Source organism: Amblyraja radiata, chromosome 8 (assembly GCF_010909765.2).
Source record: "Amblyraja radiata isolate CabotCenter1 chromosome 8, sAmbRad1.1.pri, whole genome shotgun sequence".
Lineage (NCBI taxonomy): Eukaryota > Metazoa > Chordata > Chondrichthyes > Rajiformes > Rajidae > Amblyraja > Amblyraja radiata.
In genome coordinates, this window is record NC_045963.1 from 62,631,933 (window position 1) to 62,704,021 (window position 72,089).

Below are 72,089 nucleotides of genomic sequence, written 5' to 3' on the forward strand. Positions count from 1 at the left end.
ATTTCATATATTCCGCTCAATGTTCGTTGCTTTCGTCCGTCTGTCCGCTCGTCCTTGGATTAAGTAGCGCAGGATAAAGATGCGAATTCACGCTCAGGATGGAAACTGGAAACTGAAAACTAGGGGGACACCGTCACCTTGCGTCCCCCCCCCCCCCCCCCCACCCCCACCCCCACATTTCCATCACTGCCATACACTAATAATATTCTACACACACCAGGGCCAATTTACAATTGTTATCGTTAAATAATCTACAAACCTGTCCGCCTTTGGAGTGTTGGAGGAAACTGGAGATCCCGGAGAAATTCCATGCGGAGAACGTACAAACTCCCATTTCCATCACCCATAATCAGGATAAGTTTCTTTGATCAGGATTGAACCAGCGTCTCTGACGCTGTGAGACAGCAACTCTACCGCTGCGCCACTTTGCCGCTTCTTGTCCTTGACTTTTGCATCCGCACCTCACTTGGCCACTTATAATATTTATTTAATGTAATCAAGTTAGATATGATAAACCATACCTCACCCATATTTTGTACTTACCAAATGGTCCTTGGATACTGTACTCAGAGGACTCCACGACAATTCCTTTTGTGCGTTCAGTAAGTCCCACTATTTATATATTCAGTTGCAGATGCTCATCAAGAAATAAATTGGCAACGATGCACTGCATCAGTGACGTTTTTATCACTGATAGGGTAGAGCAGATTTAAAATAGAGCTGTCTTTCCGGGAGTTGGTTTGACTTAAGGGAAAACGGAAGCCTGTTGTGGGACCACCACGCCTCTGATCGTGTTGACGTTACTTAAACGTTAAAATAATACGTGCCAACAATGTTGAAACACACAGCACAAAGAGGCCACACATGGCATTTATTACCGGGTGTTCGGAAAAGCTGTTCCATTAGTCTCATAGAAACATTGGAAACAGGTGCAGAAGTAGGCCATTCGTCCCTTCGAGACAGCACCGCCATTCAATATGATCATGGCTGATCATTATCCAAAATCGTTCCTGCTTTTTCCCCATATCCCTCGATTCTATTAGCCCTAAGAACTACATCTTACTCTCTCTTGAAAACATCCAGAGAATTGGCCTCCACTGCCTTCTGTGGCAGATAATTCCACAGACTGTATTACCTGATAACCCTCTCACTCCACGACTGACTTGCCCCATAACCAGCTAAGTGGCCTTGTAAACAACAAAATTCAACATGTGCCTTCCACACTCTGTCTTCAGACTATGAAGAGACTGCTGGACAATTGGCTGGGAGGATCGTGACAATCACGGTCTATTGGTTCAATGCCAGTGGCACGGCATCTTGCAGAGTTGAGTTAATGCGTTCGATCCTCTGTTGAATTTGGCCCTCGAACTCCGCCTTGTTTTTAAGGACCAGCTCCTTGATGGCCTCCATGGCGACTGTGTAACTTTCTTGGAGCTTGCTGCGCTTTACATTAAACAGGGGGTCCGAGGGACTCAGGTTGATGTAAGTTTCCAGACTGGTGACTTGGTCCCTCAGGTGCTTCTGGGAAACCTCCACGTAGGTCCCAGAGATCAGGTGGCAGAGGTTTGCAACACTACAAGCCTGAAAAGCCTCGGTGTAGATCATATCCTTGATAAACGAGTCCTGGGGATAGCCAGGGAAGAGTTCGCGTCCTTCACTGTCGCTGGTAAACTGGGTGATGGTGTAATTGAGAGAGAATGTAATCAGGTTGGACATCATCTGGAAGAAGTTGCTCATTTTATCCCACTGCTCCTTGACTTGGCAATGTTACAAAATTTTGAGATTTAAAAAATCAAGTCTGTAATTTATCCCATCAGATAAAGCATAAAAATAAGTTTAATTTGACACCTAATTCACTTTCATATCTCAAGTATTTAAAAAGTTATGGCCATTTTCATACTCGGAAATGAGCATCTTGTTCCCTATTGATTTTCTATGGACATAACAAAAAAGTTGTGATCGTGAACAGTCAAAAGCCCATAACTTTCTTAAAAATTAAGAGAACTGAATGAAATTTTCAGTTATCATAGATTGAAGCATTCTGAAACAAATATAAAATAATCTTACTTGGATGACCTGAAATTAAAGCATATAATTAGTTAGTTACCTAATTGTAGCTAATTTCAGACTTCAATTACTAGATCTAAACATCTATCCATTTCTTAATAAATGATTAACATTTTTAAATAGCCTAAATGTCCAAATAATATTCACAAATAATTCACAATAAAACATGATTTTTAAATCTCATTTACATTAATTTATAGGCCAAATGGAAGGAATTCAGTGTTCAATTGCTGTAAATAAATGCCCATTTAAATCAGCTTTCCAGTGGGTCCCTGTGGAACGCGCTGGTTTAGAACGTTCACATTGCGGTAGATTTGTGCCCTCAAATGCCCAGAAAAATACTGCGCGATATAATGGGGCCAAAATGAGCTACTCGCAATAGTAAACTTTGTATAACGGGTGTTGTAGTCTATCTCCTTCACCTGACATCTCATCATAGTCAGCAAGACAGCTTCGAGGTCCTTGGTCATCTTCTCCTTGGTCTCGGATATTTTCTGGTAGTTCTCTCTACTGGTGTCCAGTTGGCACTTTGCTTGCTCCACTCTGAAGCAGGCTTGATCCAAGACAATTTTTGATAGCCCTTCCTGCACCTTTTCCTCAGTTAAAGACACTGGTCAGGTTTGGTGGCTGCAGAGCAATGGCTGGGGTGTTGCTGGCCTTTCTAATGTCTGACATGTACTCCTGAAACTTTGACTACATTGGGCTCATGGCTCAGAACCTGCACGGCGCTGGCCAGGTGCTTGGGGACCATCTGGGTATAGAGGCGTATCTGGCCCATGTTCTTGTGGGCCTTGTTGATGGCCTTCCAGCCCTGGTCGCTCACCTGCATCAGGCAGGCATGAAAGGATCCCGGATGCCGCAGGAACGGTACGGGGCTCCCTGTCGGATTGAGTTTCACCTGGAAGGCGTCTGCTGCTGATATGAAGATCAGCTCGCCCAGTATGGCTATGGAGATGGGCCCGGGTGTCAGGAACTCTTCCCAGTTGGCGTAGGGCTTCATGATCAACTCCAGGTCCTTCCTGACTTCCTCCGCTACGCCCAGCATCATCATACTGTTGACTTTCACCAAGGCCTGAGCCTCTTCAGCTGCCATGGCATCTGACGTATTCACCTGGCAACAGAGCAAGAACACTGGGCTTAGTCAGAGATACGAGTGAGAAGTGGTTCAATCAGTTTCACATTCAGCAACAGGTTGAAGGTTTATGATTCACATCAACTTAATCAGGCACTTGGGGTTCTGCTGCTGGAGGGACATCTTTCACAGGTGTGTGGGATCTTTAATGGGTGACTGCCTATTCTTCCTTTGATTCCTTGCTACGCCGAAACCAGACGCAGAATCGCCGACATCTTTTCCATTTCGGTAGAGATTTCACTTTTCTTTCTAAGTATCTGCTCCTCATTACATTTCGTCGTGTTTAAGTGCACATTTTTAATCAAATCCTTCTCCCCCCCCCCCCCAATATTTCAAAAATAAACTGGCTTCTCACCCATAGAAGCAGCCCCAGCCCCAGCCCCTGGTGAACGTTCCATCGTGTGATGTCACAATGCCCAATGCTCAAAGACATTTTTGCCATAGAGGGAGTACAGAGAAGGTTCACCAGACTGATTCCTGGGATGTCAGGACTGTCATATGAAGAAAGACTGGATAGACTCGGCTTGTACTCGCTAGATTTTGGAAGATTGAGGGGGGATCTTATAGAAACTTACAACATTCTTAAGGGGTTGGACAGGCTAGATGCAGGAAGATTGTTTCAGATTTTGGGGAAGTCCAGAACAAGGGGTCACAGTTTAAGGATAAGGGGTAAACCTTTTAGGACCGAGTTGAGAAAAACATTTTTCACACAGAGAGTGGTGAATCTCTGGAATTCATTGGCACAGAAGGTAGTTGAGGCCAGTTCATTGGCTATATTTAAGAGGGAGTTACATGTGGCCCTTGTGGCTAAAGGGATCAGGGGGTATGGAGAGAAGGCAGGTACAGGATACTGAGTTGGATGATCAGCCATGATCATATTGAATGGTGGTGCAGGCTCAAAGGGCTGAATGGCCTACTCCTGCACTTAATTTCTATGTTTCTATGTTTCCCTCTCCTCACCCCTCTCCCTCTCCCACCCATCCCTCTCTCCCCCACCCCCTTCCCTCTCTACCCCACCTCCTTCCCTCTCTCCCCCCGCTCCCTTCCCCCTACCCCTCTGTCCCTCTTCCACCACTCCCCCTACCCTCCCTCCCCACTCTTCCACTTCTCTCCCCTTACCCCACCCCTCTCCCTCATCCACCCCTCTCTCTTTCCCTCTCTCCCCCACCCCTTCCTCCTACCCCTCTGTTCCTCTTCCACCACTCCCCCGTCCCTCTTCCACCACTCCCGCTACCCCTCTACCCCTCCCTCCCTCCCCACTCTTCCACTTCTCTCCACTCCCTCTCCTCACCCCTCTCCCTCTCCCATCCCTCTCTCCCCCACCCCCTTCCCTCTCTACCTCACCCCCTTCCCTCTCTCCCCCTGCCCCCTTCCCCCTATCCCTCTGTGCGTCTTCCATCACTCCCCCTACCCCTCTCCTCCTCCCTCCCCACTCTTCCACTTCTCTCCCCCCACCCCCTCCACTCTCCCTCCCCACTCTTTCCCCTCTCTCCCCCCACCCCTCTCCCCATCCCCCCTCCCCCACATCTCTCTCCCCATCCCCCTCTCTCACCCCATAACCCGCTCTCCTTTCTCTCCCAAATCTGTCCCGTTTCCTCCTCCTCCTCCTCTCCCCTCCCTCCCCTCTTCTCACCCCCCCCTCCCCCCACCTGTGTGTTTGGGGGGTGGTTAATGTGAGTGTGATGCCGTAGCCCCCCCCCCCCCACCCACCAATATTTCAAAAAATACTGGCTTCTCACCCATAGAAGCAGCCCCAGCGCCAGCCCCTGGTGAACGATCCATTGTGTGATGTCACAATGCCCAATGCTCAAAGACATTGTTGCCATAGAGGGAGTACAGAGAAGGTTCACCAGACTGATTTCTGGGATGTCAGGACTTTCATATGAATAAAGATTGGATAGATTCAGCTTGAACTCGCTAGATTTTAGAAGATTGAGGGGGTATCTTATAGAAATGTACAAAATTCTTAAGGGGTTGGACAGGCTAGATGCAGGAAGATTGTTCCAGATGTTGGGGAAGTCCAGAACAAGGGGTCACAGTTTAAGGATAAGGGGGAAATCCTTTAGGACAGAGATGAGAAAAACATTTTCACACAGAGAGTGGTGAATCTCTGGAATTCTCTGCCACAGAAGGTAGTTGAGGCCAGTTCCCCCTACCCCTCTGTCCCTCTTCCACCACTCCCCCTACCCCTCCCTCCCCACTCTTCCACTTCTCTCCCCTTACCCCACCCCTCTCCCTCCCCCACCCCTCTCTCTTCCCCTCCCTTCCCCTCTCTCCCCCACCCCTTCCACTACCCCGCTGTTCCTCTTCCACCACTCCCCCGTCCCTCTTCCACCACACCCGCTACCCCTCCCTCCCACCCCACTCTTCCACTTCTCTCCTCCTTCTCTCCTCCCTCTCCTCACCCCTCTCCCTCTCCCATCTCTCTCTCACCCACCCCCCTTCCCTCTCTACCGCACCCCCTTCCCTCTCTCCCACCCGCCCCCTTCCCCCTATCCCTCTGTCCCTCTTCCATCACTCCCTCCCCACTCTTCCACTTCTCTCTCCCTTCCCCTCCACTCTCCCTCCCTACTCTTTCTCCTCTCTCCCCCCCACCTCCCTCCCTCCTCCCCTCCCTCCCCATCCCCCCCCCCTCCCCCACATCTCTCTCCCCATCCCCCTCTCTCACCCCCTACCCAGCTCTCCTTTCCCTCCCAAATCTGTCCCGTTTGCTCCTCCTCCTCTCCCCTCTTCTCACCCCCCCCCCCCCCACCTGTGTGTTTGGGGGGTGGTTAATGTGTGTGTTTTGCCGCCGCCCCCCCCCCCCCCCCCGCAAACGCCGTTGGGGAAACAGACCCAATGGGTCTGCACTTGGTCTAGTTATATATTAAAACTCTGTGGCTGCCGCCGTCCGTCCGTCCAGCTGCCTTTCTGCCTTTTGATTCATTCCATCGTGTGATGTCACAATGCCCAATGCTCGCAGATGTCCAATCGGAATGGATCCATTTACATGGACAGCTGCCGGCTGCCTTTCTTCCTTTGATTCCTTGCTACGCAGAAACCAGACGCAGAATCGCCGACATCTTCTCCATTTCGGTAGAGATTTCACTTTTCTTTCTAAGTATCCGCTCTTCATTACATTTTGTCGTGTTTAAGTACACATTTTTAATCAAATCCTTCTCCCCCCCCCCCCCATATTTCAAAAATAAACTGGCTTCTCACCCATAGAAGCAGCCTCAGCCCCAGCCCCTGGTGACCGTTCCGTCGTGTGATGTCACAATGCCCGATGCTCACAGATGTCCAATCGGAATGCATCCATTTACATATGCCTTTGCAGGAGCCCCAGCCCATGGTGAACGTTCCATTGTGTGATGTCACAATGCCCAATGTTCACATATGTCCAATCGGAATGGATTCATTTACATATGCCTTTGCAGGAGCACAAGCACTTGGTGAACGTTCCATTGTGTGATGTCACAATGCCCAATGCTCAAAGACATTGTTGCCATAGAGGGAGTACAGAGAAGCTTCACCAGACTGATTCCTGGGATGTCAGGACTTTCATATGAAGAAAGACTGGATAGGCTCAGCTTGTACTCGCTAGATTTTAGAAGATTGAGGGAGGATCTTATAGAAACTCCTGATTACATTTTGTCGTGTTTATGTACACATTTTTAATCAAATCCTTCTCCCCCCCCCCCCCCCCCAATATTATTTTTAAAAAACTGGCTTCTCACCCATAGAAGCAGCCCCAGCCCCAGCCCCTGGTGAACGTTCCATCGTGTGATGTCACAATGCCCAATGCTCACAGATGTCCAATCGGAATGAATCAATTTACATATGCCTTTGCAGGAGCCCCAGCACCTGGTGAACGTTCCATCGTGTGATGTCACAATGCCCAATGCTCAAAGACATTGTTGCCATAGAGGGAGTACAGAGAAGGTTCACCAGACTTATTCCTGGGATGTCAGGACTTTCATATGAAGAAAGACTGGATAGACTCGGCTTGTACATGCTAGAATTTAGAAGATTGAGGGCGGATCTTATAGAAACGTACAAAATTCTTAAGGGGTTGGACAGGCTAAATGCAGGAAGATTGTTCCAGATGTTGGGGAAGTCCAGAACAAGGGGTCACAGTTTAAAGATAAGGGGGAAATCCTTTAGGACAGATGAGAAAAACATTTTTCACACAGAGAGTGGTGAATCTCTGGAATTCTCTGCCACAGAAGGTAGTTGAGGCCAGTTCATTGGCTATATTTAAGAGGGAGTTAGATGTGGCCCTTGTGGCTAAAGGGATCAGGGGGTATGGAGAGAAGGCAGGTACAGGACACTGAGTTGGATGATCAGCCACGATCATATTGAATGGTGGTGCAGGCTCGAAGGGCCGAATGGCCTACTCCTGCACTTAATTACTATGGTTCTATGTTTCCCTCTCCTCACCCCTCTCCCACCCATCCCTCTCTCCCCCACCCCCCTTCCCTCTCTACGCCCCCCCCTTCCCTCTCTCCACCCGCCCCCTTCCTCCTACCCCTCTGTCCCTCTTCAATCACCCCCCCTACCCCTCTCCTCCTCCCTCCCCACTCTTCCACCTCTCCCCTTCCCCCTCCACTCTCCCTCCCCACTGTTTCTCCTCTCTCCCCCCACCTCCCTCCCTCCTCCAATCCCCTTCCCCCACATCTCTCTCCCCATCCCCCTCTCTCACCCCCTACCCAGCTCTCCTTTCCCTCCCAAATCTGTCCCGTTTCCTCCTCCTCCTCTCCCCTCCCTCCCCTCTTCTCACCCCCCCCTTCCCCCCACCTGTGTGTTTGGGGGGTGGTTAATGTGAGTGTGATGCCGCAGCCCCCCTCCCCCCCCCGCAAACGCCATTGGGGATACAGACCCAATGGGTCTGCACTTGGTCTAGTTATATATTAAAACTCTGTGGCTGCCGCCGTCCGTCCGTCCGGCTGCCTGGTGAACATTCCATCGTGTGATGTCACAATGCACAATGCTAACAGATGTCCAATTGGAATGGATCCATTTACATATGCCTTTGCACCAGCCCCAGCCCCAGCGAGATTCCCACCCCGCAACCATGCTTTGGAGGAACAACCCAATAGACCCAGGTGGTTAGTGTGACGCCTCCCCCAACCCCCCCCAAACGCACGTTGGGGAAACAGACCCAACGGGTCTGCACTTGGTCTAGTGGTTTATAAAACTGCCAAACAGGACTTCCTGATTCTTATACTTAAATACCCTGACCAATTAAGGCAAGCATGCCATTCACCTTTTTACCATTCTGACCATTTGTGTCGCTACTATCAAGGAGCTATGGACTTGGACTCCACAATCCCTCTGTACATCAATAAAATCAAATAAATAGTGATTCCTAGTCCCATATTGTCCTACAAAAGGAAATGTCCACTCCACACTCACCCTGCCCACACTCCTCAGCATGAATGAATGAATGAATGAATCTCTTTATTGTCATTGCACATGGTACATCGAAATTTAAAAGTCAATCCCACGGTGCGATTCACAAGAGCAATTTTAAATATATAAGAAAAGGTAAAAATATATACATATTAAAAAAAAATTACAGATAAATAACAATAGCAGCTGAGGTAGAACCATTCAGTTGAAATGTGAGTGATATTTCTTATTTTGCATTGTTAAGTTCACATATGGCTATGGAGTAGAAGCTGTCTCTGAGTGTTTGTGCGAGTTTTGAAAGACCTGTACCATCTGCCAGAGGGCAGCAGGTGGAACAGGTTGTGCCCAGGGTGGGAAGGGTCCTTCAGGATGTTGGCTGCCCTGCCAAGGCAGCGAAAGCTGAAGATGTCCTTCAGGGAGGGCAGTGGGCAGCCAGTGATTTTTTGTGCGGTGTTGATGACCCTTTGAAGGGCTCTCTTTCCGCTGCAGAGCAGCTGGCATACCATGTGGTTATACAGTACGCCAGCACACTCTCGATGGAGCAGCGGTAGAAGGACACCAGCAGCTTCTCCTCCAGGTTGTTTTTCCTGAGGATCCTCAGAAAGTAGAGTCGCTGCTGGGCCTTCTTGACTACTGTGGTGGTGTTTGTAGTCCAGGAGAGATCCTCCATAATTTGTGTGCCCAGGAATCTGAAGTCTGAGACCCTTTCCACACAGTCCCCATTGATGAATAGGGGTTTGGGGGCTGCACTGTTCTTACGGAAGTCTATGATAATTTCCTTTGTTTTTGTGGTGTTTAGGATGAGGTTGTTGTCTGAACACCACGCTGCCAGTCTTTGGACTTCCTCCCTGTAGGCTGTCTCATCTCCTCCTGAGATACGTCGAACCACAGTCGTGTCGTCCGCAAACTTGACGATGGTGTTGGTGGAGTGGGCGGGGGCACAATCGTGGGTGTAGAGGGCGTAGAGGAGGGGGCTCAACACACAGCCCTGTCGGGAGCCGGTGCTGAGTGTGATGGGGGTGGAGAGGTGATGGCCCAGTCTGACGGTCTGGGGGCGGTTAGACAGAAAGTCCTTGATCCAGAGGCAGATGGGTTGGGAGAGTCCTAAATCCATGAGTTTGGTGACCAGTCTGCTGGGGATGATGGTATTGAAGGCGGAGCTAAAGTCAATGAAAAGCATCCTCACATAGCTCCCCTGGTGTTCGAGGTGGGTCAGTGCAGTGTGAAGAGCAGTGGCGATGGCATCCTCAGTGGACCTATTTGCTCTGTAGGCAAACTGGTGTGGATGGAAGGTGGGCGGGAGGCTGGCTTTGATGTGCTGCTGGACCAGCCTCTCGAAACACTTCATGATGACTGGTGTGAGAGCGACCGTTCGGTAGTCGTTAAGGCCGCTGATAACAGGCTTTTTTGGTAGTGGGATGATTGTGGCAGAGTTCAGGCACGGTGGGATGATGGATTTGGACAGGGACAGGTTGAAGATTTTCGTGAAGACCTCGGAGAGCTGGTCTGCACATTCCTTCAGAACCCTTCCTGTCACGCCATCCGGGCCGGCAGCCTTCCTCGGGTTCACCTCCCTGAGCACCCGCCTCACTTCATGCTCCTGCACAGTGAGGGTGTAGTTGTTGTTGTTAGGGGCTGGTGGTAGAATGGTGACGAGCTCTTCTGGTTCTGCCTCGAAGCGAGCAAAGAAGCGGTTCAGCTCCTCTGCCAGTGAGGCGTCGCCATCGGCCGTCGTGCTGTTGCTGGGCTTGTAGTTGGTGATGTGCTGGATGCCCTGCCACACCCGCCGTGGATCGTTGTTGTTAAAGTGGTCCTCTATCTTCTTCTTGTGGGCCGCTTTGGCATCCCTGATGCCTTTCTTCAGGTTGGCTCTAGCAGCGCTGTCGCCAGACCTGAAGGCGGTGTTGCGGTCCTTGAGGAGAGTTTGGACTTCTTTTGTCATCCACGGCTTCTGGTTGTGGTACACCCGGATAAGTTGTCGACGGTGACGTTGTCAACACAGTTCTGGATGTAAAAGAGTACCGTGGATGTGTACTCCTCCAAGTCCTGATTTCCAAAAATGTCCCAGTTTGTCCTTTCAAAGCAGTCCTGTAGCTGTGGGAAAGCTCCTTCAAGCCAAGTTTTAACAGTCCTGGTGGTGGGTTGAGCTTTTCTCCTGAGGGGGGTGTATGCTGGTGCTAAGTGAATGGATAGGTGATCCGACTTGCCTAAGTGTGGTAGTGGTGTGGCTCTAAACCCCTTCTTGATGTTTGAGTAGGCCTTGTCTAATGCATTTTCTCCCCTGGTTGCACATTTGATGTGTTGTTCAAACTTGGGGAGAACTGATTTTAAGTCTGCGTGATTGAAATCACCAGCTATGATATGGGCTGCTTTGGGGTAGGTGTTCTCTTGTTTGCTGATAGCGCTATGGAGGTAGCCTAGGGCTATGCTAGCATTAGCATCCGGTGGGATATACACAGCTGTAACTATGACCACGGTAAACTCACGTGGAAGGTAGAAAGGCCTGCATCTAACTATCAGGTACTCCAAATCAGCAGAACAGTGTCTGTCTATGATTGTGGTATTTGTGCACCAGTTGTTGTGAACGTAGATGCATAACCCCCCTCCTTTGCTCTTACCGGAGTCTTTGTTTCTATCCCAGCGAAATGCTGTGCTGCCTGCTAGCTCAATGGCTCCGTCCGGTACAAGTGCGTGTAGCCACGTCTCTGTTATTAGCAGAATGCAACTGTCCGCGATGAATTTGTTTGCGGCGACCTGTAGTCTTAGTTCGTTCATTTTGTTGGTGATAGATCTGGTGTTGGTGAGAATGATGCTGGGTAGCGGTGGTTTATGTGGTTGTTGCCTTAGCCTAGCGTGTAGTCCGGACCGGCGACCACGCTTTTGCTTCCTGTGCCTCCTCCGTCTCCGGCGTTTGCTGGGGCCGACAACAATCCACGGAGAGCCCGGTGTCCTGGCTATCTCCTCCGGTATGTTGCGTGAATGCATGAAAAACACACTTAACTGCTTGTTTACACTGTAATCCGATAATCAGAAGATCCTGTCGGCTGAAGGTGAGATTCGCACGACAAAACGTAACATTGTCAAATAGACATACAAACAAAAACACACAAAAAAGCACCGAAAGGGAGAGCTTTGAGCCGCTGCGACTGTGCGCGCCGCCATCTTGGATTTTACGAGCATCTTACAATTTACATCACCCAACACTATTCTGAACTCCTGTGGATACAAGCCCAAATTTGTCCAAACTTTCCTCATGAGACTAGACAGCCCTTCTAGGTTTCAGTCAGGTAAATCTTTCCTTGTTGTGGTAATTATTTTAAGCTAATTTATATTCTACCCCATCTTGCAATTTGTAAATTCAAATTATCAAATTTGCCCAAATCCTGAACAATCGACTGTTGAAATGATTGGTAACCTGGCAACTGACCTCAAATCCCCATTTACTCCACTCTTAACTGGAAAAATACAGAAACTACACATGCCACTTGGAGTCCCAACAGCCAGTGCTTGCCAATCTGTGACAATAAATAACCTTGAAACCATGAAACCTAGCTTTTAGTAGTGCAGTGAGACTGTTTACAATTAACACCACGGCTGCAATGAGGTGCTAACCAATAACAGCTGAATGTCTAAATATCAAGTATATCATTGGGGTTATCAAGTGGGCACCTCCCTTCACTGGTGTTTCATTGAGTTAGGCCCACGACACCTCGCGAAGGCTCAACAATTAGTTCTGGTCAAAGATACTAGAGCACGATCGTTGGTTCTGGTGCTATTTTTCTTTACCAAATGCACCTTACTGCCTTGCTCTGCTGCCTATGACATCTTCTTTACGGCCTGACGCAAACTCAGTCCGCAAAATTCCTAGCTTTCCTAATAACGATGTAGTCGATCTCACGATGAAACCTCTACAACCCACTTCTACCGGATGTACTCTTGCTCTCCAGTCTTGCTGCTCAACTTCTGTTGCCAAATCTACATATCTATGCATTTTCTTTTCATAAGCCTCATCCACTAAGTTCTACAAGGCACCGTCAGTTCTATAAAATGCACTATCCACTGAATAACTGACCACACACTATATCAGGTCTCAAACAGGTAGTAATTATTTCCTGCAGAATGACAAGCTTTCCTCCCAAATCTACCTGCATCTCTCAATCATTGGCTCCCTGTAGCTGGCCTAACTCATACCTGTCTGAAATCTTTCCCCCTCTACCTTTCCATCCCCCATGGACAAAATGAAGACAAAATGCTACACTCCTAGTCCTGATGTCTACTGAATACACTTGTGCTCTCCTCCTCTCCATTGCTGCAGATATGCACTTCAAGACCTGGTTATGCCACAAGTAATCCAAACATGAGAAAGACTTGTCTTACATCCTGACAAAATATGCCTCAATGTTGCCACCTCTGATCACAGGGAACACGCCATGTCCCCACCTACCCATTGTTTGAGGTTCTGTGGTGATGACAGCACATCATAAATAGCCCTTATAAGGAAACATACATGACCCGTTGCTATGCACCACAACTCCCTCCAGCTAAACCTCCTCTTTTCTACACTTTCCCAATTCATTCATTAGGAGAAAGAATAGTCCTCCAGTGAAGGATTGTTGCTGATTGCCCTCCGCAACATTTGATTAAACTCGCCGACAAGAGAGATGCCGTTGTCATCTGACAAGCTAAGCTTTATTCTGCCGAGGAAAGGCGCCAGTCCTTAGACACCTCCTCATGCCAACACCTTGACCATGACCCCACCCATGAACACCAGGCCATCATCTCCCAGAGTTTTTCTAATCTCATCATCTCTTGTCTTAGTGCATTCATATCTTCTGGTTTGAAGATGTGACAACTGTAAGCTATGAATAAAGAAGCTTTGAAACTGACCACCGAACTCTGAACATTCGTGAAAGAAGAAGTTCTCACCGCCAGCCTCTATACTGTGAGTTTCTGTATGAATGGCGCATTTTCTGCTTTCAATGCAACTGTTCATGTGATTAACCTCACCACCCGCTACATCCCCCTCTACAGCGCTTGTTCCTTCCTCATCAGTGACAGGGGTGATGATATCCTGCGAACTGTGGTTTTCTGCCCGTCGCCGAACGTCAATCGACTGACATGACGGTAATTTAGCCCACCGGATCCGCGCCGACCAGCGATCCCCGCACATTAACACTATCCTACACCCACTAGAGATATTTTTTACATTTACTAAGCCAATTAACCTACAAACCTGTACGTCTTTGGCGTGTGGGAAGAAACCGAAGATCTTGGAGACAATCTATGCAGATCACGGGGAGAACGTACAAACTCCGTACAGGCAGCACCTGTAGTCAGGATCGAACCCGGGTCTCCGGCTTTGCATTCCCTGAAGCAACTCTACCGCTGAGCCACCGTGACTGCAAGAAGTACTGCTCAATGTGATTTCCCTGCACTACCTCTAACAAGCACTTCTTCCTTCCCTGATGTATTCTGAGGCCCTTTGCTGTTGTTATTTACTACCAACCACAAGAACAGACCTGGTGCTTCTTTACCACAGAGTCCCTGTCCTTCATTGGAGCACTAAACCTACTCATAGTCTTTTCCGTTCCATGGTCTGTAGCCTGGTAATCCACCTGTGTTTTTTTCGGCCCCTGCTCTCGCAGATTCTTGGGATAACATTTTATTATTGTTGCATATTTGTGACAATAAACTACTGTGAAACCTTGAAACCCAGCTTTTAATAGTGCAGCGAGACTGTTTACAATGTACACCACGGCTGCAATGAGATGTTAATCCACAACAGCTGATTGTGTAGATATCAAGTATATCATTGGGGTTATCAAGTGGGCACCTCCCTTCACTGGTGTTTCATTGTTAGGCCCACGAAACCTCGGGAAGGCTCAACAATTAGTTCTGTTCAAGGATACCAGAGCTCGAACTTCGGTTCTGGTGCTATTCTTCTCTACCTATTCCACCTTACTGCCTTGCTCTACTGCCTCTGATATCTCCTTTACGGCCTGACGCAAACACTGTCCACAAATTCCTAGCTCTCCTAATAGAAATGTAGTTGATCACCTGATGAAACCTCTACAACCCACCTCTACCGGATGTACTCTTGCTCTCCACAATTGCTGCTCAACTTCTGTTGCCAAATCTACATATCTATGCATTTTCTTTTCATAAGCCTCATCCACTAAGTTCTACAAGGCACCGTCAGTTCTATAAAATGCACTATCCACTGAATAACTGACCACACACTATATCAGGTCTCAAATTAGAAGTAATTATTTCCTGCGGAATAACACCCCCTCATGCCCACACCTTTACCATGACCCCACCGATGAACACAAGGCCATCATCTCCCAGAGTATTTCTAATCTCATCACCTCTTGTCTTAGTGCATTCATGTCTTCTTGATTGAAGATGTGACAACTGTAAGCTGTGAATAAAGAAGCTTTGAAACCGACCACCGAACTCTGAACATTTGTGAAAGAAGAAGTTCTCAACGCTAGCCTCTATGCTGTGAGTTTCTGTATGAATAGTACATTTTCTGCTTTCAATGCAACTGTTCATGCGATTGAGACATGTGGTCGTTCAAAAGCAGATTTTCATTTCCTATCAATAAAAATGAAACTTTGTGTTCCTGATTCCTGGAAAGGCTGCTTTGGTTTCTGTTTGACTGTAGATTACAACAGAGATGTTATAATGCCAGAAATGGGAATCAAAATGGTTGCGAATTGTGAAGCCATAGAAAGGAATAGAGGAGGAGGAGGAGGGAAGAGAAAGAGGTTGGCGTCTTTGCAAGAGTCAAGGTGATCGGAAGTGTTGTGCTCCGGCAGAGGATTGTTGTTGATAGATCTCGTCTAGAGATAACCACCTGTAGAACTTGCACCTTCTTTTTCTCACTAACAACCAAAAGACCACCGAATGCTGAACATTCGTGAACAAAGAAGTTCTCACTGCTAGCCTCTATGCAGTGAGTTTCTGAATGACTGGCACATTTTCTGCTTTCAATGCAACTGTTCATGTGATTAACCTCACCACCACCTACATTCCCCTCTACAACGCTTGTTCCCTCCTCATCAGGGATATCCTGCGAACTGTGGTTTACTGCCCGTCGCTCGATATCACTCGACTGACTTGACTGTAATTTAGCCCAACGGGTCCGCGCCGACCAGCGATCCCCGCACATTAACACTATCCTACACCCACTAGAGACAATTTTAAATTGACCAAGCCATTTAACCTACAAACCTGTACGTCTTTGGCGTGTGGGAGGAAACCGAAGATCTTGGAGACAACCTATGGAGATCACGGGGAGAACATATAAACTCCGTACAGACAGCATCTGTGGTCAGGATCGAACCTTGGTCTCCGGCTTTGCATTCACTGCAGCAACTCTGCCGCTGAGCCACCGTGACTTCTCAAGAAGTATTGCTCAATGTGATTTCCCTGCACTTCGTCCTTCCCTGATGTATTCTGAGGCCCTTTGCTGTTCTTATTTACTGCCAACCACAAGAACAGACCTGGTGCTTCTTTACCACAGAGCCCCTGTCCTTCATTGGAGCACTAAACCTACTCATAGTCTTTTCCGTTCCATGGTCTGTAGCCAGGTAATCCACCTGTGTCTTTTTCAGCCCCTGCTCTCGCAGACTCTTGGGATAACGTTTTATTATTGTTGTATATTTGTGACAATAAACGACCATGAAACCTTGAAACCCAGCTTTTAGTAGTGCAGCGAGACTGTTTACAATGTACACCACGGCTGCAATGAGATGCTAATCCATAACAGCTGATTGTGTAGATATCAAGTATATCATTGGGGTTATCAAGTGGGCACCTCCCTTCACTGGTGTTTCATTGAATTAGGCCCATGACACCTCGGGAAGGCACAACAATTAGTTCTGTTCAAGGATACTAGAGCTCGATCTTCGGTCCTGGTGCTATACTTCTCTACCTATTCCACCTTACTGCCTCTCTCTACTGCCTCTGACATCTCCTTTACGGCCTGACGCAAACACTGTCCGCAAATTCCTAGCTCTCCTAATAACAACGTAGTCGATCGCTCGATGAAACCTCTACAACCCACCTCTACCGGATGTACTCTTGCTCTCCACTCTTGCTGCTCAACTTCTGTTGCCAAATCTACATATCTATGCATTTTCCTTTCATAAGCCTCGTCCACTAAGTTCTACAAGGCACCGTCATTTCTATAAAATGCACTATCCACTGAATAACTGACCACACACTATATCAGGTCTCAAATTAGAAGTAATTATTTCCAGCGGAATTACATCTCCTCATGCCCACACCTTTACCATGACCCCACCGATGAACAGCAGGCCATCATCTTCCAGAGTATTTCTAATCTCATCACCTCTTGCCTTAGTACATTTAAGACCTGGTTATGCCACCAAGTAATCCAACGCAGAGAAAGACTAGTCTTACATCCTGACAAAATATGCCTCAATGTTGCCACCTCTGAACACAGGGAACACGCCATGTCCCCACCTACCCGTTGTTTGAGGATCTGTGGTGATGGCAGCACATCATAAATAGCCCTTATAAGGAAACTTACATGACCCGTTGCTATGCACCACAAGGTCCCTCCAGCTAAACTTCCTCTTTTCTACACTTTCCAAATTCATCTATTGGGAGAAAGAATAGTCGTCCAGTGATGGATTGTTGCTGATTGCCATCCGCAACCTTTTATTAAACTTGCCGACAAGAGAGATGCCGTTGTCATCTGACAAGCTGAGCACTATTCTGCTGAGGAAAGGCGCCAGTTCTCAGACACCTCCTCTTGCCAACACCTTGACCATGACCCCACCCATGAACACCAGGCCATCATCTCCCAGAGTTTTTCTAATCTCATCATCTCTTGTCTTAATGCATATATCTCTTCTTGTTTGAAGATGTGACAACTGTAAGCTGTGAATAAAGCTTTGAAACCGACCACCGAACTCTGAACATTCGTGAACAAAGAAGTTCTCACCGCTAGCCTCTGTGCAGTGAGTTTCTGAATGACTGCCACATTTTCTGCTTTCAATGCAACTGTTCAGGTGATTAATCTCACCACCACCTACATGCCCCTCTACAGAGCTTGTTCTTTCCTCATCAGTGACAGGGGTGATGATATCCTGCAAACTGTGGTTTTCTGCCCATCACTGGACTTCACTCGACTGTCTTGACTGTAGTTTAGCCCACCGGGTCCGCGCCGACCAGCGATCCCCGCACATTAACACTATCCTACACGCACTAGGGACAATTTTTACATTTTCCAAGACAATTAACCTTCAAACTTGGACAGGCTAGATGCAGGAAGATTATTTGGACAGGCTAGATGCAGGAAGATTATTTGGACAGGCTAGATGCAGGAATATTGTTCCTGATGTAGGGGAAGTCCAGGACAAGGGGTCACAGCTTAAGGATAGAGGGGAAATCCTTTAGGACCGAGATGTGAAAAACATTTTTCACACAGAGAGTGGTGAATCTCTGGAACTCTCTGCCACAGAAGGTAGTTGAGGCCAGTTCATTGGCTATATTTAAGAGGGAGTTAGATGTGGCCCTTGGGGCTAAAGGGATCAGGGGGTATGGAGAGAAGGCAGGTACGGGATACTGAGTTGGATGATCAGCCATGATCAAAATGAATGGCGGCGCAGGCTCGAAGGGCCGAATGGCCTACTCCTGCACCTATGTTCTATGTTTCTATGTAAACCTCTACGTCTATGGAGTGTGGGAGGAAACCGAAGATCTTGGAGACAACCTACGCAGATCATGGGGAGAACGTACAAACTCCGTACAGACAGCACCGTAGTCAGGATCGAACCCGGGTCTCCGGCTTTGCATTCACTGCAGCAACTGTACCGCTGCGCCTCTGTGACTTCTCAAGAAGTACTGCTCAATGTGATTTCCCTGCACTACCTCTAACAAGCACTTCTTCCTTCCCTGATGTATTTTGAGGCGTTTTGCTGTTGTTATTTACTGCCAACCAGAAGAACAGACCTGGTGCTTCTTTTCCACTGAGCCCCTGTCCTTCATTGGGGCACTGAACCTACTCATTTTAGCGGGTGCGTGAGAGATGAAGGCGAGGAGCCAGGCAAATTCTGTTAAGTCTTTAATGAGCACAGCACACTACTCTCCTCTTTAGTGAGGGACTAAAGACTGGCCTTGAGGCAAAAAATCCCAGCTCTTATCTTTGTGGCTGGGAGCCGCCCTCGGACCAGTCCATCGAGTGTCGTGCGGGATGAACCAGGGAGTAGCCTACTCCCCTGGAACTGCAACAGGACTCCCCCTCCCAAGAACCCGAGGCACGAAACGGACAGGGGGACGTACGATATGACCAGCCCGTGTGCGCACCACGGCAAGCGCAGGAACCGGAGACACACCGCCAGGCATAGGTGGCAGCGTGGGCACTTGGGAACGGAGGGGGACCCCGAGAGCGAGGCCACGCAAGTTGCACCAGCTGGCTGATGTCCACGTGTGCAGGCTTCAGCCGCGCAACGGAAACCGTCTCAAGACGACCCCCCATGTCCAAAACGAAAGCGGAAGGGCCATACTCGAGGACCTTGAATGGTCCTTCGTACGGCCGCTGAAGGGGCGTCCGATGCATGTTGCGACGCAGGAAAACAAACGGACAGTCCTGGAGAGCGGGAGGAACGTGCGGTCTGAATTATGTCGGCACAGGTGCCAGCTTGCTCACCATGTCCCAAAGCCGTTGCAGGGCGGCGGCGTGACCCTGTGCTGATGGGATAAACACATCGGGCACTGTCCGTGGGGCCACATACACCAACTCAGCTGAGGAGGTGGCCAAGTCCTCTTTGGGCGCGATGCAGACACCCAGCAAAACCCACGGCAATGCGTCCACCCAGTCCAGGTCCATTAGCCGAGCCTTCAGGGCATCCTTGAGACAAAGGCAAGAGGTAGGTTTGATAGTCAGATGATTGGAACAAAAGAAATTAAAACAGAAGGTGTGAGACAGGATTGAAATTGCAATTTGTGAAGCTTCCGAACAAAAACGTCACCTCTCAATGTTCTCAATGGATGCTGCCTGAAATGCTAATTTACTCCAGCAATTACTCCTGTGTCTTTTTTTGTAAACCAGCATCTGCATAGTCCCAGTTTCTTGTTTCTAAATGGTATTCCCCATGTCCAGGAAACCCTATCCATTTTCTCAACACCTAACAAGCATGCATCTTTCTGTTTTTATTCCACAAATTTGGACAATGTCACATTTTTTCACATAGTGTTCATCTCTTACATTATTGCTTACTCACTGAGCTTGTCCATACCCCATTAAAGCCTTGTACCTGTCCAACTGTTTCTTAAACGATGGGATAGTCCCAGCCTCAACTACCTCCTCTGGCAATTTGTTCCATACTCTATATCAGGTCTCAAATTAGAAGTAATTATTTCCTGTGGAATGACACCTCCTTATACCCCCACCTTGACCATGACCCCAGTGATGAACAGCAGGCCATCATCTCCCTGAGTATTTCTAATCTCATCACCTCTTGCCTTAGTGCATTCATCTCTTCTTGTTTAAAGATGTGACAACTGTAAACTGAATAAAGAAGCTTTGAAACCGACCACCGAAATCTGAACATTTGTGAAAAAAGAAGTTCTCACCGCTAGCCTCTATACTATGAGTTTCTGTATGAATGGCATATTTTCTGCTTTCAATGCAACTGTTCATGTGATTGAGACATGTGGAAGTTGCGAATCAAGATGTCTGGAAACCCATCACCGAACTCTGGACATCCTTGAAAAAGAAGATAACTTCTGTGTTGTTTTTGATAAAACCGTTTCATGTGATTCAGACGTGTGGTCGTTCAAAGGCAGGTTTTCTTTTCCTATAAATAAAAATAAAACTTTGTGTTACTGATTCCTGGAAAGGCTGCTTTGGTTTCTGTTTGACTCATCTGTAGATTACGACAGAGATGTTATAAGGCCAGAAATGGTAAAAAAAAGAAAAGGTTGCGAATTGTGAAGCCATAGATGATGGGAAGTGTTGGCCTCCGGCAGAAGATTGTTGTTTATAAATCTCGTCTAGAGTTAACCACCTGTCGAAACTGCACCTTTTTCTCAATAACACCATACCTGTCCGCACCATGTTGATGAATACTCTCTCTCATCTTATATATCTTGTTTTCCACTGCCCTTTTCAGACTCTCTAACACCTTTAATTAACAAATACCCTTTCCTTCCTTTTACTTGCTCTTGGCCTTTCAACTCTAGGTATCAGCCCTCCGTTCTTCTCCTTGTCTGGCAGATTAACCTCACCACCAGCTACATCCCCCTCTACAGTGCTTGATCCCTACTCATCAGTGACAGGGGTGATGATATCCTGCAAACTGTGGTTTTCTGCCCGTCGCTGGACTTAAATCGACTGACTTGACTGTAATTTAGCCCACCGGGTCCACGCCGACCAGCGATCACCGCACATTAACACTATCCTACACCCACTAGGGACAATTTTTACATTTACCAAGCCAATTAACCTACAAACTTGTACGTCTATGGAGTGTGGGAGGAAACCGAAGATCTTGGAGACAACCTATGCAGAGCACAGGGAGAACATACAAACTCCGTACAGACAGCACCTGTAGTCAGGATCGAACCCGGGTCTCCGTCTTTGCATTCATTGCAGCAACTCTACCGCTGTGCCACCATGACTTCTCAAGAAGTACTGTTCAATGTGATTTCCCTGCACTACCTCTAACAAGCACTTCTTCCTTCCCTGATGTATTCTGAGGCCCTTTGCTGTTGTTATTTACTGCCAAACATAAGAACAGACCTGGTGCTTCTTTACCACTGAGCCCCTGTCCTTCATTGGAGCACTAAACCTACTCATAGTCTTTTCCTTTCCATGGCCTGTAGCCGGGTAATCCACCTGTGTCTTTTTCGGCCCCTGCTCTCACAGACTCTTGGGATATCTTTTTATTATTGTCGTTTATTTATGACTATAAATGACCGTGAAATCTAGCTTTTATTAGTGCAGCGAGACTGTTTACAATTTGCACCACAGCTGCAATGAGGTGCTAATCCATAACAGCTGATTGTGTAGATATCAAGTATATCATCGGGGTTATCAAGTGGGCACCTCCCTTCACTGGTGTTTTATTGAGTTAGGCCCACGACACCTCAGGAAGGCACAACAATTACTTCTGGTCAAAGATACAAGAGCACGAGCTTTGGTTCTGGTGCTATTCTTCTCTACCTATTCCACCTTACTGCATTGTTCTGCTGCCTCAAACATCTCCTTTACGGCCTGACGCAAACACTGTCCGCAATTTCCTAGCTCTCCTAATAGCGATGTAGTTGATCACACGATGAAACCTCAACAACCCACCTCTACCGGATGTTCTCTTGCTCTCCACTCTTGCTGCTCAACTTCTGTTGCAAAATCTACATATCTATGCATTTTCCTTTCATAAGCCTCATCCACTAAGTTCTACAAGGCACCGTCAGTTCTATAAAATGCACTATCCGCTGAATAACTGACCACACACTATATCAGGTCTCAAACTAGAAGTAATGATTTCCTGCAGAAAGACCTCCTTATGCCCACACCTTGACCATGACCCCACCGATGAACAGCAGGCCATCATATCCTAGAGTATTTCTAATCTTATCACCTCTTGTTTTAGTGCATTCATCTCTTCTTGTTTGAAGATGTGACAACTGTAAGCTGTGAATAAAGAAGCTTTGAAACCGACCACTGAACTCTGAACATTTGTGAAAGAAGAAGTTCTCACCGCTAGGCTCTATACTGTGAGTTTCTGTATGAATGGCGCATTTTCTGCTTTCAATGCAACTGTTCATGTGATTGAGACCTGTGGAAGTTGCGAATTAAGATGTCTGGAAACCTACCACCAAACTCTGGACATCCTTGAAAAAGAAGATTTCTTCTACCACATGGCCTCTGTGTTGCTTTTGATAAAAAAACGTTTCAAGCGATTGAGACATGTGGTCGTTCAAAAGCAGGTTTTCATTTCCTATCAATAAAAATGAAACTTTGTGTTACTGATTCCTGGAAAGGCTGCTTTGGTTTCTGTTTGACTGCAGGTTGCAACAGAGATGTTATAAGGCCAGAAATGGGAATCAAAATGGTTGTGAATTGTGAAGCCATAGAACGGAATGGATGAGGAGGGGGGAAGGGAGAAGAGAAATAGGTTGGCGTCTTTGCAAGAGTCAAGGTGATCGGAAGTGTTCTGCTCCGGCAGAGGATTGTTGTTGATAGATCTCGTCCAGAGATAACCACCTGGAGAACCTGCACCTTCTTTTTCTCACTAACAACCAAAAGACCACCGAATGCTGAACATTCGTGAACAAAGAAGTTCTCACTGCTAGCCTCTGTGCAGTGAGTTTCTGAATGACTGGCACATTTTCTGCTTTCAATGCAACTGTTCATGTGATTAACCTCACCACCACCTACATTCCCCTCTACAGCGCTTGTTCCCTCCTCATCAGTGACAGGGATATCCTGCGAACTGTGGTTTACTGCCCGTCGCTGGACATCACTCGACTGACTTGACTGTAATTTAGCCCAACGGGTCCGCACCGACCAGCGATCCCCGCACATTAACACTATCCTACCCCCACTAGGGACAATTTTTACATTTACCAAGCCAATTAACCTACAAACCTGTACGTCTATGGAGTGTGGGAGGAAACCGAAGCTCTTGGAGACAACCTATGCCGATCACGTGGAGAACATACAAACTCTGTACAGACAGTACCTGTAGTCAGGATCGAACCTGGGTCTCCGGCTTTGCATTCATTGCAGCAACTCTACCGCTGCGCCACCATGACTTCTCAAGAAGTACTGTTCAATGTGATTTCCCTGCACTACCTCTAACAAGCACTTCTTCCTTCCCTGGTGTATTCTGAGGCCCTTTGCTGTTGTTATTTACTGCCAAACACAAGAACAGACCTGGTGCTTCTTTACCACTGAGCCCCTGTCCTTCATTGGAGCACTAAACCTACTCATAGTCTTTTCCGTTCCATGGTCTGTAGCCGGGTAATCCACCTGTGTCTTTTTCGGCCCCTGCTCTCGCAGACTCTTGGGATATCTTTTTATTATTGTTGTTTATTTATGACTATAAATGACCGTGAAACCTTGAAATCTAGCTTTTAGTAGTGCTGGCTCAAAGGGCCAAACGGCCTACACCCCTGCACCTTCCATTTAGGGAGTGAATAATCTGATAACGCAAGACAAACAACTCCAGCAATCACTTTGTGTGCTTCCTATTTGCTTCAGTTGGAGTCAAGGAGTCACACAGCACGGAAACAGGCCCTTCGGATCAACGCCCGTGCCGACCAACATGTCCCTTCCACACTGCTCCCACGTGCCTGTGTTTGGCCCGTACCACTCTAAACCTGATCTATCCATTTACCTGTCTAAATGTTTCTTTCTAAATGCAGTTGTACAGGGTCCTGGTGAGACCACACCTGGAGTATTGCGTACAGTTTTGGTCTCCTAATCCGATGAAGGACATTCTTGCCAAAGAGGGAGTACAGAGAAGGTTCACCAGACTGATTCCTGGGATGTCAGGACTTTCATATGAAGAAAGACTGGATAGACTCGGCTTGTACTTGCTAGAATTTAGAAGATTGAGGGGGGATCTTATAGAAACTTACAAAATTCTTAAGGGGCTGGACAGGCTAGATGCAGGAAGATTGTTCCCGATGTTGGGGAAGTCCAGAACAAGGGGTCACAGTTTAAGGATAAAGGGGAAATCTTTTAGGACTGAGATGAGAAAAACATTTTTCACACAGAGAGTGGTGAATCTGTGGAAATCTCTACCACAGAGGGTAGTTGAGGCCAGTTCATTGGCTATATTTAAGAGGGAGTTAGATGTGGCCCTTGTGGCTAAAGGGATCAGGGGGTATGGAGAGAGGCAGGTACAGGATACTGAGTTGGATGATCAGCCATAATCATATTGAATGGCGGTGCAGGCTCGAAGGGCCGAATGCCCTACTCCTGCACCTATTTTCTATGTTTCTATGCAGCTCGTTCCAAACACCGACCGCCCTTTGTGTAGAAAATTTACCCCTCAGGTTCCCATTAAATCTTCATCCCCCCCCTCCCCCCACCCTCATCTTAAACCTATGTCCAGAAGCATGGTAAAAAAAAGAAAAGGTTGTGAATTGTGAAGCCATAGATGATAGGATGTGTTGCGCTCCTGCAGAGGATTGTTGTTGATAGATCTCATCTAGAGATAACCACCTGTAGAACCTGCACCTTCTTTTTCTCATCCACTAAGTTCTCCAAGGCACCGTCACTTGTACAAAATGCACTATCCACTCACTAACTGACCATAACATTATATCAGGTCTCAAACTAGTAGTAATTACTTCCTGCGGAATTGAAGCTTTTCTCCCAAATCTACCTGCGTCTACCAATCGTAGCTGCCCGTAGCTGGACTAACTCATACCTGTCTGAAATCTGTCCTCCTCTACCTTTCCAACCCCCATGGACCAAATGAAGAGCTACACTCCCAGTCCCGATGTCTACTGAATTCACTTGTGCTCTCCTCCTCTCCATTGCTGCAGCTACGCACTTCAAGACCTGGTTATGTCACCAGATAATCCAACGCAGAGAAAGACTAGTCTTACATCCTGACAAAATATGCCTCAATGTTACTACCTCTGAACACAGGGAACACGCCATGTCCCCACCTACCCATTGTTTGAATTTCTGTGGTGATGGCAGCACATAAATAGCCCTTATAAGGAAACTTACATGACCCGTCGCTATGCACATGCCGCTGTCCCTTGGCAGTTTGGCATGTGATGCAGGTACGTGCCCAAAGCCCAACCTGTTTGCGCAACCTGTGCCACATGAAACGGAAAGCCACGAGTGCCGTCGTCGCCCGAAAGGCAGGATGGGCCAGCCCGTGGAGCACTTCGAACACTCTGCGCTGCCAGGCGACGGGGACCATGGGCCGTGGCTGATCAGTCGAGACAGCAGCCTCGCACCCCCGAGGCCACATTGAACGTCCTACAAACGCAGGCCCAAAAATGGTGTATGATAGGCGGACATCTCATCATCCGTCAACTGGGCAGCAGCCAGGGCTGTGTAGTCAATGCCATCGGACACCTGCAAAACAGCATTAACCGCGGGTCGAGACATGGCATCGTCTACTCTGTTGTCTTTGCCCTTGATTAAACGAATGGAGGTAGTGTATTGAGAGACGAACGGCAACTGCCGCTGCTGCCGTGCGGACGACGGGTCGTAAACCTTGGCGAACGCAAAGGTGAGGGACTTGTGGTCCATGTAAGCTGTAAATGTCCGCCCGTCCAAAAAATAACGGAAGTGGCGCACGCTAAAGCAAAGGGCGAGGAGCTCATGGTCAAAGGCACTGTAGTGCCGCTGTGCACAGCTGAGGTGCCTGCTGAAAAAGGCCAGAGGCTGCCAATGCCCGTCGATCAGCTGCTCGAGCACCGCTCCAACCACTACATCGGAAGCGTCGACAGTCAGCCCGATTGGTGCATCCTGCCATGGGTGCACGAGTATCGTGGCCCTAGCCAGGGCCTCCATGGCCTGGTGGAACGCCGCCACCACTTCGTCAGTCCATTCGACCACCTTTTGTTTGCCCGCCATGAGGTGAAACAGCGGGCGCATGACCCTGACCGCGGACGGTACAAAACGGTGGTAGAAGTTCACCATCCCGACGAATTCCTGGAGGTTCCTGCCGCAAGCGGCTTGCCATCAAGCTGTCATCGAGGTACACAAACACAAAGTCCTGGCTATGGTACATGCAGTCCATACCATCAAACAGTGGACAGCGCAGTCAAATGGTGTGCAGACAACAACCTCCAGCTTAATACATCAAAAACCTTGGAAATCACCATAGACTTCAGACGCAAACAAAATCCCAAACCCCCGGTCCATGTCAACTCCCATCCCATAACATCCACAAACTCATTCTGGGCACCTATATCTGCAATAATCTAAAATGGCACATCAACGCAGACCACATCATCAAGAAAGGACAACAACGCCTATACTTCCTCAGACAGCTCAAAAAGTTCAGAGTCCACAAACACCTCCTGGTCCGTTTCTATCAATCCATCATCGAAAGCATCATCACCTCCTCAATCACAGTCTGGTACGGAAACACTGACAGTCACTCACTACACAGAATACAGCGCATTGTCTCTAAGGCCTCCAGGATCATCAACTCCTCCCTCCCCTCAATCCATTCTATTTACCTCCAACGTACCTCAAAACAGGCAATAAAGATCATCTCGGACCCCTCCCATCCAGCAAACCACCTTTTCCAGTCTCTCCCTTCAGGGAGGCGCCTCAGGTCACTTGCCACAAAATCCACCCACTTTAAAAACAGCTTCTTCCCCTCAGCAATAAGAACACTCAATTTTACTTCAGAGTCACGTGTGACTACGTGAAGAACCCGCCAGGACGCATGCGTGTCATATCGCTTCACGCATTGCGAAACGACAGGCGGGGTGGAACGACGTTCCCCCGCAGCGGTAATTTTGAAACCGAGACCGACAGGTAAGTGAATTATTCTGCGGTCGTTTTTTGTTTCCCGCGCTGTTTTTTACAGGGGGAAACTGGACAAAAATAGAGTCCACAAGGGCTGCGTCTAAAGCTGGCTGGGGAGGACCGCGGAGTTGAGGGCAGCCAGCAGCAGCTATAGGCACCAGCATCACCGTGAGTGGGATCAGCTGTGCCCGACTTGGCACCTGCACCGGCCAGATCAACACCACGGCCGGGTGGGAAGACTACACAGAACAGAGCTGTTGACTCTGACAAGTCAAAATGGCAGGCGGGGGGAGCGTTCCCCTGCTGCGGCAAGTTTTTTAAAACCAAGACCGACAGGTCAGGGAATTACTGCGGTCATGTTTTGTTTCCTGTGCTGTTTTTCACACTGGGAAACTATGGACAGGAGTCCACAAGGGCTGCACTGGCTGGGAAGAACTATGGAGTTGCAGGCAGCTAGCAGCGGCTGACGGCACCAGATCACCGTTAGTGGGATCAGCTGTGCCTGACTTGGCTGACAAGTCGGACTGCAAAGGAATGCCGCGGGGACCAGCGTTACTGGGGCCAAATGGAGCGGCTTATGGAGCACATGCTCCACTGTGACAGACTCTGGGAGATGGAGTCTAGTCACAATGGGTATATAATACACCCATGGCAGCACCTTATCAGGGCTGCACAGTACATCTCCCTCGACAGAGGGGAGTACTGGGAGCCAATTCTGGGCTGGCTCTGAAGAGGGGTTTTGCTGAAGAGACAATCAGTGTGCAGGGGGTGCAAGAACAAGGAAACCTCCTGGAAAAGGAGTCCAAGTTTGTACATCTAAAAACAACTACAGGAACATGGCTGTAATAGACACTACTGCCAAATATTTGGCACCGGTAAATGGGTATCCCTCAAAATTTCCCACGGTGAACAGTTACATCTGAAAACATATTGGAACGGGAGTCAGAAGGCAGGATGTTTAGCTGCAGAAAATCCTAAAATTGTTGACTGCAGGGATCACAGTTTTTGCCCGGACAGGGGATGGAAAAGTGATGTCAGAACAACAGCAAGAAGCTGTGGCATTATTCTGCAATACTGAGTACGAGATTAATAGTCTCAGGAGAACGCCATCCGCCCAGCTTTAAACCCTAAGTTTGCAGAGCTGTGCAGACCTGGAGGGATTAAACCACCAATATTACTACTTGGGGGCAACCTGTCAAAACAGGTAAAAGAGCTCGATAAGGCGGCCAATACCCTGGAGCTCAGAAAGGCAGCAACAGGCAGGATCTCCTACACATGACAACAGCACATCCACGCATCCACCAGCAGACAAGACACACAGAAGCTGGTGAAAGCTCAAAGGCCGGGCTACAGGACAGAGGTCTTTATAGGCCAAAGCTCAGACCGGCCTTCGTGGAAGACGTGCAACCCCAAATCCCAAATCCAAACACTGACGCCACAACCTCTACGGCGACTGCACAGGAAGAAACAAACTTTCCACTGGTCACCATGGAGGTAGGGGGGTCTGGTCTCTTCCAAAAAACATGAAGTGTAAATAACACAAATTGGTGTGTAGATTACATTTTTTTTGGGAGGCATGGAGTGCAATAACTATTTTACTTCGGAGTCACGTGAGTGACTACGTGAAGAACCCCGCCAGGACGCATGTGTGCCATATCGCTACACCCATTGCAACGAGTCACAGCAGGGGGAACGACGTTCCCTTAGCGGCAGAATTTGAAAGCCGGGAACAGCAGGTAAGGAGACTCTGCGTTCCTTCCACTTACCGTACAGGTGGAGACATGGACCAGATCTACGAAGGCTGCGAAAAAGCTGTCGGGGGAGAACCGCGGAGTTGTGGGCAGCCGGCAGCAGCAGCCAACGGCACGCCAATCTCCCGAAATGGGAACAGCTGTGCCCGACTTCGCTCCCGCACCGGCCACGGCCGGGCGGTAGAGCGAAGCAAAAAACTAACAGTCGTTGACTCCGATGAGTCCGACTCTGAATAGCCGGGAGCGGCCAGTGCCCGTGAGCATTGGGGCCGGTTGGAGCGGCTGCAGGATCAGGAACAGCCGCGAGCGGCCAGTGCCCGTGAGCATTGGGGCCGGTTGGAGCGGCTGGGGGAACAGGAGCAGCCGCGAGTGGCCTATGCCCGAGAGCATAAGAGCCAGTTGGAGCGGCTGCTGGAGGAAATACTCCAAAGTGGCAGGCTCCGGGAGATTGATGCTAGCCACAGTGGGCAGTTAGTAAGCCCCACAGCAGTACCTCTTGTGGGGCTGCACAGTGTTTCTCCCTCATCAGAGGGGAGCACGGAGGGTCAATTCTGGGCTGACCCTGAAGAGGGGAGTGATCAACATATCCTTAGTATGCCTGGGGTGAAAGAAAACATGTTGGATATGGTGTCCCAGTTTATCCAACCCGACCAAACTGGCCTAAACCTGGAGCCGAAAATAGCGGCAAGCATTGACTACATGTCTTTTAACCAACTACAGGGACAGGCATTATCGGACACCACAGCACGACACTTACCACCAGGGAACTGCAAGTCGCTAAATGTTCCCAGTGTCAACCAGTGCATCTGGAAACATGTCGGGGCATCAATTAGAACCAGGGACTTAAAAATACAGAAAGTCCTAAAAATCCTAACAGCAGGAATTACGGCTTTTGCCCGCACATTGAATGAGCAAAACATGACCCAAGACCACCAAGATGCACTGGCTTTACTCTCCAACTCACAATACGAGTTAAACAATATTAGGAAAAGTGCTATCCAACCGGCTTTAGAAACCAAATTTGCACTACTACGGCCAAAAATTTCACCCCTACTCACCCACCAGTCGGCCAAGACAAACTGGAGAAAGCGCAAAAACCAGGAACACCCAACATCGGTCTTTTTTAGGCCATGGGCCAGACCGACCTTCCTGGAAAATGCGCAAGCCCTCAACACCAACCCAACTACAGACCCAGACAACGGCGCCTCAACGTCCACGGAGGATGCCGAAGAAGTAACACACCTACCACTGGTAACCATGGAGGTAGGTGAGTCTGGTTCCTTAAGAATTAAAGGGAGCATGGAAGTTGGTGGGAGATTACGATATTATTTGGATGCATGGAATAAGTTAACTACCGACACTTATATTCTAAGCAGTATCCAGGGTTATACCATAGAATTTATACAAAAACATACCCTCCAGTTCAGCATGTACCGAACCTAATGTTTGTGCTCACAGGCATAGAAAAATCTAAAGCACATGCTGAATTACTGCGGCTATATAAAAAAGGAGTAATTGAGAAAACCCAACACGAATCACAGGAATTCGTGTCCAACATCTTTATAAAAAACAAGAAAGATGGTGGTTGCCGCATCATCATCGATTTGACTACTTTGAATACCATTGTACAATATATTCATTTCAAGATGGAAACCTTTGTTACTGCTAAGCAATTGATTTCCGAAGGCTACTACATGGCAAGCATCGATTTAAAAGATGCTTACTATACAGTACCCACAAGAGGTGACCACAGATGTTATTTAAAATTCAACTGGATGGGTCAGCTCTGGTAATACAGGGTATTACCTAATGGTCTAACATCAGCCCCAGGCTGTTCACAAAAATTTTGAAACCAGCCCTAGCGTTACTGCGGAAACAAAAACACATGGTAATGGCATATCTAGATGACATACTTATTGTTGGTGTGAGATATATTGTTTGTGCTCACAATCACTACTCAGAGACTAAATCGTGGAAACAAGAAATGCTTTATTTGCGAGTCTGCAGAATCGGGTGCCTCTCCAAGTTGAGACACACCGAGCAAAGGAAAACCGTCTAGTTTTATACAATTCAGTATACAGTCCTTATTGATCGGACGCCTCCCCTTCTGACCCCTTCCAATCAGGGTACCGAGGTTCACAATCTTCCAACCCTCCCCTCCGTGCGTCATCAATCATTCCCTCTCCTCCCACATCATACATCGCATGTACATTTAAATTAGGTTCTTTGTCATGAGGGGCGCATAGTTAATATTCATTTAACCTTTTAAGCATGCGCAGTATCTGTTGACCTAACCTACTTAATTGCCTTTGACCTAAAGAATAGCTTCTGTGTAGTCAGCTACATTCCTTACCTCATCTTGTTATTCTACAATGTTATCAACAGCTCTGAAGGACCGTAACAGTTTGTTCGAATCACAAGGTTGGTGATTCCAACTGCTCGGCCCATCACAAGGTCGGTGACTTCAATCACTCGGCCCCTCACAATGGTGGTGGTTTAATCATACTATCCCTCACAATCCTCCCTTTTTCTTTTGCTACGCATCCTGTATTAAACCCCATTCCTAGACTTCCTGCTGTTCCAAAGCTAATAACATTCTTCTTATCTCTCTTTCCTCTGGGTCCTCTCTCGGCCTCATTATCATTATCTTCTGGACGCCCCCTTTCTCCCCCATGGGGACTACAACTGCCTGCATTTGGCTTATACTTCTAGTTATAAGAACCCTGAGACATGGTATACAACAGGGGATAATGATCAATGCAGCTAATGCCCATAAAATCATCAGTCCCACCGCTTTCCACCAGGCTCCTCCTAAGATGTAATCCCACCATCCTGCTCCCATGATTGTGTTCCATCTCTGTACCGGGACATGTGCTATTTTTCTGATTCCTTCTGATATATCCATTACTGCTTGCCCATTGTCATCTATGTTTAGGCAGCAATTAGAGAGGTTGAATTTTCCGCATACTCCTCCCTCTTCGGCTAGTAAGTAGTCTAAGGCCAAACGGTTTTGGTATATCGCTGTTCTCATCTGTGTCTGCTGCTTTGCCAACATCTCTAGTGCAGATGCAGTCTGGTTAGTAATTACTTCCAGCACTGCCTGTAGTCTTATGATCCGATTTAACATATACACTGGGGTCCGGTAGCCCCAGGATCCGTCCTGTGCCCAAGTGGCTGGTCCATAATATGAGATGATTCTTGCAGGTGGCCACTCATCATTTTCCCATTTTCCGATGTCCATTCCTCTCTTCGTTCGGTGTAGATCGTCAAAGATGGGTGTTCCTAGCGACCGCCCCTCCTCAGTGGTCAACAAAAAAAACCCTGGTTGTACCAGTCCAATTAAACAAGTCCCACTCCATTTTTCTGGCAATACCGAGTATGCCTTGTGTCCGCATATCCATAGCAGTCCTTCAGGGGCCGGTCCACTAGAGGTAACATTGTCCCATATGCCCTGCAACACTGGGATTCCCTGGTAAGGGTTGTTCCCGGTGCAATTCCATAATCCATTCGATTCGCTTCCATCAGTCTTCATCCAGATAGTACAGTTTCCTTCATCCTTTACAGTGGGATACCATTGAGGTTCCTCTGGCCACCACACTCGGGATTGATTTGGCCACTGGGTGATGATGCGCTGGCAGGGGCTGCTGCCTACTAGGATGGCATCCTTTGCCCAGGGCCTGGCGATACACTCAGTTCCAACCGGGGTGTGTGTCAGGACCCATTCCTGGGGACTTCGATCTCTTCCCACCGTCAAATTCCACTTTATCAGGTCCCATACCTCAATGATAGATCCTCTCCATGGCCAGCGTGAGCTCATCAACGGTCCTCCACAAACCCAACAGTTAGTCACATTCAGGGTTCTGGCTATCCGGAGGGCCAAGTCCACAAACAGGTTTCTCCCCACTTCGGGGATCTCAATCTGCTGCTTTATTTCATCATACATAGTCTGGTGCAGTTGAGGCTGAGAAGGTGGGGGAGGTTTGTTGACTACTGCTTCTGCTAACTTCCCTATCACTACCTACTTAATTTTGTCTAATGTTTCCTCCCTGGCTCGGGAAGGGATGCCTAACTGTCCTCCCTTGGTCATGCAGACCCATTTCACCCCTTTTGGGCAGGTAATGTGCCCAACACTTCCTACATGTCCCTTATTTTCTACTACATAATACCCCCTCCCCTCGTCCTGACAAACAGCTCTAGTCCTTAGGTCGTAGCAATCATCACTTACATGGGAATGATAGGTAAATGATCTGGTTGTTCGCCCTCCATATCTGATAGGATGGTAGCACTTATCACAGTTATTAACACTTCTTATAATGGTTACATACATAGTTAGTAATACTACAACTGCTCCTTTCATGCTGTTAGTTTCATACACTTATTTCATACACTTACTGAAAGTTAATGCCAGGGGCTTATTCCTGGTTTTACCGTCCACTGATCGTCTTTCTCAGGAACTGACGGCGGGTCAACGGGTCCTTTAACCCGGGTCGCATGTGTCCACCCTTTTTCTTTTGTTCGTACTGCTGTCTCCGTTGTCAGCAATGCCAGGTATGGGCCAGTCCACCGGGGCTGCAGTTTGTCCTCCTTCCAACTTTTAATCAGTACCCAGTCACCGGCCTTTATATCGTGTATTGGAAAGTCGAGTGGTGGACTTTGTGCCAACAGTCCTTTTATTTTTAATTCTGCAAGGGAACGAGACACTGCCAGTAAATAGTTCCTCAGGAACACATCGCTGCCTTCGAAGGTCGGCGTGCCCTCTACCTTTCCAAGATAGGGCAGCCCAAACAACATTTCGTAGGGAGACACCGCAATATCTTTACGGGGTGCCGTTCGAATTCTTAATAATGCAATTGGTAAACACTTAGTCCAGGGTAGTCTGGTTTCCTCCATTAACTTAGTTATCTGTGTTTTAAGGGTTGCATTCATCCTTTCCACTCGCCCAGAACTCTGGGGGTGCCAGGGTGTATGCAATTTCCAATTTATTCCCAAGGTACTGCAAACCAACAGGTGAACCTTAGAGGCAAAATGTGTTCCTCGGTCGGAATCTATGGATTCGATGACCCCGTATCGGGGAATGATTTGTTCTAATAATATCCGGGTTACTGCCTGAGCGGTGGCATTTATCGTGGGAAATGCTTCCACCCACCTGGTGAAATGGTCTACAACTACTAGGAGGTACTTCCACCTTTGTATTCTTGGAAGTTCTGTAAAATCTACCTGTATTCTCTGGAAGGGTCTTATAGCCAATTGTTGTCCTCCACCAGGGACAGCTCTCATTACCTTCTTGTTAACCCTCTGACATAACACACAACTGGAGACTGTCTGCTTAGCCAAAGTATAGATACCTCGGCAAGCGTAGGTCCGTAGTAGTGTGTCACACAGGGCCTGCGCTCCCCAATGTGACTGGGAGTGCAGTTGTGTCATCAAATCCCAGTTAATCCTTTGGTTAACATTTGTTTCCCATCCGGCGTCCACCACCTCCCGTCAGTGGAACGCCGAGCCCCTAACTCATTCATTTTATCCTCCTCCTCCTGTGAGAATACAGGTATCTTTCCTACTCCTTCCCTTAATGGTATTAAAGACAACATCCTCACTGTTCCTTCTGTCGCTGCCTTTTTGGCGGCTCCATCTGCCGCTTCATTTCCCCTTGCTTCTAATGAGTTCCCCTTTTGGTGTCCCGCCACATGGACCACCGCTATCCTTTCTGGCAAATGTAATGCTTCCAGCACCTTCTCAATTAATTGTTCATGTGCCAACTCCTTTCCTCTTGCTGTAATCATCCCCCTTTCTCTCCATATTCTCCCAAACGTGTGCACTACTTCAAATGTATATTTGGAGTCGGTGTACACCGTTCCTTCCTTCCCCTCCAACAATTCTAACGCCCGTATTAAGGCACACAATTCACATGACTGAGCCAACCAACTACCTGGGAACCTGCCCGCCTCCACTCCTTCAAATCCTTCTCCTATTATGGCATACCCACTATATCTTTTTCCATTTATACAGCGGGAAGAACCGTCTATAAACCACCTTTCTCCCTCTACCAGAGGCTGCTCCTCCAAATCCTCCCTGCTCTTGGTCTGTAGTTCTATAACTTCGCTACAGTAGTGTTCTGGTCTCTGCCCTTCCTGCTCGTCGTCCGCCGAGTATAAAAACTGGGAAGGGTTTAAATTCTTATCGGTCAGAATGGTCAAATCGTCTTTTTCCATAAGTATCACTTCGTACTTTAGGATCCTGGAGTCAGTCAACCACCGACCGGTTGGACTTCTGAGTTAGTATTTTCCGGACCGTGTGGGGAGTAGATACTACCAGGTCACCTCCAAATGTCTATTTTCTACTTTCTTCCACTAATATTGCTGTTGCTGCGACCGCTTGAATACATACAGGCCACCCTCGTGATACCGGATCCAAGAGTTTAGAAAGGAATGCGACTGGCTGTCGCTTCCCTCCTCTCTTTTGTGTCAGTACCCCCAACGCAATTCCATTCTCCGCATTAACAAAGAGATGGAATGGTTGATCGATGGACGGGAGGGTCAGTACCGGTGCGGTGATCAGGCTATTCTTTATTTCTCCAAATCTCTGTTCGTCCTCAGAATCCCATTGTACTTTATCAGTCTCCTCACACAATTTATCATACAAGAACTTGACTTGTCGGGTGTAATTGTCTATCCATAATCTACAGTATCCAATTAACCCGAGAAACTTCCTGATTTCTTTTTAGTTCCTTGGCATCGGCAGCCCGGTGATCCCAGCTATTCTTTCGGGGTTTATTCTCCTTTTCCCGTCACTAATCAGGTGTCCTAGATATTTAACCTCCTGTTCTACAAATTGTAGTTTATTTTTGGACACTCTCAATCCCTTTTCCCCTAAAAAGTTTAAGAGGGTTATGGTTGCATCCCTTACTGGCTCTTCTTCTCCGCCTGAGAGTAACAAATCATCTACGTACTGCAATAATTGTGTCCCATTGGTCCTGGGAACATCCTCTAAAACTTGTTCTAATATTTGCCCGCACAGGTTCGGGGATTCAGTAAATCCCTGAGGGAGCACAGTCCATCGATACTGTTGCTTCCTCAGTGTGTCTGGGTTTTGCCACTCGAATGCAAAGAGGTCTCTACTTTCCTCAGCCAGGGGGCAGCTCCAAAAGGCGTCTTTCAGATCTACCACACTGAACCACCTGTGGTTAGGGGGTATACGTCCCATTATGGCATAAGGATTTGGGACTACCGGGTGTCGAGCCCTAACTACCCTATTCAATTCTCTTAGGTCCTGGACCAGTCGGAATGTTCCGTCAGTCTTTCTTACAGGGAGTATTGGCGTGTTGTAGGGGGACATACAACTCTCCAATACTCCATCCTTCAGTAAGTTTTCTATAATTGGCTGCAGCCCTTTCCTTCCTTCCATTGAAATTGGATACTGTCTTACTTGTACTACTTGACTTCCTTCTCGCAAGGCTATCCTCAGAGGTGGTATTCTTAGCCCTCCCCTATCTCCCTCTCTTGCCCACACCTGTGAGACTATTCTTTCTTCATCTTCGGTCGTCAATTTATATAGTTGTACTATAATCTGTCCACCTACGGGAGCTGTGCCCATTCCTAATTGAACTTGTAAGTCCCTTCCCATCAGATTTATTCCTGCCTGGGGCACCAGGATTAAGTCTTCCATGGCCTCTCGATTTTCATATCTTACCATTACTCCTTCTATCTCGGGAGCTGTCATTACCTTTCCCCCTACTCCAGAGATTTTGACTTGCTTTTCCCCTAATTCCATTCCCTCTGGTATCCTGGTTACACTTGATCTTTCCGCCCCTGAGTCCACCATAAATACCGTGTCTTCTCCTTGGGGACCTAATTTTAAGTTTACCAAGGGTTCCCATGTACGTCCTACACACCCCAAGGAGGGGAACCCCTGACCCCCCTATTCCTCCATCAGTGTGTACGATTGTACTTCATGCCTTATCTTTGGACATTCTCTTTTAAAGTGTCCTTCTTTGTGACAATGATAACACCGGGATGGCCCGGTGCGCCATCCCCCTGATCCTTGTTCTTTATTTCCCGGGGGACCCCAACCTTGGTCCCTCCATTCACCCCTTCCTCTTTCTCTTCTTTGAAAGTTTGGGGTCCCTGGTTCTCGCCCCCCCTCACGTGAGGAGCAGATGCCCTGACCACGGGGGTTCTTTGGGTTGGGTTTCAACGCCACTTATTTCTCAATCCGACAACTCTTCGGATGTCTCAATAAGCCAGACGCACACCTCACCCCCCCCCCCTCACCCCATCCGTGCAACATCCGCCCCAATGGACTATCAGGCGGAATGTGCGGCTCTTCACCAGTTTGAGCCTTTTTCCCCGGGCCCTTACTTTGCCCGTTCCGGTTACCCATCCCTGTCAGACCTTTTCCCGTCCAACAGAACCCAATCGCCCGAGTAATACTTAATAGTCAATATTCTTACCCGAGTCCTGTGCACAGAAATTGCTCGATTGATTGATCCCTTTCACCGGATTCCCTCTTGTTTCCAGAGTCTCTTGTCCGAATATCACTCGCTCAAACCGCTGACGGCAAGCAAGGAGATCAGAGACTGCTGAAATCAGCAGGGTGCACCTTCCCTTCCTTTCGTGCCTCCGTCAAGCGGCCGGAGTGGCGATCGCGGACGAGCCCCCAACTTGTGAGATATATTGTTTGTGCTCACAATCACTACTCAGAGACTAAATCGTGGAAACAAGAAATGCTTTATTTGCGAGTCTGCAGAATCGGGTGCCTCTCCAAGTTGAGACACCCCGAGCAAAGGAAAACCGTCTAGTTTTATACAATTCAGTATACAGTCCTTATTGATCGGACGCCTCCCCTTCTGACCCCTTCCAATCAGGGTACCGAGGTTCACAATCTTCCAACCCTCCCCTCCGTGCGTCATCAATCATTCCCTCTCCTCCCACATCATACATCGCATGTACATTTAAATTAGGTTCTTTGTCATGAGGGGCGTATAGTTAATATTCATTTAACCTTTTAAGTATGCGCAGTATCTGTTGGCCTAACCTACTTAATTGCCTTTGACCTAAAGAATAGCTTCTGTGTAGTCAGCTACATTCCTTACCTCATCTTGTTATTCTATAATGTTATCAACAGCTCTGAAGGACCGTAACAGTTTGTTCGAATCACAAGGTTGGTGATTCCAACTGCTCGGCCCATCACAAGGTCGGTGACTGCAATCACTCGGCCCCTCACAATGGTGGTGGTTTAATCATACTATCCCTCACATTGGCAAAACTTTGGAATTGGCTAAACAAGCGGTAAAAGCCACAACACAATTGTTTGAAAAACTGGGGTTTCTCATCCATCCAGTTAAGTCTAAATTAACGCCTTCAACAAAAATGGATTCTGTGGGGTTCACCATTAACTCAGTTCTCATGTCAGTGACTTTGCCGAAAGAAAAGGTTACAGCCTTAATAGAGGCTTGTAACGAAATCATTGACATCACCAAACCATCCATTAGACTGGTAGCTAGAATAATTGGGAAGATAGTGGCTGCATTTCCAGCCACACAATTCGGACCTTACACTATCGAAATTTACAGAGCGCAAAAATAAGAGCACTCAAAATTAATGGTGGCCATTTTGACAGACCAATGAAGCTACCAACAGAGGCCATAATGGAACTACAATGGTGGGAACATAACATCAGGTATTGTTCCCATCCAATAATTATCAGCAACCCGTCTATGGTACTACAAACTGATGTCAGTGCACTTGGTTGGGGTGCTACCAATTCCATCTCCAGCTATGGAGGGAGATGGAATGCACAGGAGGCACCATTATTGCAAACACTGGGCATAAACTGCCTGGAAATGTTAAGTGCATTCCATGGCCATAAGTCATATTGTTCTGGGTTAAATCACCAGCATGTTAGACTACAAATTGACAACACCACCGTGGTAGCATATATCATCCATATGGGTGGAAACAAATCGACATCATGTGACAATCTGGCCAACGTACTTTGGCAATGGTGTATCCAGAGAGATATTTGGATATCAGGTACCTACTTACCAGGTAAACTAAATTTAGTGGCAGACACCAGGTCACGCGAATTCAATGAAAACACTCAATGGATATCAGCTACCTACTTACCAGGTAAACTAAATTTAGTGGCAGACACCAGGTCACGCAAATTCAATGAAAACACTCAATGGATGTTGGATAAAAATTTATTTGCTGAAATTACAGCATGGTATGGAACACCAGATATCGATTTTTTCATATCCAGGCTCAATCACCAGTTATCAAATTGTGTTTCATGGGAACCAGACCTGGGGCAGCGGCAACAGATGCATTTTCGCTGCATTGGGGGGAAATTGTTTATTTATGCATTCCCTCCTTTCTGCCTCATCAGTCGGGTATTAAGGAAAATACAGTAAGACTCTGCGTCTGGTATTTTGATAGTACCCGATTGGCCTACTCAACCATGGTTCCCGGTGATACTAGACATGGTATTAGAACCATGCATCACCATCCATCATAGACCTAATTTACTGGTCACCCACAGATCTATGAACATCCCGTCTGTTCTGGAATTCCTGGCAAGCCTCCATTACGATGAGAGGCTCAGTCATAGTGCCATCAACTGCGTCAGAAGTGCTCTGTCAACATACCTGTGGCAAGGAACAGAGCGGCATTCTGTTGGGACACACCCTGGTAACCAAACTCATGAGGGGAATTTTAATGTTAATCCCCCAAGAACCAGGTACTCCCAAATAAGGGATGTGAGCATTGTACTGACCATGTTAAGAAACTGGTCTCCAGCTACAGCTCTATTCCTACATAAACTGACTATGAAACAGTCATGCTGATGGCCTTGGTCACGGCACAAAGGGTCCAGTCACTACAGAACCTAAGGCTGGACAACATGACTATTTAATCTGGAAATTTAACTTTTCACATCAATGAATTAGTCAAACAGAACAGGCAGGGGTCAGCTGGCCTAAAAACAGAATTCAGGGCATACCTGACAGATGATCGTCTCTGTATTGTAACACACTTACTATTATATATGGAGTATACTAAGATCATCAGAGGGAAAGAAATGTCACTTTTAATCAGCTACAAACAGCCACTCAAAACAGTGACAGTCCAGACCATCTCTAGATGGCTAAAACAGGTCCTAATAAGGCTGGAGTAGACACTAGCATTTTAAATCTCACTCCACCAGGGCTGCCGCTACATCGGCAGCTATGAAGTTGGATGTTCCTATGGACCGAATCTTCAAGACAGCAGGATGGTCAACGGAGAAAACTTTCCAATGATTTTATAACAAACCAGTCATTAAACCTGGAACATTTGCAGAAACAATTTTAAGTTCTGTAATATAATTTACCCCATAAATAGGGGCTATAATTTGGTGTTAATATATTTATCGTTGGGTTTTCAATATCGTATTGATGTCTAATGATGTTAACACTATTCTCCCCATAATCAAGGCAGATGTGATGCATGGATTTGTTTCCACGGCATGAAATCACAGAGCTTTAAAATCTTCACGTAGTCACTCACGTGACTCCGAAGTAAAATAGTAAGATTATACGAGAGCTTACCAGTTTGAAGTTTGATCGTTATTTTATGAGGAGTAACGTTGAGGGATTACGTGCCCTCCGCTCCCACCCTTGATCATATACTCAACTGGTATCTCTTCTCTAAACTTACTATGTTTACTCATTACCGTTATCTGTGATTTCACACCGCTGCTTTGAAGAATGACACGCATGCGTCCTGGCGGGGTTCTTCACGTAATCCCTCAACGTTACTCCTCATAAAATAACGATCAAACTTCAAACTGATAAGTTCTCGTTTAATCTTACTACTAACACTTATTATTGAATTTGTGCACAAATCTTCCCGGTTCAGCATGTACCGAACTGAACGTTCGTGCCTTCACGATAAGAAAAACTGGAAGCGCATGCTGAACTGGAGAGGCTAGATGCTAGGGAATCATGGGAAAATCCCAACACACATTTGTGCAGTAAATTCATTTGAAATGAAAACCTTTGTTACTGCCAAACAATTGATTCCATAGGCTACTTTATGGATTGCATCCATTAAAAGATGCTTACTCTATGGTGCCTATGCGGAAGGATTATAGACGTTATTAATTCTAAGCTAACACCTTCCACCACTAAGGACTGCTTGGGGTTCACCTTTGACTTAGTTCACATGTGGGTAACTTATCAAAGGAAGGCACAGACTTAACAGAGGCATGCAACAACCTCATTGACATCAGTAAACCACCTATTCGACTGGTAGCAAGGGTAATTGGCAATACTGTGGCCTTTCCAGCCACACTGTTTGACCTTTGTATTACCAATAATTATGAGGGCAAAGGTACAAGCACTTAAAATCAATACTGGTCATGTGTATAGAGCAATGAGGCTACCAATCTAAGCAATCACGGAATTACAATGGTGGGGGAAATATTGGGCATTGTTCAAGCCCTATCATTGTCAGCAACCATTCAGTGGTGCTACACTAATGCCAGTGTTCATGGTTGGCGTGTTACTAACCCCATCTCTAGTTGTAGATATAGATGGGATGCACAAGAAGCATCATTGCTTCAGATACATATCATAAACTACTTGGAAATGTTGGGTGCGTTCTATAGACTAAAATCATACTGTTCAGAAATGCATCGCCTGCATGTTAGACTACAGATTGATAACACCACCATGGTGACATATACTAACTACATGGGTGGAATCAAATCGGTATCATGTGATAATCCGGCTAACACAATTTGGCAATGGTGTATTCAGAAAAATATTTGAATATCAGTTAGTTACCTACCAGGTAACCTCAAATTCAGTGGCAGACACCAGGTCACGCAAATTCAATGACAAACATCGAATGGATGTTGGACGGCAAAGTGTTTGCTGATATTGTAGCATGATATGAAACACCAGAGATTGATCTATTTGCATCTCGGCTTAATCACCAGTTGCCTATCTATGTTTCTTGGGAATCAGACTGGGGCATCAGCGATGGATGCCTTCTCGCTGCATTGGGGGAAATTGTTCTTTCTATGCATTCCCTCCTTTCTGCCTCATCAGTCGGGTATTACGCAAAATACAACTAAACACGGCGCTCCGTTCCGAAATAACCAGATTGTTGGTTCATCCCGTAACGGGCGGGAAAATCATCCCTACCATAATAGGACAAATGTGTTGGTTAGCAGAATCTTAAGTAACCATTTCCGGACCTGGGACTAACGAACCGAACAATGAACATATTACAGCGGCTCACAGGCAGTCCACGATGAAACAATATCGGGTCTACATCAGGAAGTGGGAAATATTGTTCTAGGAACAACATCACTACTGTACGACGAACATAACTCTGTTCTGAAATTCCTGGCTAGCCTCCACTATCATGAGGGGCTCAGTTCAGTGCCACAAACTGCGCAGAAGTGCCTTTTCAGTATTCTGGGGCAAGGACCAGAGCGTCATTCTGTCGGGTCTCACCCCCCTGGTGACTAAACTCATGAGGGGAATTTTAATATTATCCCCAAGGACTAAGTATTCCCTTATATGGGATGTGAGTATAGTCCCAACATTACTGAGGAATTGGTCACCAGCTACAGATCTGTCCCTGCATAGACTTGCACATGACATGGTCATGCTTATGGCATTGGTCTCAGCACATAGAATTCAGTCTTTACATAAATCAAGGCTGGATAGTATCACCACTTCAACGAGTAAAATAACCTTTTACATCCACAAATGAGTTTAACAGAACAGACCGGGATCGTCAGGCCTCATATATAGTTCAGTGCATACCCAATAGATGATGCATTGAATCTATGCATTATGAGACATTTGTTCTTATACATAGAGAACTCTAAACAGCACAGAGGCAATGAGATGGCTGAAACAGGTTTACGGCTGCTGGGGTGGATACTAACATATTCAATCTCATACCACCAGGGCTGTAGCTACATCAGCAGCAAGGAATTGGACGTACCAATGGACCAAATCCTGGTGACAGCAGGATGGTCATAAGAGAAAACCAGTGGTAAACCTGTGACATTGCAGAATCAAAATTAGATCTGTATCATGATTTACCCCATAAGACAGGAGCTATAATTTGTTGTTAATAGTTCATCATGGAATTTCAATGTCAGATTCACGTTTGAATATGTTAACACTATTTCCTCCCTTAGTCAATTAAGGCAGTTGTGAGGCATGGACTCGTTTCCACGGCATGAAATCACAGAGCTTTGAAATCTTCACATAGTCACTCACGTGACTCCGAAGTAAAATAGTAAGATTAAAAGAGAACTTATCAGTTTGAAGTTTGATCTTTATTTTATGAGGAGTAACGTTGAGGGATTACGTGCCCTCCGCTCCCACCCTCGATCATAAAGTTCAACTGGTATCCTGTTTCTCTAATCTTACTATGGTCAGGTCATTACTGTTATCTGTGATTTCACACCGCTGCTTTGAAGAATGACATGCATGCGTCCTGGCGGGTTCTTCACGTAATCCCTCAACATTACTCCTCATAAAATAAAGATCAAACTTCAAACTGGTAAGTTCTCGTTTAATCTTACTATTCCCTCCAATAACAGACAACACTAAGGACTTTTGATGTATATAGTGTCTTGTCTATGGTCTTTGTCTGTTCTTTTGCACTATGTTCTGTTGGTGAGATTTGTGATGTGGTATGGATGCACTTTATTACTGTGATCTGTGTTGTTATATGTGTTAATGTGACTAAAACAGTGTACCATCATGTACCGAACCCAAATACCACCAACCCTGGTTGCGTGGCAAATAAAGATTCTATTTATCTATCTATCTATCTATAAGCCACTGAAAGGTCTGTGCAGCATTCATAAGCCCGAATGGCATACGCTGGAACTCGAAAAGGCCGAATGGTGTTATGATGGCCGTTTTGGACACGTCGTCAGGGTGGATGGGAATTTAATTGTAGCCACACACCAGGTCAACCTTGGAGAACATCGCAGCCCCAGTCAGGTGCGCTTTGAAATCGAGAATGTGGGGTACCGGGTACCTGTCAGCGATGGTGGCATCATTAAGCCGACGATAGTCTCCGTAAGGGTGCCAGCCACCGTCAGCCTTGGGAACCATATGGAGCACGGACACCTGAGCTGCGCGATACCATGGGCTGTCTGAGTGGCGCACGATACCCAGCGACTCCATAAGGTGGAACTCCTCCTGAGCTAGACGGAGTTTGTCTGGTGGAAGATGCCGCACCCAGGCCTGCATGGGCGGGCCAGTAGTTGGAATGTGATGCCCCACCCCATGTTTCGGGGCGGAGGAGCGGAACTGTGGGTCAAGGATTTCAGGGAAATCGGCTAGTACACGCCGGAATGTAACATCCACGGACGTCAGGGGCCCATCAGGCAGCAGGACCAGGTCGCCCACGCAGAGGTAAACAGGCTCCAATGTTACAGAGTGCACCAGACGATCCAATGTTACAGAGTGCACCAGTGCACAAGCAGGGAATGTGCGTGTAGGAAGTCCGCGCCCAGCAACGGCGTGCGGTCCGCGCAGGGCAGGTCCCACTTCGAAGCGCAGAAGCGTATGGAGTTGTGCGGGTCTGGTCCCGACATCGCGCGGGGCTCCGAAAACCTGACACTGTCCGACAATTCCGCGCTCCAATGGCCTGTCGGCCCGCAGGAGCATTGAGGGCGTACGGGGCGTCGTGACAGCGTACACAGCGTCTTGATGTCATATGCAGCGTCTTGGTGGCGTACGCCTAGCGCATGGCGTTGTGCGATGACGTCACCGCCCGGCGTGGCGTTGCGCGATGACGTCACTGCCCGACACCTTGCGACGCCCAAATTCAGTCGGCCCGCCTCCTGCCCAGTTGATTGGTGAGTATGACGCGACTTACGTCACGTGCGAACTTAGCGCGTACTTACCGCGAACAGTGCGAACTCCGCTTCCGTTTTGTCACGCCAAACGCATGCAATCGCATGCAAGTGGGGCAGGCCCTTTACTCGAGCTTTTTGTGTCTATCTTCGGTTTAAACCAGCATCTGCAGTTCCTTCCTACACTTCACTAAATTAAAACAGCTCATCGAACTACTGATCTTTATTTGTACTGATTCTACCTTCACAGCAGTGAGTTCTAACAAACCAAAGAAATGAGGCAGTCAGTTGGGGGGGGGGGGGGGGGGGGGAAACAAGACTCAGCCCTGACCCACCTGACCCTGTTACCCAAATTGAGGATTTTCCCATTTGTCATACGGACCGCACGGAATCCTTAGGCAAGAGAAAAAGTGGCCGCCACCCCAAACCCAATACCAAGATGGCACTGGACAAATTATACTTGGTTTTCAACTCATATCAAACAGAAAATCAGGTTACCCTGTTTATCATTGCTGGGGACTTCAATCAAGGTAACTTAGCAATATATTCCATAAATACCATCAACTTGCTCCCGTCCCACGCAGAATGTTAACACTCTAGATCATTGCTACACCATCATCATGTATGCCTATCGCTCCAACGCTCACCCCCATTTCCTGCAACTCCTGCCGCTTACAGACAGAGCTTGAACCTTGAGTTACCGATGAAGAGAGTAAAATAGCAGTGGTCTGAGGAGGACAAATATCTACTTCAAGATTGCCTTGCATCTGTGGATGAACATAAGTGACAGGAGCAGAATTAGACCTTTCAGCCCATCAAGTCTACTTCACCATTCAATAATGGCTGATCTATATGCACCCTCAACCCCATTCTGCCTTCTCCCCATAACCCCGGACATCTGTATCAATCAAGAATCTATCCAAAAAAAACCCTGATTCAACCCCTCCCCCACAAGCAAGGGGCAATTTACAGCAGCCACTTCACCCACTTGTTACAGAGAGAGGAATTAAACACGTACACACCCTCTGGCCAGACAGGAGCTGGTGGGAGTGGAGGGTTTGTGGTGGAGTAATATTGCCACACAGAGGCAGAGTAAGGAACTGCAGCTGTGAGCTCTTCATCGAGGTATTTATCGTGGTCACTAGCACAGCCTTTCTTCAAGTGAGGAAAAGGGTATTTGAAACACAAGACCCCAGACCTGGCAGAAACTCATAGTTTCAGGCAGTAATGAACACTGTCCTCGATTGTGTATCTGAGTCCTGGATTACCTACACCTCATAACATTGGGAAATATCACCAACACTATCACTGAAATATTCACCAAATTCAAAGAGTCATAGAGTTTATGCAGCAGAGAAACAGGCCCAAGAACCTGAAGCCTTTTGCCATCTCTACTTTGACAGCATTAATGTATGCCGGGGTGTGTGTACTGCTTCCTGATTGAATCATAATTGATTTAAACCAGCATCTGCAGTTCCTTCTTACACAATCTCTTTTGACTTGCTGATGTTGAGGGAAAGGTTGTTGTCTTGGCACCAGGTTATGAGGTTCTCAATCTCTATTCTGTACTCCTTCTTATCATTATATGATAACTGGCCCACCACGGTGGTGCTGTCTCCGAACTTGTAAATGGTGTTGTATTGGTATTTGGCTGCAGTCATGAGTATCTGAGGAGTTTAGTAGGGGGCTGAGAACATCCTTGTGAGGCACCAATGTTGAGGATTATTGTAGAGGATGATTCTGTCTCCTATCCTCACTGATTGTGGTCTGTTGTTCAGGAAGTCAAGGAGCCAGCTGTAGGGGGGATGGCTGACTCCAAGTTCTTTGAGTTTAGGGATGAGCTTGATTGGGATAATGGTATTGAAAGTAGAGCTGCAGTCTATGAATAGGAGTCTGGCATATGTGTCCTCCTTATCTTGGTGTTGCAGGGATGAGTGTAGGGCCAGGGAGATGGAATCAGCCCTGGACCTGCTGTGGTGGTAGGCGATCTGCAGTGGATCAAGTTTGCTTGGCAGGCTTCACAACTATTGGCAGTTATAGCTTGTTTGTAGAAATGTTTTCAATGATTTAAATACATATTTTTCAATTTCACTGTTATAAAGCACAATGAAGAGCTGTGGTTGTAATATTGACGACTAAATGGGACCCGTTGTCACACGGGAGGCCTGGTCCCCCCAATGCAACCCCTCCCCCCAACGCAATATTCACTACTCACCCGTTCCCCCAATGCAACCCATCCTCCCTCAACGCAATATTGCAGGCACGGCTCATTTCCCCTTAAACCCCAGCACTCCCTCCCCCTCCTCCACACTCCGTCTTCTTTCCACTCTTCCCCTCCCCTGCCCCAATCCCTCCTTCACCTCACACTCTCCTTTCCCCTACCCTCAGTCACTCCCTCCCTCTCTCCCTCCATAACTCCTCTCCCCTCCCTCTATCCCCCCCCCCCTCCCCCACTCTCCCCACCTCACCCTCCCTACCCTTTCCTCTCCCTCAAACCCCATTCTCCCTCCTCACCTCCCCAGGATCTTTCCCCTCTCCTCCTCCCCTCCCCCAATCCCCCCTCACCTCTCCCTCCCTCTCCTTTCCCCTACACTCATTCAATCCCTCCCACCCTCCATAAAAAGCAGCATCTGCAGTTCCTTCCTCCACAGGTCATTCATTGTTAGCTGTGGTTTAGATCCCGTTGACTTGACGATTGGACCAGTTTACATTGTGTGTGTGTGTGTGCGTGTGTGTGTGTGTGTGTGTGTGTGTGTGTGTGTGTGTGTGTGCGTGCGTGCGTGTGTGTGTGTGTGTGTGTGTGTGTGTGTGCGTGTGTGTGTGCGTGTATGCGCGTGTGTATGTGCGCATGTGTGTGTGAGTTACTCAAACTCCACGCAAACAGTTCGACCACCCTGCAACCCGACTCTCCCTACCTCCATCTGCCCACTCCGGCCCCGTTCTGCTCAACCGCCCGCTGCTGACGCATGGTCCGTCCCCACCCTGTGAGTGAGGTGGGAGAGGCCGCGGTGCAGGAAGGGGCATCGACATCCCAGCCGTGGCATTGACTGATAAAAGAGACCAATCTGCATAGCGCTGACTGGCAGGAACCTGCTCATGCGCATTTTTAACATTTTTTAAACCTCAATAAATTTGAAAATATACCACCGATCAGAGCGAAACTTGAGGTGTTCGGCGAAACGATCGCCAAGCCTACGCTTGGTCTCACCGATATAGATCAGCTGACATCTAGACCAGTGGATGCAATAGATGAGGTTGGAGGAGATGCAGGTGAATCTCTGTCGCACCGTGAGACCAAGCATAGGCTTGGCAATCGTTTAACCGAACACCTCCGCTCAGTCCGCAATAACCAACCTGATCTCCCTGTGGCTCAGCACTTCAACTCCCCCTCCCATTCCGAATCCGACCTTTCCGTCCTGGGCCTCCTCCATGGCCAGAGTGAGCACCACCAGAAATTGGAGGAGCAGCACCTCATAGTCCGCTTGGGCAGTTTGCACCCTAAACATTGACCTCCAATTTCCGGTAGCCCTTGCTGTCTCCTCCCCTTCTCAGCTCTCCCTCAGCCCTCGGGCTCCCCCTCTTCCTTTCTCCTTTCTTCTCCCTGCCCCCCCCCCCCCCCCCCAACCGACATCAGACTGAAGAAGGGTTTCGGCTGTAACCGCAAGAAACTGCCTACGCGGCAAGAAAGGGTTAAAATGAGTCATGTGGATAGCCTACTGAGCTTGCTTAATGAAGTAAATGAATATTACATATACGCCCTGATCGGGAAACTGCTAATTACCATGAACATGCGATGTATGATCTAGGTACTCTGGACATTACGGGAAGATTGTGCACCTCAGCGCTCTGATTGGAAGGAGCCAGAAGTTGTGCTGTATAAGGAGAGGGTATTGCCTTGGTCTCGGTGTGTCCTGGTTTGGATAGACACCTGGCTCTGCAGACTCGTAAATAAAGAATTTATTGTTTCCACGACTTTGTCTCTGGCATCGTGATTGTGAGCACCGAAATACATCTCACAATATGTTATCCAGGCAAATCATACCACACACGAGTACATCAGGTGGTGCAGAATCAGAAGGAATGGAGAGTGCAGAATACAGTGTCACAGCTACTGAGAAAATGTAGGTGAATAAAGTGAAACGGCCGTAATATGGTAGATTAGAAGATAGGAAATACATCCCTATCTCCTTTCAAGAGCCGGATAACAGCGGGGAAGAAGTTGTTGCTGAATCTGGTGGTTTATGCTCTCAAGCATTTGTATCTTCTGCCTGTCAGAATTTTGGAGAAGATTGAACGATCCAAAATCACATAATTCCAGCAACTTTCCATTAGGATAGAAAATCGGCAATCCCTTTATTAAACCCGATATTGATAAAGTGATCCCCTTAATCCCATTAAGAAAATGACAAGCCAATTAGCTCAACATCTGTGAAAGGGAAAATGTTAGAATCTATCCTTCTGGGTTCGATCCGGGCTTGAGTGCTGTCTGTACGGAGTTTGTACATTCTGCCCGTGCCCTGCATGGGTTTTCTCCGAGATCTTCGATTTCCTCCCACACTCCAAAGACATACTGATTTGTAGGTTAATTGGTTTGGCGTGAATGTAAAATTGTCCCCAGTATATCTAGAGTAGTGTTAATGTGTGGGGATCGCTGGTCGGTGTGGACTTGTGGTGGGCCAAAGGGCCTGTTTCCTGAATTTATGACATAAATGTGTGCCTAAGGATCTGGTGTACGATTACATTTACCTATATGTTGATGTCATTGGCCCATCTTGGATCTGGAGTAGATCTGTAGATCTTCCCTTGGGGAGAGAAATCCATCTTTGACTTGGTTTGTATAAGTATGTACAACGTGCTTCCCGCTACACTTTTGAATGACCATCTCTGATGTTAAGGCTATGCCCAGCTTAAACCTCAGCATCACTGTCCAACTGGGTTGGAGCATTCTTTCCTCCATCTATTCTCATCCATCTTTTCACAGCTGGAGACTCGGCGTCAATGATTTCCTTGCACACATCATTTTAAGTTTAAGAAACTGGCCTTAACCTTCATTTCTGACCCTCAGCAATTTCCTCCAGGAAATACAGAATCACTTTCTTTCATTATCATGTGAACTCCCAGGTCTCTCAATGCTCTGCTGTCTCTGAACTGGTCTCATATACAGGACTGGGTAAGTGGGAATTTCCTTCAACTCAACATTGGAGGATTGAATCCAATATTTTTGGTCCTTGCTACAAGCTCTCTGATTCCAACCTCTCTGCCTGTTACTTCCCCAATTCTTAGTTTGTCTGTCGCTCTCAGTCAGTTTCAGTTTAGTTTCAGTTTAGTTTATTGTCACGTGTACCGAGGTACAATGAAAAGCGTTTTCTTGCATGCTAACCAGTCAGCAGAAAGACTATACATGATTACAACCAATCCATTTACAATGTACAGATACATGCCTGATCTCTAGACTTGGTTCTCCACCGCACTCACGGATTGCCTTTCTTGCTTACCTCTGTGAACACAGGATGTTCATGAACACTGCTGCTATGCTTTAACTCTCACCACTGTTTAACTGGGAAATTAAGTAGGTCAGCAAGCACAAAGATTCAATCGTAATATGTTTGTGCTCTTCCTCGCTCGTGCTCTCCTGTAATCCGAAACTCTGAAATCTGCTTCAATTCTGGAACCTTCCCAGATTACTGCTCTCCTCCAGTTCTGGCACCCTGTACATGCCCTATTTTGATTCTCACAACCATAGGAAGATGCCAAGACCCCAAGCTCAGGAACTCCCTCGACCTTCCTTCCACCGTTAAGACGCTCCCTAGAAAATGCAGCTTTGCCGCAGCACACAATAATCTGCTGCCTCATCAACCATCAGACATCACGCAAATTGTCTCCACTGCTGAGTGAATGAATGAGATCTTTCTCTCTAAATCAATGATGAAGTCCAACTGCAAATCATGTATTTACATATTCATATTTAATAACAAGCATAGTGATACATGGATCATTTAAATCACCGTGCAAACATTTCAGTGTAATTGAGGTTATCCACTTTGGCGGCAAAAACAAGGGGGCAGATTATTATCTCAATGGGGTTAGGTTAAGTAAGGGGGAGGTGCAGCGAGACCTGGGTGTCCTTGTACACCTGTCATTGAAAGTTGGCGTGCAGGTACAGCAGGCAGTGAAGAAAGCTAATGGAATGTTGGCCTTCATAACAAGAGGATTTCAGTAAAGGAGTAAAGAGGTTCTTCTGCAGATAGAGCTCTGATAAGGCCACATCTGGAGTATTGTGTACAGTTTTGGTCTCCTAATTTGAGGAAGGACATCCTTGTGATTGAGGCAGTGCAGCGTAGATTCACGAGATTGATCCCTGGAATGGCGGGGCTGTCATATGAGGACAGATTGAAAAGACTAGGCTTGTATTTAGAAGGACGAGGGAGGATCTTACAGAAACATATAAAATTATAAAAGGAGTGGACAAGCTAGATGCAGGAACAATGTTCCCAATGTTGGGCGAGTCCAGAACCAGGGGGCCACAGTCTTAGAATAAAGGGGAAACCATTTAAGACTGAGGTAAGAAAAAACGTTTTCACCCAGAGAGTTGTGAATTTGTGGAATTCCCTGTCACAGAGGGCAGTGGAGGCCAAATCACTGGATGGATTTAAGAGAGAGTTAGATAGAGCTCGAGGGGCTAGTGGAATCAAGGGATATGGTGAGAAGGCAGGCACGGGTTATTGATTTGATACGATCAGCCATGATCACAATTAATGGCAGTGCTGGCCCGAAGGGCCGAATGGCCTCCTTCTGCACCTATTTTCTATGTTTCTATGCTTCTAATACAGGATATTGGTTGATATGATTTAGTCATGGCCAGCTGGAAACTTAACAAGGCTGCACAGACAGTTGGATGTATCTGACTCAAATCACTGTGAACGACATGTGGCTTAGATCAGTGCCTTGAATCATTATAAACTGTGGGGATAATTTACAAATATCTGAACCATATCCCTCAATATCAATGTTCAACTTCATCTAGATAGTTAAATATATTAGCCTAGAATTTTTATGCTGGTATTAACCTAAACATCTCTTTGTGTGGTTGTGAAAATATATAATATATGTGCCAGAGACCCGGTTGTCTGGGAGTGTGTGAGTGTATGAGTAGGATAATCTGTGGGGAGGTGGTGGGGATGCGGGAAAAATAAAAAAATAATCTTATTCAGGATTATTGTAAATGTTTGGCCTAGACTCGGTGCTGGGTGACTCAATGACTTGTGAAGATAACATAGCATTAGGGACCCGAGGTCAGAGAGAGAGAGTCGAATAAGAAAACTTTGATCACATCACTGCAGTGACACGGTGTTTTGTGGAAATGTGAGAGGAACAAAAAATGAGATTAATGCAGGGTCATTGTAAATGGGTGGGCTGTGGTTGGCCTAACCCGAAAGGCATGTTTCTGTGCTGGATGACTCAATGCCTTCCAAATATAGATAGATAGATAGATAGATAGATAGATATAATTTATTACCACACACCAGGCTGGTGGAAATTTGGGTTGTCTGCAGCGATACAATAGTAAAGAACACACAACCACAATAAAACTGTAACACAAACATCCACCACAGCATTCCTCACTGTGGTGGAAGGCACAAAAATTGGCCAGTCCTCCTCCATTTCCCCCCCGTCATCAGGACCAGAGTCCAGAGTCAGTCCAGGATCGGCTCTTCCTCACTGGAGACCGCGGCTTTAAGTTGTTGAAGGCCGCAGGCCGGCGGTCGAGATTTAAAGTCCCCGCCGCAGCCAGAAGCACCGTAGACTGCAGGGCCGGCGGTTGAAGTTGGCCGCGGGCCGGCAGTGATGGCTTCTTCTTCCCCCGGGTCCCCCACGAGGGATCCCGGGCTGTAGACGCCGCACCAGCTGGATCTCTGCAGACCGCAGCTACAGGCTGCGGCTTCAGGCTACCGGCTGCCGCGGGCCAGCGAAACGGAGTGCTCCCCTCCAGCGAGCCCCAGCGAGGGCTCACCCGCTCCACGCCGAGAGTCCACGCTGCGCCCGCCGCTGAAGCCCCGGGCGCGTCTCCGGGAAAGGCCGCGTCGATCCTTGATGTTAGGCCACGGGGGAGGCGACCTGGAAAAACTCGCCTCTCCGTGGAGGAGGCGACCAAAGCGGTTTCCCCCCTTACCCCCCCACACCACCCCCCACATAAAACACACAAAGAAACATTAAATACAGACTTTAAAACATACTAAAAAAATAAAAAAAGGTTGAAAAACTGACGAGCTGCATGACATGGCTGCTGCCAGAGCAGCGCCCCCTACGCCCCCTATAACTTCATCACGAGCCACAGGGACAGAGAGAGTAAGAGGAATAAGAAAACATAGATTACATCAGTTGCCTTAAGTGATATAGTGTCATGTGGCACAACACCAGTTATCCTGCTCATTGACATCTGAATCTGACCACTCAATCGCCCGCAGCTGATCACTGAAGGTTGTCAGCATGTTAACAGTGTTTGGCTCCAAATGCAGAATCTTCCCCTCTAGCAGGTTAGGCAGCTTTAATATGTGTACAATTACGTCCTGTACAACAATGTTCAGAGCATCCAGATTCAGGAATTTCTCACTGCGCCACTTCAGCACTTCCACTTTCCCGAGCAGTTCACTCATACTGAGTGTTCCATGTTTCAGCTGGCAATCTATAGCGAATAAATATTCCAGTCACTCTTGCTGCCTGTTCAGTTGATCGTCCACAGCTTGTATTCTTTTTTCAGTCTGGCAAATCTCGTTTCCCATCTTCTCTATGCGTGAGATACAAGATTGCAAAACTGATGAACATTTTGAAACTTTCTCCTCTCCTCTCCGCACTTCTTCACCAAGCGATTGACAATTGCCCTCTGCCTGAGCTCTGCAGACTTCACAAGCAATGGCAGATATACCTCCTGTGGGCAGAAATTATTTTACTGAATGAAATATTTAATTTTCATTATTAATTGTTATAACACTCAATGACGAGCTTGCTGTACTTTGGATTATATACTGCTATCTGGCCAGTGGACAAGGACATTCATAAAAAATGTTGCTCAATAAGCAACAGTTCACCAAATTATGTGACATAGATTTTGCAGCATAGAAATTGGCCCATCAGCCACACTGTTCCATGCTGGTGAATGAGCAACATTGGAACAATTTCTTATCTTTCCTCATCTAACTTCATCTAACTGCAAACATATCCCAAATTATTTCACAAAAATGTCCACCAGATCACACCATTCAAGCCCATCATATTTTCATGGAAAATGCAAGTTTATAGAAGAATCTTTGTAAATCATCCCTAATCACACAGATAGACACAAAGTGCTGGAATAACTGGCTATCCAGAGAAGCTGCCTGTCCCGCTGTGTTACTCCACCATTTTGTGTCTATCTTCGGTTTAAACCAGCATCTGCAGTTCCTTCCCACGCATCCTTGTACACATATTTTGCATCCTCTGCCAAAATTTCCTTCATTCAAAATAATGTTAAGAATTGTACATGGCCTTCCTCAGTGTAGCCTAATCAAGATACAGAGCAAATTAGAACTATCTGCCACGGGCTGTGTAATATGTAAATGGAAGGAGGGGAGTATCCATCACCGAACAGTCCGTGGAAGAAATGTCTGTCTCAATGTGGATGTTAAATGAACTTTCAACAGTGCAAAGGTTTAGAGCCACCATTAATTTTTACTTACACAGTAAAGTCTTCTGCTTTGAAGATGTATCCAATAGAGTATGTGAAGGGGAAACTTGTCGATGTATTTGGATTTTCAGAAGGCAGCACAGACTTCACTGCCCACGTTAATCAGATGAGATATTTTGCTCAGAGACGGCATTTGTCTCCATGTCTTGAGAATTTGTCTATTTTTCCTAGGACTGCTGATTTCTCCATTTGTTGCCAAACTAATCAGATACAGGTGGCTGAATAGCCTCTTCCTGTAAAGTTACTGGTCATGGAGGAATGCTTTGTATTTCAGCTACATTTATGAGGGGTAGGAAAGAGCCATCCCTGCCACATCTTCTCTCTGAAAACATCCTCCCTGGAAAGCCTCCATTCCTGGTCATGTTCCCTATCAAGAGTCGGGGAGCTGCCAGTAGAGGGAAGTGCCTTGTGAGAAAAGTGCGAGTCTTTGGCGAGAAAAGTGCGAGACTTTGGCTCAAGAGTATTCGGCGAGGAGGCTGAGGCAAGGAGGCTACACTTGTTGCAAATTGAGAATTTTGTCTTCTGGGAGAAAGGGGAGTAACCGTGGAGTGCAGGAGACCCCAGTGGCTGTGCCAGATGGAAACAGGTACACCTTTTTGGGAACTGTCGAGGCAGACGACGCTTACAGACCAAGCGGCGGACAGGTCGGTGGCTCCATGCCTAGTGATGAGATTCGACTGGCGAGACCAACGTCGGGCAGAGCTATAGTGGTGGGCACTCCATTGTCCGAGGTGCGGACAGGAGATTCTGTGGCGGCAGGCGAGACGTGAGGATGATCTGTTGCTTCCCTGGTGCCAGGGTGCAAGATATCACAAACCAAATTCAGAACATCCTCAAGAGGAAAGGTAAACATCCGGCAGAAGTTGTGCACATGGTCACAAATGATTGTGACCTGTACAAAAGGGCCGGGTTACACCTTAACTGGAGAGGGACCAACATTCTGTCAGACAGATTTGCTAGTGCTACACGTGTGGGTTTAAACTAAATAGTTGGGGGGGAGGGATTGACAAATTGTGAGTATAAAGATGGAGTTAAAGGGGAAGTGAGTTTAGGATAAGTGACAAAGTGTTAGTGGAAATGAAAGTTCAAGAAGGGATAAGAGAGGAAGGTCAGGGCCAATAGTGACCGGTGTGGGAGGGGAGGTGAATACCGAAGTCAAAGTGATGTACATGAATGGGAGAGGTATAAGAAATAATGTGGATGAGCTTGAAGCTCAGTTAGAGATTGGCAAGTATGATGTTGTGGGAATTACAGAGACATGGCTGCAAGAGGACCAGGGCTGGGAACTGAATATTTAAGGGTTTACGTCCACAGACAGGTGGGCAGAGGGGATGGGGTAACTCTGTTGGTGAGGAATGAAATTCAATCCCTTGCGAGGGGTGACATAGAATCAGGAGATCTAGAGTCAGTATGGATAGAACGGAGGAATTGTAAGGGTAATGCCCCTGTCCCACTTAGGAAACCTGAACAGAAACCTCTGGGGACTTTGCGCCCCACCCAAGGTTTCCGTGTGGTTCCCGGAGGTTTTTGTCAGTCTCCCTACCTGCTTCACTACCTGCAACCTCCGCAACCACCTGCAACCTCTGGGAACCGCACGGAAATCTTGGGTGGGGCGCAAAGTCTCCAGAGGTTTCCGTTCAGGTTTCCTAAGTGGGACAGGGGCATAAAAAAGACCATAATGGGAGTTATCTACAGGCCCCCAAACAGTAGCCTGGAAAAAGGGTGCAAGTTGTCACAAAGGTGATGCTACGGTTGTCATGGGAGATTTCAACCTCCAGGTAGACTAGGAAAATCAGGTTGGAACTGGACCCCAAGAAAGGGAGTTTGTAGAGTGACTCCGTGATGGATTCTTAGAGCAGCTTGTACTGGAGCCTACCAGGCACTTCTGGATTCAGTGTTGTGTAATGAACCAGATTTGGTTTGGGAACTCGAGGTAAAGGAACCATTAGGAGGTAGTGATCATAACATGATGTTTTAATCTCCAATTTGAGAGGGAGAAGGGTAAATCAGAGGTGTCGGTATTACAGTTGAACAAAGGGGACTATGGAGCCATGAGGGAGGAGTTAGCCAAAGGTGGCTGGAAAAATACCCAAGCAGGGATGACAGTGGAACAACAATGGCAGCTATTCCTGGGAAAAATATAGAAGGTGCAGGATTGGTTCATTCCAAAGAGGAAGAAATATTCTAATGGGAGGAAGGGGCAACCGTGGCTGACAAGGGAAGTCAAGGACAGTATAAAAATAAAACAGAAGAAATATAACATAGCAAAGATGAGCTGGAAGCCAGAGGATTGGGTAACTTTTGAAGAGCAACATAAGGTAACTAAAAAGGCAATACAGGGAGAAAAGATGAGGTAGGAAGGTAAGCTAGCCAAGAATATAAAGGAGGATGTAAAAGCTTATTTAGGTATATGAAGAGAAAAAAACTAGTTTGGGCAAAAATTAGACCCTTGAAGACTGAAAAGGGTGAATTTATTATGGGGAACAAGGAAATGACAGATGAATTGAACTGGAACTTTGGATCCGTCTTCACTAAGGATGACACAAACAATCTCCCTGATGTACTAGTGGCCAGAGGATCTAGGGTGGCGGAGGAACTGAAGGAAGTTCTCATTAGGCAGGGAATGGTATTGGGTAGACTGATGGGACTGAAGGCTGATCAATCCCCAGAGTCTGAATGTTCTGCATATGAGGGTACTTAAGGAAGTGGTTCTAGAAATCATGAATGCATTGGTGACCATTTTCCAATGTTCTATTGATTCAGGATCAGTTCCTGTGGATTGGGGGGTAGCTAATGTTATCCCACTCTCTAAGAAAGGTGGGAGAGAAAAGAGGAAATTATAGACCAGTTAGCCTGACATCGGTGGTGGGGAAGATGCTGGAATCAATTATAAAAGATTAAATAGCGGCACATTTGGATAGCAGTAGCAGGATCGGTCTGAGTCAGCATGGATTTACAAAGGGGAAATCATGCTCGACTAATCTACTGGAATTTTTTGAGGATGTAACCAGGATAATGGATAAGGGAGAGCCAGTGGATGTAATGTATCAGGACTTTCAGAAAGCATTTGATGAGGTCTCACATGGGAGATTAGTGGCCAACATTAGAGCACATGGTATTGGGGGTAGAGTGCTGACAATGGGTAGAAAATTGGTTGGCAGACAGGAAAGAAAGGGTAGGGATTAACGGGTCCCTTTCAGAATAGCAGGCAGTGACTAGTGGGGTACTACATGGCTCGGTGCTGGGACCACAGCTATTTACAATAAATATTAATGATTTGGACGAAGGGATTAAAAGTAACATTAGCAAATTTGCAGATGACACAAAGCTGGGTGTCAGTGTGAACTGAGAAGAGGATGCTATGAGAATGCAGGGTGAATTGGACAGGTTGGATGAATGCGCAGATGCATGGCAGATGCAGTTTAATGTCGATAAATAGTAAGATTAAACGAGAACTTACCAGTTTGAAGTTTGATCTTTATTTTATGAGGAGTAACGTTGAGGGATTACGTAAAGACCCCGTCCAGTACGCAAGCGAGTCAATCTTGAAAGCAGCGGTATGAAATCACAGAAAACAGTAGTTGAACTGAACATAGTAAGATAAGAGAACCATAATACCAGTTGAACTTTATGATAGAAGGCTGGGAGGGAGGCCACGTAATCCCTCAACGTTACTCCTCATAAAATAAAGATCAAACTTCAAACTGGTAAGTTTTCGTTTAATCTTACTATTTTACTTCGGAGTCACGTGACTACGTGAAGATTTTAAAGCTCTGATTTCATGTCGTGGAACCGAGTCCAGGCGTCAGTAGGCCAATGATGAGTGAACATTAAGAATGCATTCAGACATGACATATATATAGACATGTTGATGCTATTAATGAATAATAGTGGCAATAGTAACCTCCCTCAACCTGGAGGAAGTATGAACCATACCTAACATAGAGTTGGCAAATACCCCTGATCTGGCAATAGGTTTATTCTGAATATTTGGATCAATAGTTTGACCATCCTGCAAATGCTAGGATGTGGTCCATCCCTGCTGCTGAGGTATAGCGGTCCTGGTGGAGTGAGACTCAATGTCAATGTACATATGCCAGACCCATATAACCATCTGGAGAAGGTTCATTGTAACTCCTTCTAACAAGGTTTTATGTAATTAATAATATTGCTGTCAGTCTATAAGCTCTTAGGAACCTTGACATTCTGGTGTAAATGCGTGATCACACGCAACCCAAGGTCCATGGGTATGCAACTCTAGTTTGGTCTTGTGTCTGCTTGATTAATCATAAACAAAACATGTTATTATAGCCCGCAGATATGATCATCCTATCCAGTGTTGCAATGACTGGATCCATAGCGCTGTACTCAGTGCCATGGCGTAATCACTAGTACGTGAGTATGACAATGGGCAGGGTTGCTGGTGCCCATCGGTGAAGTGATGTAGTACAATGTTAACAACCCATATCTCTGCATCCCTAAACCAGGGAGGTTTTTATGCTGACGATACCTTCATTCTCTGGATATCAGAGGGTGAGACCGGACAGAGTGGTTTATGTACTCATCAGCCAAATGATTAGGAGGTACTTAAGGCACAGTAATGGAATAGTAACTTAATGTTATAATCCCATAAAACTGAATTTTAATGTGTCAGTCATCCGTGCCGAATTAAACTTAAGGAAGCATAAACAATGCTTCCCATCTCCTATGCAGATAGCTGCTATTTGGTGCTATCCCTGCAACATGTAGTGAGCACTCTTAACGCTCATGGTTTGACAACCCAAGCCGCAGAAACGATCGCTCAGAGTCTGTAAGTCTATGATTGATTATATCATGCAGAGGATGGTTTCAACATGACCCAGCATCTTTTTATCCGGAATTAACCATGTAAGGTTTTATGTTCATTCTTCGCCTCAGCAGAAGCCGTAGGTGTATAACCCAGGCAGGCACTATGAAAACCCGGAAGCGGGAATCTTCCTGAATTTTGCAAAACCCGTCTATTGAGGCCAAATGGAGGAAGACATAAAAGAACATTCCTTCCTAGTGTAGCGAGAATGCACCCTTCGCCACTGTATGCCTTGTTCACTGTTGATTGAAACTGGATGCAAGCAACTCAATAGTTAATATTCTATCAATCCACATTGTCATTAAATACTTTGTGATCACACATCCATTCTGAGTTGTCATTGATTTTGCATAATAATACACCAGTGCTAAATGTGGTTTGGTAAAACTATCACCGGATACTTTGATTTGGTTGTACCTTTGTGATTAACATATACCACCACCAAAATGTATCACCTTGGACTTGTGCATGCCGTATATGCATATCCACACACTCTTTAATGCCCAGAATGCACCTGGTGTCCATTAGCAGTTGATACCATGACTGAACACTTGATAACTCATGCTAATCCCATCTGCCTCCGTAACTAGAGATGGTATTAGTAAATTACCCATCTTTGGGCAATAGCAATGAAGCATTTCCTGTGGTTACTTGTTTGATTGAATTTTCTGAAGATTTACGGATAAGAGGTTTTAGTGGAGCAAAGCTGTCCATCATTGTGACTTTGATTGTTTCAGCTAAAAATAGCAGAGGTCTAATTTTTTGTCTCAGAGCTGATCCCAGATCAATAAATGGATGATTGTATCCCAACAATCAATAGTTTCAGTTGGTATCAACTTAATTTAAATTTAACTGGACGGGTGAGAACCAATTCCTCAAATATAGCTATGTGGCTGATAAGGCTAATTTAGTAAAATACAGTATGTTGGAATGAGAGAAAGAAGGGAGGGAGGGAAGGAGCGAAGGGTGGGAGGGCAGAAAGGAAGGGAGGGAGGTAAGGGAGTGGGGGGGGGGGGGGGGAATGAGAGAAGGGAGGGAGAGGGCCGGCGGCGGGAGCGGATGCCGGGGTCCGGCGGACGGGTGTGAGCTGAGGCGGAGGTTTGTAAACGTAGCTCCAACCCTCGGCCCGGCCCTCCCTGTGTTGTTCACCGCGTCCCCGCGGGGAGAGAGAGGGTGGAGCCGGGGCTGTGTGCGTGAAGCACGGCGACGAGGGGCGGGAGCGCTGCCCCGGGACCGTGAGGGAACGACCCACCTCCCCCTTCTCCATTCCCCCTCCCCGTCTATCCCTTTCTTCCCCCTTCGCCCCTCGAATCTCCCTCCACCCCTCTCTTTCCCCTCCACCCAGGGGTAGATCTACCTGAGCCGAGAGTAGATTACTCTGGCGCAGGACCCCCTTGGGCTTAATGCCGGCCCTGCCCCAACCCCCTTCCCTCCGACATGGACACGGAGCGATCGCCAGCCCCCTTTTTTTGTCAAACATCTATTTCCTTCGGGTATTTTTTTTTAAATTTCCCCCTTATCATTTCCGTACTTTTTTGATAGCTGCCATGACCCGTTTGATTTCATCCTTCACCCTGCTCCTGGTCTCGATCCGCACTGATCTGCCGGACATGCTGTATGTGTGTGTTTGTTTGACGGAGTCTGAGGGGAGAAGCGCCGGCACCAAGAGCGAGCGAACGCGCGGACAGACAGACGAAAGCAAATAGAGCGGAAAAGGTGGCATTTCGGGTCGAGACCCTTCTGCAGACACACACAGTCAAGGGAAAGAGAAACGGGAGGTATAGGCATATCTTCCATTCATTTGTCCTTAGTACCGTCGATCTCTCTTGCTCCTCTTTCCCCTGACTCAGTCTGAAGAAGGGTCTCGACCCGAAATGTCATACATTCCGCTCTATGATCGTTGCTTTCGTCCGTCTGTCCGCTCGTTCGCTCGCCCTTGGATTAAGTAGCGCAGGATAAAGATGCGAATTCATGCACAGGATGGAAACTGGAAACCTGGGGAACGCCGTCCCCCTGCGTACCCCCCCCCCCCCCCCCCATCACTGCCATACACTAATAATATTCTACACACACCAGGGACAATTTACAATTTTTATCATGCTAAATAACCTACAAAACTGTACGTCTTTGGAGTATTGGAGGAAACTGGAGATCCTGGAGAAATTCCATGCGGAGAACGTACAAACTCTGTACAGACATTACCCATAATCAGGAATAGTTTCTGAAGAATTGTTCCGACGGGCGTTCTGTGTATTTATTTTTTTTAAACGCCCGACAAGTTCAGCGCTGGAGTAATTTTAAAATCAGCTTCTAAAGCCGTCAACGCCGACAACGGGGACAGATTTCACGTACGGGCCAGGTAAAGAAAAGCCGTTTATTTTACGTATAAAAATGCTCCTTAAGATGCCTTTAATTCACATTTTACATTGCGAAACGGTGATTTTTTTCCCCATACTAGCAGGCAGTATTTTTCCTGCCGATATGGGGTTTAAATACACTGCAACCACAACGTTCCAAATGATCATGTTCCAGAAAAGCCCACTCGCCAGAAGATTTAAATGGCCATTAATTTACAGGTATTAAACATTAAATTCCTTCCATTTGGCCTATAAATCCATGACAATGAGATTTTAAAATTATGTTATATTGTGAATTCTTGTGTGAATGTTATTTGGACTATTATCAGGCTATTTTAAAATGTTAATCTATTCTTACGAAATTGATAGATGTTTAGATCTAGTAATTGAATATTGTAATTAGCTACAATTAGGTAACTAACTAATTATATGCTTTAATTTCAAGTCATTTAAGTAAGATTGTTTCATATTTGTTTCAGAATGCTTCAATCTTTAATAACTGAAAATTTCTTTCAGTTCTCTTAATTTTTAAGAAAGTTATGTGCTTTTGATTGTTCTCGATCACAGCTTTTGTGTTAAGTCAATGGAAAAGCAATAGGGAACAAGATGCTAATTTCCGAGTATGAAAATGGCCATAACTTTTTTAATACTTAAGATATGAAAGTGAATTAGGTGTCAAATTAAATTTTTTTTATGCTTTATCTGATGGGATAAATTACAGACTTGATTTTTTAAATCTCAAAATTTTGTAACATTGCTACTTGTTTCAAGTCTGCTCACACGGAGCAGTCTTGCATTCCTTTCGTACAGCCGACAGGAACTTCTGAACTTCAGTTCCTGCAACTGCAACAACTTTTTGGACGAACTCCGTCTCGATCCTGAACTGGCCAGAACAGCGGAGCAGCGGAGCGGCAGAACATCAGAGCATACCAAGCCAGCTCGGCCGACTGGAAGCACCCACAGATGGCGTCGCGAACGCAAGCACCGCTGTGGATGCTGAGGTGGGTTAAAGGCCAGGTTAGAGCTAACCCCACACAGGCTATCGATTCCTAGCCTTTTCCTCGCCAACGTATGCTCACTGGCAAACAAAATGGATGAACTCCGGCTATGGATTACCTCCCACAACTGGATCAAAGACTGCAGCATCTTGATCTTCACAGAAACATGGCTTAACACCGACGTTCCTGACAGCGCCATCGAGCTAACGGGGAGTCATATACTACGAGCAGACAGTACAACAGACTCCGGTAAGACCCGAGGTGGGGGCCTGTGCATCTATGTAAATAAAGCACGGAGCACGGACACCACCATCATTGAGAGTCACTGCTCAGCTAACCTATGTGAAAAGAAAGAGATTAGTTAAAACAAATGTAGGTCCCTTGCAGTCAGAAACGGGTGAGTTGATCATGGGGAACAAGGATATGGCGGACCAATTGAATAACTACTTTGGTTCCGTCTTCACTAAGGAAGACATAAATAATCTGCTGGAAATAGCAGGGGACCGCGGGTCAAAGGAGTTGGAGGAATTGAGTGAAATCCAGGTTAGCCGGGAAGTGGTGTTGGGTAAATTAAATGGATTAAAGGCCGATAAATCCCCAGGGCCAGATAGGCTGCATCCCAGAGTACTTAAAGTGCTCCAGAAATAGTGGATGCATTAGTAATAATCTTTCAAAACTCTTTAGATTCTGGAGTAGTTCCTGAGGATTGGCGGGTAGCAAACGTAACCCCACTTTTTAAGAAGGGAGGGAGAGAGAAAATGGGGAATTACAGACCAGTTAGTCTAACATCGGTAGTGGGGAAACTGCTAGAGTCAGTTATTAAAGATGGGATAGCAGCACATTTGGATAGTGGTGAAATCATTGGACAAAGTCAGCATGGATTTACAAAAGGTAAATCATGTCTGACGAATCTTATAGAATTTTTCGAGGATGTAACTAGTAGCGTGGATAGGGGAGAACCAGTGGATGTGGTGTATCTGGACTTCCAGAAGGCTTTCGACAAGGTCCCACATAAGAGATTAGTTTACAAACTTAAAGCACACGGCATTGGGGGTTCAGTATTGATGTGGATAGAGAACTGGCTGGCAAACAGGAAGCAAAGAGTAGGAGAAAACGGGTCCTTTTCACAATGGCAGGCAGTGACTAGTGGGGTACCGCAAGGCTCAGTGCTGGGACCCCAGCTATTTACAATATATATTAATGATCTGGATGAGGGAATTGAAGGCAATATCTCCAAGTTTGCGGATGACACTAAGCTGGGGGGCAGTGTTAGCTGTGAGGAGGATGCTAGGAGACTGCAAGGTGACTTGGATAGGCTGGGTGAGTGGGCAAATGTTTGGCAGATGCAGTATAATGTGGATAAATGTGAGGTTATCCATTTTGGTGGCAAAAACAGGAAAGCAGACTATTATCTAAATGGTGGCCGACTAGGAAAAGGGGAGATGCAGCGAGATCTGGGTGTCATGGTACACCAGTCATTGAAAGTGGGCATGCAGGTGCAGCAGGCAGTGAAGAAAGCGAATGGTATGTTAGCTTTCATAGCAAAAGGATTTGAGTATAGGAGCAGGGAGGTTCTACTGCAGTTGTACAGGGTCTTGGTGAGACCACACCTGGAGTATTGCGTACAGTTTTGGTCTCCAAATCTGAGGAAGGACATTATTGCCATAGAGGGAGTGCAGAGAAGGTTCACCAGACTGATTCCTGGGATGTCAGGACTGTCTTATGAAGAAAGACTGGATAGACTTGGTTTATACTCTCTAGAATTTAGGAGATTGAGAGGGGATCTTATAGAAACTTACAAAATTCTTAAGGGGTTGGACAGGCTAGATGCAGGAAGATTGCTCCCGATGTTGGGGAAGTCCAGGACAAGGGGTCACAGCTTAAGGATAAGGGGGAAATCCTTTAAAACCGAGATGAGAAGAACTTTTTTCACACAGAGAGTGGTGAATCTCTGGAACTCCCTGCCACAGAGGGTAGTCGAGGCCAGTTCATTGGCTATATTTAAGAGGGAGTTAGATGTGGCCCTTGTGGCTAAGGGGATCAGAGGGTATGGAGAGAAGGCAGGTACGGGATACTGAGTTGGATGATCAGCCATGATCATATTGAATGGCGGTGCAGGCTCGAAGGGCCGAATGGCCTACTCCTGCACCTAATTTCTATGTTTCTATGTTTCTATGATAGATAGATAGATAGATAGATAGATAGATAGATAGATAGATAGATAGATAGATAGATAGATAGATAGATAGATAGATAGATAGATAGATAGATAGATAGATAGATAGATAGATAGATAGATAGATAGACAATGCTATCCAGGCAAATCATACCACACATGAGTACATCAGGTGGTGCAGAATGAGAAAGAATGGAGAGTACAGAATACAGTGTCACAGCTACTGAGGAGGTGCAGGTGAAGAAAATGAAAGGGCCATAACATGGTAGATTAGAAGATAGGAAATACAACCCTATCTCCTTTCAAAAGCCGGATATCAGTGGGGAAGAAGTTGTTGCTGAATCTGGTGGTTTATGCTCTCAAGCATTTGCATCATCTGCCTGTCAGAATTTGGGAGAAGAGAGAATGATCCAAAATCACATAATTCCAGCAACTTTCCATTAGAATAGAAAATCGCCACTCCCTTTATTAATCCCTTAATAAAGTGATCCCCTTAATCCCATTATTCTAAAAAGACGGCCAAAAAGCAGAAAATGACAAGCCAATTAGCTCAACATCTATGAAAGGGAAAATGTTAGAATCTATTCTTCCGGGTTCAATCCGGGTTAGAGTGCTGTCTGTATGGAGTTTGTACATTGCCCTGCATGGTTTTCTCTGAGATCTTCGGTTTCCTCCCAAATTCCAAAGACATACTGATTTGTAGGTTAATTGGCTTGGCGTAAATGTAAAATTGTCCCTAGTATGAGTAGACTAGTGTTAATGTGTGGGGATCGCTGGTCGGTGCAGACTCGGTGGGCAGCAGGGCCTGCCAAGTATTGCTGTGGTTGTTATGGGAGACTTCAACATGCAGGTAGACTGGAAAAATCAGGTTGGTACTGGACCCCAAGAAAGGGACTTTGTAGAGTGCCTTCGTGATGGATTCTTAGAACAGCTTGTATTGGAGCCTACCGGGGAGAAGGCAATTATGGATTTAGTGTTATGTAATGAACTGGATTTGATAAAGGACCTCGAGGTTAATGAGCCATTAGGAGGTAGTGACCATAACATGGTCAGGTTTAATCTACAATTGGAGAGGGAGAAGGGTAGATCGGAGGTGTCAGTGTTACAGTTGAATAAATGGGACTATGGGGCCATGAGAGAGGAGCTTGCCAAAGTTGACTGGAAAGATACACTACCAGGGATGTCAGTGGAATAAAAATGACAGGTGTTTCTAGGAATAATACAGAAGGTGCTGGATCAGTTCATTCCTAGGAGGAAGAAAGATTCCAAGGGGAGAAAGGGGCGACCATGGCAGACCAGGGACGACATGGAGAGTATAAAAATTAAAGCAAAGAAGTACAACGTAGCAAAGATGAGCAGGAGGCAAGAGGATTGGGTAATGTTTAAAGACCAACAGAAGTAACCAAAAAGACAATACGGGGAGAAAAGATGAGGTGCGAAGGTAAGCTAGCCAAGAATATAAAGCACGATAGTAAAAGCTTCTTTAGGTATGTGAAGAGGAAAAAAATTAGTTAAGACCAAAGTTGGACCCTTGAAGGTGAATTTATTATGATGAATTTATTATGGGGAACAAGGAAATGTCAGATGAGTTGAACAGGTGCTTTGGATTTGTCTTCACTAAGGAGAACACAAACAATCTTCCTGATATAGTAGTGGCCAGAGGACCTGGAGTGACGGAGGAACTGAAGGAAATCCACATTGGGCAGGAAATGGTGTTGGATAGACTGATGGGACTGAAGGCTGATAAATCCCCATGGCCTGATGGTCTGCATCCCAGGGTACTTAAGGAAGTGGCTCTAGAAATCGTGGATGCATTGGTGATAATTTTCCAATGTTCTATAGACTCCGGATCAGTTCCTGTGGATTGGAGGGTAGCTAATGCTATCGCACTTTTTAAGAAAGGCGGGAGAGAGAAAACAGGTAGTTATAGACAAGTTAGCCTGACATCGGTGGTGGGGAAGATGCTGGAGTCAATTATAAAAGATGAAATAGCCAAACATTTCGATAGCAGTAACAGGATCGGTCGGAGTCAGCTTACGAAGGGGAAATCATGCTTGACTAATCTTCTGGAATTTTTTGAAGAAGTAACTAGTGTAGCGGCAGATTTTTCAAATCTTTCAGGAAATTAACTCCCTAGCCACTAATTGGTTGAGACGGGATAAGGGGAATATCTTCGGTACGCATGCAAGCTGCCTCAGAGACCTTCAGAGCTTCTCCTTTCATAAAGCTTCAGCACACAGTCTTTTAATGAATATTTTCTTTATTGTAGATATAAAACAGTAACATACATCCAAGGTTTTTCCGACTTGTTCTGGCAATCTTCTTCGAACTCCAGCTCAATACTTCAGATACTAGAAAACTCCTCGTGTCTCCAAGCTTCACATGATCTTGACATGTGCCTCGACATGCTCGACATGTGGCTTGACATGCTCGACATGTGGCTTGACATGGTCGAAGGATTAACCTTCTCCCTCTTCACTCCAAAACGAATCTAATCAACTAAACTACCACGCAAGCAGTTAAGCTGCATAAACACGCCCAAAGACACGTCATAAATCCCACCCACATGATAACGGGCAGTCTAAAATTTAAAGGAACATGCCATCCACAATGACATGCAAAACAGGCCAAATGGCCACTACAACTAGGAAAATGGACAAGGGAGAGCCAGTGGATGTAGTGTACCTGGACTTTCAGAAAGCATTTGATAAGGTCCCACATAGGAGATTTGTGGGCAAAATTAGAGGACATGGTATTGGGGGTAGAGTGCTGACATGGATAGAGAAGTGGTTGGCAGACAGGAAACAAAGAGTGGGGATTAACGGGTCCCTTTCAGAATGGCAGGCAGTGACTAGTGGGGTACCGCAAGGCTTGCTGCTAGGACCGCAGCTATTTACAATATACATCAATGATTTGGATGAAGGGATTCAAAGTAACATTAGCAAATTTGCAGATTACACAAAGCTGGGTGGTGGTGTGAACTGTGAGGATGATGCTATGAGAATGCAGGGTGACTTGGACAGGTTAGGGGAGTGGGCAGATGCGTGGCAGATGAAGTTTAATGCGGATAAATGTGAGCAGATTGCTATTGCAGATTACACGAAAGCAGATTGCTATCTAAATGGCGTCAAGTTGGGAAAAGGGGTAGTACAACTGGATCTGGGGGTCCTTGTTCATCAATCTGTGAAAGTAAACATGCAGGTACAGCAGGTAGTGAAGAAAGCAAATGGCATGTTGGCCTTTATAACAAGAGGAATTGAATATAGGAGCAAATAGGTCCTTCTGCAGATGTACAGAGCCCTAGTGAGACCACACCTGGAGTATTGTGTGCAGTTTTGGTCCCCTAATTTGGGGAAGGACATTCTTGCTATTGAGGGAGTGCAGCGTTGGTTTACAAGGTTAATTCCCAGAATGGGGGGAATGTCGTATGCTGAGAGAATGGAGCAGCTGGGCTTGTACACTCTGGAGTTTTGAAGGATGAGAGGGAATCTCAATGAAACATATGATTGTTAAGGGTTTGGACACGCAAAAGACAGGAAACATGTTCCCGATGTTGGGGGAGTCCAGAACCAGGGGCCACAGTTTAAGAATATGGAGTAAGCCATTTAGAACGGAGACGAGGAAACACTTTTTCTCACAGAGAATGGTGAGTCTGTGGAATTCTCTGCCTCAGAGGGCAGTGGAGGCAGGTTCTCTGGATGCTTCCACGAGAGAGCTAGATAAGGCTCTTAAGAATTGTGGAGTCAGGGGATATGGGGAGATGGCAGGAACGGGGATCATATTGAATGGCGGTGCTGGCTCAAATGGCCGAATGGCCTACTCCTGCACCTATTTTTATTGTCTATTTCCACCTGTTTTTGTTTCAAAACTAAACTAAACTATCATTGAAGACAATGTACTAATAGCTGGAAAGACAAAGAACAGGAATTGAAGACATTAATGTGTGCCTAAGGATCTGGTGCAGGGGGAGGGCTTCAGGTATATGGAACATTGGGATTTGTGCCATCTGCAAATTTGCTAATGTTACTTTGAATCCCTTCATCCAAATCATTGATGTATATGTATATGTAATCCGTGTCTTTGGAAACTGCTTCCATTCTGTAATCTTGCAAGATTAATGCTCGCCCCAGTTCTGGAACCCAGTACATGCCCTAATTTGATTCTCACAACCATAGGTAGATGCCAAGTCCCCAAGCTCAGGAACTCCCTCGACCCTCCTTCCTCCATTTAGATGCTCCCTAGAACCTACTGCTTTGACAGAGCACACGGGCAGCTACTGCAATACTCTTTTGTGGCTCTGTCTCAATTTTAGCATGATAGCTGATGTGAAATCTATCAATGTTTCACTGCGTTAAGCCCCTGTCCCTCTTTCCTGAGTTACTCACGAATTCTCACGAGTTTTCCCCTTGATTCAAACTTGGGGGATGTTTCGCAGCGAGTCCGTAGGAGTCCGTAGATATTTTGTAGCGGCTCATAATGCCAGCCGTAGGTACTCGGGGCATCAGCTAGTCGGGACGCTTTTTCAGCATGTTGAAAAATGTCCACAAGTTTAAAAAAAATAGCCCCAAGTACCTACGGTTGGCTATTACTGTAATTCTCCGAGTTTGAATTAAGGGGAAAACTCGGGAGAATTCGTGGTAACTCGGGAAAGTGGGACAGGGGCTTTAGAAGTGCTGTCTCAAGTGTAGTTGTTGGAGGAATTGGTGACTGAATCTTCCTCATCAACTCATCTGACATCACCCAAACTGTATCCACTGCACATTTACACACTGAATGAATGAATTAGATCTTTCTCAGTAATGAATTCCAACCACAAATCATGTGATTATTCATATTTAATAACAAGCAGAGCAAAACATTGATCATTTAAATCACCAAGCAAACATTTCAGTATAATGAATACAGGGTATTGGTTGATATGATTTATTCATGGCCAGCTGCAAACTTAACAAGGCTGCACAGGCAGTTGCATGTATCCGACTCAAATCACTGTGAACGACATGTGGCTTAGATCAGAGCCTTGAATCATTATAAACTGTGGGAATAATTTAGAAATATCTGAACCATATCCCTCAATATCAAATTTCAACTTAATCTAGATTGTTAAATATATTTGCCTGGAGTTTTTATGCTGGTATTAACCTAAACATCTCTTTGTGTGGTTGTAAAGATATATATTATATGTGCCAGAGACATGGGTTGTGTGGGAGTGTGTGAGTGTGTGTGAGTAGGAGAATCTGTGGGGATGTAGGAAAAATTTAAAAAATCTTATTCAGGATTATTGTAAATGATCAGCCATGCTCACAATGAATGGCGGTGCTGGCTCGAAGGGCTGAATGGCCTCCTCCTGCACCTATTTTCTATGTTTCTATGTTCCTATGTTAAATGGTTGGCCTAGACTCGGTGCTGGGTGACTCAATGATTTGTGAAGATAACATTGCATTCGGGACCCCGAGGTCAGAGAGGGAGAGCTGAATAAGAAAACTTTAGAGGAACAATAAATGAGATTAATGCAGGGTCATTGTAAATGGGTGGGCTGTGGTTGGCTCAAACCGAAAGGCCTGTTTCTGTGCTGGATGATGCAACGCCTTCATCATGAGCCACAGAGACAGAAGGAGAGAGAGGAATGAGAAAACGTTGATCATATCAGGTGCCTTCAGTGACACAGTGGCATGTAGCACAATCCAGTGCACACAGTTGCCCTGCTCATTGGCATTAGCACCATTCGCTGACATCTGAATCTGACCACTTAATCGCCCTCAGCTGAACACTGAAGGTTGTCAGCATGTTAACAGTGTTTGGCTCCAAATGCAGAATCTTCCCCTCTAGCAGGTTAGGCAGCTTTAATATGTGGGCAATTACGTCCTGTACAACAATGTTCAGAGCATCCAGATTCAGGAATTTCTCACTGCGACATTCCAGCACTTCCACTTTCCCGAGCAGTGTGTTCATATTGAGTGTTCCATGTTTCAGCTGGCAATCTATAGCGGTGAAATATTTCATTTGCTCATACTGCCTGTTCAGTTGATCGTTCACAGCTTGTATTCTTTTTTCAGTCTGGTGAATCTGGTTTCTCACCATCTCTATGCGTGACATACAAGATTGCAGATCTGATGAACATTTTGAAACTTTCTCCTCTCCTCTCCACACTTCTTCACGAAGCGATCCACAATTGTCCTCTGCCTGAGCTCTGTTGGTTTCATAAGCAATGGCAGATATACCTCCTGTGGGCAGAAATGATTTTACTGAATGAAATATTAAATTTCATTATTAATTGTTATAACACTCAATGATGAGCTTTTATACTGATATCTGGCCAGGGGACAAGGCCATTCATTAAAAATGTTGCTCAATAAGCAACAGTTCACCAAATTATGTGACACTGTTCCATGCTGGTTTAAGCAACAAGCTTGGAACCATCTCCTATCTTTTCTCATCAAACCATCTAACTTCTGGCAGCATATCCCAAATTGTTTCACAGTTTCAAAAATGTCCACGAGATCACACCCTTCAAGCCCATCATATTTTCATGGAAAATGCAAGTTTATAGAAGAATCTTTGTCAATCATCCCTATACACACAGAAAGACACTAAATGCTGGAATAATTGGGTATCCTGAGACGCTGACAATCCCGCTGTGTTACTCTAGCATTTTGTGTCTATCTTCGATTTAAACCAGCATCTGCAGTTCCTTCCCACACATCCTTGTACACATATTTTGCATCCTCTGCCAAAATATCCTTCATTCAAAATAATAATCAGAATTGTACATGGCTTTCCTCAGTGTAGCCTAATCAAGATACTGGGCAGATTAGAACTGTCTCTCACGGGCTGTGTAATATGTAAATGGAGGGGGGGGGGGGTAGTATCCATCACCGAACAGTCCGTGCGAGAAATGTCTGTCTCAATGTGGATGTTAAATGAACTTTCAACAGTGCAAAGGTTTAGAGCCACCATTAGTTTTTACTTACGCAGTAAAGTCTTCTGCTTTGAAGGTGTATCCAATAGAGTAAGTGAAGGGGAAACCAGTGGATGTATTTGGATTTTCAGAAGGCAGCACAGACTTCACTGCCCATGTTCAAAGAAAAAGAAGTATTGACACTTTTGAAAAATATAAAAGTGGATAAGTCTCCAGGTCCTGACAGGATATTCCCTAGGACATTGAGGGAAGTTAGTGTAGAAATATTTCAAATGTCATTAGAAATGAGAATAGTGCCCGAGGATTGGCATACTGTGCATGTTGTTCCATTGTTTAAAAAGGGTTCTAAGAGTAAACCTAGC